Source organism: Clupea harengus, chromosome 10 (assembly GCF_900700415.2).
Source record: "Clupea harengus chromosome 10, Ch_v2.0.2, whole genome shotgun sequence".
NCBI lineage: Eukaryota > Metazoa > Chordata > Actinopteri > Clupeiformes > Clupeidae > Clupea > Clupea harengus.
The window spans coordinates 27,958,746-28,030,834 of NC_045161.1; the positions used below are offsets into that span (position 1 = coordinate 27,958,746).

Sequence of the window (72,089 nt, forward strand, 5' to 3'; positions counted from 1 at the left end):
GGAAAGACATGCCTCTACATTGTCAAATTAGAGAGGAATACAAAGATGTGACAATCCAATGCGAGTTTAATAGTATGACGTATATATAATGATTTTCCGCGATAACGGAAAACGGACGGAATTCGCGGAATGAACCCTTTGAAACGGAATTGCAACTTTCAAACGGAAACACCATTTTGTGCATACAAATCGCCCAAATTCCCCTGTATTTTGGGCTGCAAGGCTATATTTCTTTCAAATAAACACAACAACGATTGCAACGATGAACAAACATTAATTAAAGAACAAAACCACTGAGAAAATGTCACGTCTGCGCCGAACTCTGCTCCGGCCACGCCCCCCTTTTTAACGGTTGACCCACACACCTGCGCTAAAGCCACATTCAGTCACATTCACTTGCTCGTCTTCCCAATCGCATTTAAAACAAAAAATGTTTAGTCTTCTGTTCTGTTAATGCTGGCAAACAACAATCTAAGAAGGGCACATATTATTCACTCATTTTAAGCCATCAATTTACCTCAGGGTGAACAAAATGATCTTACAGACATTTTCAATGTGAATGAATTATTATTTGTATTGTTGTTGTTATTGTTTAAGCAATATAGTACGAGTGCGAGTGGGGTAGGTAAGGGATATTCCCACGAGTGGTGTTCGGCCATAGCCACGAGGCCGGAGGCCGAGTGGCGCAGGCAACAACACCCGTGGGAATATCCCTTGTCGGCGGGGAAAACGTATTTCCTAAAGAATCCATGTTGAAACCGGAAGTCGTCACTTTACTCCGTTTGATTAGGACCTTTACTTTTTAGTTGAGAAGTTGTGTTGATCGCCTGACATTCAAACGATCGGTTTTCTTTAAATTATTATTATTTTTGTGAAGTTATATGGCTTATGTGAATAAAGCTATCTACACGACTTTTTATATGTCTACATTGACTCGGTTAGTTGTTCATGTGGTACACGAATGTTGCAGAGTATTGTAGGTCTTAACTGAAGCTTTCCATTATTGTTAGGTTGCTGCTAACGCTTAGACCAACAATCCATTGGAACACATAGTAGCTAGCTAGCCTCGCTGCTAATAAGTATAACGTTAGCATGCTGATGTGGCTTAATGCTCAATTGACTTGTTAACCGAACTTTTACGAAGTCATACAACTAAACACACAAATTACTTGCTAACCGAACTTTTACGAAGCTATATGACCAAACACAAAGCTAGCACTGTGTAACGAGTGTAATTCAATTGCTAGCTAGCTAGCTAGGTAAATTAGCTCGCGTAAGATACTGCTTGAGCTAACCAGCCCAAACACTGAATAGCGGTTTCCCCCAAAACCCATCGAGTGTGTGTGTTTGTGATGTGTAACATATATCCTTTATCAGTCATTCAAGTTATTTATGTGTATTTACCGCTAGCGATTGTACTGACACGAGTGTAATTCAATTGCTAGCTAGCTAGCTAGGTAAATTAGCTCGCGTAAGATACCGCTTGAGCTAACCAGTGGTGGAGGAAGTACTGAAGTTTAGTACTTAAGTAAAAGTACAAGTACCCAGGAAGATAAAAGTAAAAGTAAAAGTACCACATAAACAATCCTACTTAAGTAAAAGTAAAAAGTACTTACTTTTAAATTTACTTTAAGTATTAAAAGTAAAAGTACTCACGCAATGGGTTGTCTCTCAATGTCTAGGCTGTGCCATTTTGATAAAGAAATAGCTACTGGTAATAAATGCCTCTACAGATGTCACTACTAGTAATAATTATCAGCAACAACATTTGTTAATTGGAAAGGTTGGTGTACTTATTGTGCCTACCATCTGTAATACTGTTCACACTATATCTTACAATTCTGCGGATGACAAGTTATCTACCAGGGATTATTTGCAAAGTTAATACCATTAAGCCAAACCAATAAAGACACCATGTGATATCTTTGAATATTTTATTTAATTGTAAACGTGTAAAAAAGGGAAACATGGAACATGAAAAACAAATGCGATTGTAAAACTGGACAGAACAAGGCACGCTAGCTTGACATAGCTAACCTACCAGCTTTATCTTACCACTGTAGTGAATGTGACTTCATAATTCACCCTTGTTCTTAGTGTGGTTCTACACACTGTTGTTTCATGCAGTTATTTAAGTAATGTGTTATACACGTAAAAATGAATGTTCCGGGATCGCGGTCCCTTTAAATATTCTGTTGTTGTTGATGACGTCGAGCCCCATGCTTGTTAGATTACAGGGCCACGCCATCTTGTCATTCATTCGTTTTCTGCATGTAAAATAAACGAGACACACACTTGTGTTCTCAATTTGAGGAATTGCCTTTTGCTTTTAAATGCAACTTCCACACTGGTGACCCCGACGTTTGTTTGCTTGACGTATTCACAAACACGACTCGACCATGACCGCGAACGCTGTCACCCTCAAACTCCCCGAATTCTGGGAATCGTCAGCGTCGGCATGGTTTGCCCAGACTGAAGCGCAGTTCGCGTTGCGGGAGATAACCGCTGATACAACACGGTACTACTACGTTGTGTCAGCTCTCGGTAACTCAACAGCAACCAGAGTGGTGAGTCTCCTTAAACATCCTCCAGCTACGGAGAAATATGCAGCGCTCAAAGCCCACCTGTTAAAGACCTTTGAACTGTCCGACGCTGAGAGAGCTAGCAGGCTTTTCTCCCTCCAAGGACTGGGTGATAGCAAACCGTCTGAGCTCATGGACCGTATGCTGGATCTCCTGGGTGAGCACAGTCCCGATTTTCTGTTCATTCAACTTTTCCTGCGTCAGCTGCCTTCCCAAGTCAGAGCTGCATTGGCCAACACCACAATCACTGACTGTCGAAAACTGGCTGAAGAGGCTGATAAATTTTTCCTGGCAAGCCAAGGGCACTGTGTAATGGCCGCACTTCTTCCCACGCACCTTGCTCCTGTGACAATGGAGGATTCCACACTTGTTGCAGCAACCTCTTCTCGTCGGCAGCAGTCTTCAGGTCGTCAGCAGTCTTCAGGCCCCCAGCAGTCTTCTTCAGGCTTGTGCTTCTATCACGAGAAGTTTGGACCGAAGGCTCTTAAATGCCGCTCGCCATGCAGTTTCGGCGGGTTGGGAAACGCCAGGGCCGGCGCTCATTAGTGGCCATGAGTGTCGGCCGCGTAGGCAGGCTGCTTTTTATCCGTGACAGCATCTCCGGACGACGTTTCCTGTGTGACACGGGTGCACAGAGGAGCGTCCTGCCTGCATCCCGTTTGGACATGGTAACCGACAGCCATGGCCCCCCGATGGAAGCTGCTAATGGGACCCCCATCCGCACATATGGAATAAGGTACATTGAGTTGTGTTTCGGAGGGCATCGGTTTGGCTGGGATTTTGTCACTGCAAAAGTCGCCGTTCCCCTCCTTGGCGCTGATTTTTTGTGTGCGCATGGACTGTTGGTGGATGTTAAGAACCGCCGTTTGATCGACGCTGTCACGTTCTGCTCTTATACGTGCACGCTCAGCGGGGCTGACTCCATACGACTGTCCAGCATGCTCTCCCCATCGGATGACTTCCACCGTCTACTGGCTGGTTTTCCAGCACTCACTCAGCCCACTTTCTCTGCGTCTGCCGTGAAGCATGGTGTGGAGCACCATATCGCCACTACTGGTCCACCCGTCTACGCCCGTGCTCGGCGCCTCGACCAGACCAAGCTTGCTGTTGCTAAGGCTGAGTTTTCTAACATGGAACGCCTTGGCATAGTCCGCCGATCCGACAGCCCGTGGGCGTCACCCCTGCACATCGTCCCCAAACCTGGTGGCGGCTGGCGCCCATGTGGCGACTACCGGCGGCTTAATGAGGCAACGACACCTGACCGATACCCAGTCCCGAACATACAGGATTTTTCAGCACACCTGGCCGGTATGGTAATTTTTTCTAAGGTAGACCTCGTCCGGGGCTATCATCAGGTGCCCATGCACTCACTGGACATTCCAAAAACAGCAGTGATTACGCCGTTTGGTCTTTTTGAGTTCTTAAGGATGCCGTTCGGCCTTAAAAACTCAGCCCAATCTTTTCAGCGCCTCATGGACTCTGTTTTACGTGACCTGCCTTTTCTTTTTGTGTATTTGGACGACATTCTGGTAGCGAGCACGTCCAAATCCCAGCACCTGTCGCACCTCCGAACACTTTTCGAGCGGCTCAACGAACATGGCCTGATTGTGAACCCTGCCAAGTGCCAGTTTGGTCTCTCCACCATTGACTTCCTGGGACACAGAGTCACCAAGGACGGTGCAGTCCCTCTCCCATCAAAGGTGGAGGCGGTCACACAGTTTCCACGCCCGCTCACCGTGAAAGCCCTGCAGGAGTTCCTCGGCATGGTGAACTTTTACCACCGTTTCATCCCTCGAGCCGCTCAGCTCATGCAGCCCTTGCACGAGGCCTTGAAAGGTAAGGCCACGCACGCTGTGGACTGGACTGAGGGCAGGGACAAGGCTTTTGCTGACACTAAGGCAGCCCTGGCGCAGGCCACCATGCTGGCACATCCTTCAGCCACAGCCTCCATCGCCATCACCTCGGACGCCTCGGACTACGCTGTCGGTGCCGTCTACGAGCAGTGGGTAGGCGGGGCCTGGCAGCCGCTTGCTTTCTTCAGCCGCCAGCTGCGCGCTAACGAGCGTAAGTACAGCACTTTCGACCGGGAGCTGCTGGGTCTCTACCTCGCCATCAGACACTTCCGTTTCCTTCTGGAAGGTCGACACTTCACCGCCTTTGTCGACCACAAGCCGCTGGTTTTCGCCATGGCCAAGGTGGCCGAGCCGTGGTCCGCCCGCCAGCAACGTCATCTGTCCTACATTTCCGAGTTCACCACGGATTTACAGCACGTGGCCGGAAAGGACAACCAGGTGGCGGACTGCCTGTCACGGGCTGTGGCAGGCGCAGTCCATCTTGGTCTGGATTACAGCCGCATGGCAGCGGATCAGACCACAGACCCAGACGTGCACACCCTGAGGACCTCGACTACAGGTTTGAAAATAGAGGATGTGGTTTTTGGTGAAGCCGACACCACGCTCATGTGTGACGTCTCCACAGGCAGTCCTCGGCCGATTGTCCCCACGGGGTGGAGACGACGCGTCTTTGATGCCATCCATGGTCTCTCCCACCCTGGTTCGAAAGCGTCACAGAGGCTGGTGGCGGCGAAGTTTGTTTGGCACGGCCTCAAAAAGGACGTAAGAGACTGGGCTACCACTTGTCTTGAGTGCCAACGGGCCAAAGTACACCGCCACACGAAAGCCCCGTTAGAGTTGTTCCCGGTGCCAGAGAGGCGGTTTGACCATGTTAACGTGGATCTGGTTGGCCCTCTGCCCTCCTCTCATGGTTTCACCTACCTGTTGACCATGGTTGACAGGACCACCCGCTGGCCGGAGGCTGTGCCACTGACATCGTTGGCGTCTGTCGAGATGACACGAGCATTTATCGGCACCTGGGTTGCCCGTTTCGGCACCCCTTCGGACATATCCTCTGACCGGGGCGCGCAGTTCACGTCTGAGCTGTGGAATGCGGTGGCCCAGAGCCTCGGAGCGAAACTCCACCGCACGACTGCATACCACCCGCAGGCTAACGGACTCTGTGAGCGATTTCACAGGTCGATGAAGGCTTCTCTTCGTGCCGGCCTCAAAGACAGCAACTGGGTCGACAAGCTCCCGTGGGTGATGCTTGGCATCCGGACTGCACCGAAGGAAGACTTACAGTCCTCATCCGCGGAGCTTGTCTATGGGCAGCCACTGCGGGTTCCAGGGGATTTTGTTCCTGCTTCCACCGTTCCCTGGTCTGCGACTCTCCAGCGGGCCTCACTACTGGACAATGCGAGGCTTTTCGCACCTGTCCCTACTTCCCGTCACGGCCTCCCTCAGTCGCACATCCCTGCTGGGCTTCAGACGGCTGAATACGTCTTTATTCGCCACGACGCTCACAGGGGACCGCTACGCCCGCCCTACGAGGGCCCATTCCGTGTTTTGGAGACGGGAGACAAACATTTTGTGGTGGACATGGGTGGTAAACCGGAGCGACTCTCCATTGACCGCCTCAAACCAGCTCATTTGGACGTTGCTAGGCCCATTGAATTGGCCCAGCCCCCACGACGCGGGCGTCCTCCAGCTCTGCACCCACCCCCTGCTCCCCTTCCCCCCAAAACTCCCACACTCCATGCCCCACACCCGTGTCATGGTGGTACACCTGCCACGGTAGTGTCTCCTCGACCCCCTGTAAAAAACAGCCGTTCTGGCCGGTTAATACGACCACCTCGCCGATGATTTATTTTCTTATATGGTGAATTCTGGGGGGACGTGTGTAGTGAATGTGACTTCATAATTCACCCTTGTTCTTAGTGTGGTTCTACACACTGTTGTTTCATGCAGTTATTTAAGTAATGTGTTATACACGTAAAAATGAATGTTCCGGGATCGCGGTCCCTTTAAATATTCTGTTGTTGTTGATGACGTCGAGCCCCATGCTTGTTAGATTACAGGGCCACGCCATCTTGTCATTCATTCGTTTTCTGCATGTAAAATAAACGAGACACACACTTGTGTTCTCAATTTGAGGAATTGCCTTTTGCTTTTAAATGCAACTTCCACACCACTACGTTAAATATATAATGAAGGTCCAATCATGTTTTTTTTATGCTATTGCTGTATGTCAACATGCATTTCGCTAGATAACATTATAATATCATGTCAGTAAACGAATTAAATACATATATCAATATTCAAAAGTCAGGGACATTAACTTAGCATAGCAATCACTCTGCTTACCTCGATATGCTACTTTAAATTTGAGGGCGAATTATTGAAGGCTAGCAACTCCTTTTTTTGAGGGAGACAGGAAACGCATTGAAACCTCCAGGAGTCATTCTTGGGGCCTTTGAACACGAACATATCTTTTAAATAGGGCCAAGGGTGGCTCATATCAGAGGGCTCAGTTCAGGCCGACTCTGGATCCATGTTGAATAGGCAGTAGTCAGGCTGAATGTTCAACTATAACAGGCAAAGCTACCGCTAGTGCTGCTGCCAAACGCGCACTCTGATATCGTTGGAGTTGATAGAGCCACCTGATTGGTTTAAACTTCCAAAACAGCAACGCAATCCATAGTTTTGTGTAGGCAACATTTTGGCGAAACTATGTTCATAAAATGTAACGAGTAACAGCACATATTGTAGAAATGTAGCGGAGTAAAAGTATAGATAATAGCTAAAAAATGTAATGGAGTAAAAGTAAAAAGTATGCACTATTATTTTTACTTAAGTAAAGTACAGATACGTAAAAATGTACTTAAGTAAAGTAACGAAGTAAAAATACTTCGTTACATTCCACCACTGGAGCTAACCAGCCCAAACACTGAATAGCTCGCCTAAGATACTGTAATTCAAGCTAACCAATTACCTCATTCCCCCCAAAACCCATCGATTACGTGTGTTTGTGATGTGTAACATATATCCTTAATCAGTCATTCAAGTTATTAACGTTTATTTACCGCTAGCGATTACAAGTGTAATTAAATCGCTATTAATGTTAACGTGACACAACATTAAAAGTCAGGCATCGACATGGTTCCTAAAGAATAAATCAAAGGTCCTTGTCCATTTCTGTTTAGGACATGTGACAAGTTTTATCCAACCAGACACCGGAGTAAAGTGACGATATCCGGTTTCAACACGGATTCTTTAGGAAATACGTTTTTCCCGCCGACATCCCTTACCTACCCCACTCGCACGAGTACTATATTGCTTTTATAAAACAATTTTATAGTCAACCAATTAACATTTAAACACGAAGTTATTGATTAAAATGTTTTTATTTCGCCATTTTTTCTCCGCAACAAAAAAATAGTTCCATTGTCAACGTCTTTTGGAATTATAAGAACTTTGAATTAACGGTTATCGCTTAATTGTATCAACTTGCTATAGAATGTTTCATCGCGGAGTGATTTATTATTAGCTGTGAAAAGTCCAAGTTGGGATGTCCTGGGGTATTCAAACTCATGGAACGTCTCTCGTCCAATCAGAAACAGCTAAATAATTCGATAGAACCCAATTGTTTTATAATATTATTTATATGATTGTTATTATTATTATCAGTTGTAGTAGTAGTAGTGGTAGTAGTAGTAGTAGTATTAGTAGTAGTATTGTATATACTCATACAGTATGTATAGTGGCAGTAGTAGTAGTAGTAGTAGTGGTAGTAGTAGTAGTAGTATTAGTAGTAGTATTGTATATACTCATACAGTATGTATAGTGGCAGTAGTAGTAGTAGTAGTAGTGGTAGTAGTAGTATTAGTATTAGTAGTAGTGTTGTATATACACATACAGTATGTATAGTGGCAGTAGTAGTAGCAGTAGTAGTAGTGGTATTAGTAGTATTGTATATACACATACAGTGTATAGTGGCAGTAGTAGTAGCAGTAGTAGTAGTGGTATTAGTAGTAGCAATGGTAGTAGTATTGTGTATACACATACTGTATATCTAGTAGTAGTAGTAGTAGTAGTAATATTGTATATACACATAGTGGTAGTAGTAGTAGTAGTAGTAGTATTAAATATACATATGCAGCATATCCAGTGGTAGTAGTAGTATTAGTTGTAGTAGTAGCTGTAGTTGTAGTAGTAGCTGTAGTAGTAGTAGTAGTAGTAGCAGTAGTAGTAGTAGTAGTAGTAGTAGTAGTAGTAGTAGTAGCAGTAGTAGTAGCATAGTAGTAGTAGTAGTGGTAGTGGTAGTGGTAGTAGTACTGTGTATACACATGCAGTATATCCAGTGGTAGTAGTAGTAGTAGTAGTTGTAGTAGTAGTAGTAGTAGTAGTAGTAGTGGTAGTAGTAGTAGTATTGTATACACACATACTGTATATCTAGTGACAAATGCCTGCCACTGTGAGTTGCTGAGCGGTATGCGTGTAGTTTGGTTGTGAAGGGACCTAGAAGAGTCCGGGTCAGTAGCCAAAAGATGCCACCCGGCAGGATTGCATTTCAAACTGCTGCCATGCACAGAGAGGTTGTTGACAAGTTTAATCAAGCTGTGGCAAGCCTGACAAGTGCAAAAGCCTGTAAAAAGGCTGACAAGTAAGATGTGGGGGTACAAAGCTGGAAGTGATAATATTGCGCCGGGGTTGAAGCGGGCTCCAGAGAGTGCCCTTGCTAAAACAGGCGGAACTTTTGACACGTTTTAGCCTCGGCTCGCTCCTCTGCTCCTCTGCTCCTCAGCGGCATGTCACGGTGCAGACACTCTAAAAACACCACGGCACTCAGAATGAAGACATAGAGGGGATTTGGGAGAAGTTTTGCCGTGTGAGTTCTGAAAAGCATTATTTAAGTTTTAAATGAGCCACTGAGAGCATTGTCCTGGATCCAATCCCCCAACAGAAAGGAAATAGGATTTTAAAAAAAAACGAAAAAATAAAATGTACTGCTTTTATGTTAGAAAATGTCATCCATTTTAAAGCTGCATTTTTGGCAGGAAGATGGAAACAATGTTTGTAATTACTCATTTGGGAACAGTCATTATTAATGCCTTGTAATTAAAAAAATGATACACAAACATAGCTGAAAACAGAAATTGAGAAGCCACGCACCACTCTCCACTTGTGACATGCTCTGTTTTTTCAGCTAAGATTTGATTGAATTTCACTGGAGCGCTCTAGTAGGGGTCAATGACTTGTGTTCCGGAAACAAACAGTCTGTCTGAAGTTTCATGTGAATTAATTGCGTCACTGTCATTGCAATAAGGCCAGTTTCCCTCTCTGGAGCCAAACCAAATGTATCAACAGTTTGTCACCATACTCAGGCAGCTGCTGTTATATATAAACTTTCTATGGTCGATGAACATCCTTGAAAGTTTTTTGCCCCGTCCTCCTTTCCCGCTATCGTTTTAGAAAGAGTACACACTCGGAATACAGCCATAAGTACACATGATCGGGGTCACATAAAGGCTGGGTCCAGTCACATGCCCGATGACCAGGGTTGACCTGGAGCGGATGAAACACTAAAAGTTTGTATTATGATAAAGAAAAGCAACATAAAAAACCCGCTCGTTGCTTTTTATAGTCTTTTGTTTATTCTATGTAAATTAAATTATGACATTTAAAAATGACTGAAAATGAAAGCCTGTTGTGGCATTACGGTTTGTGGTACAAACAACAGAGGGAATTTGGTCTGATGAGATTGTTTGAAATAAGGTCTTTGCCTGTAACATGCCATCATTGATAAATGCTATCAACATTACGACAGAAATATAGCCTCAAGTGATACTTTTTAATACACACCATGATTAATCATGCTTGACATTTGCTGTTTAGGATTCTATTTTCTTTTGCAATTACAGATTAATCTAACTACTGTACATTCTTTATTAAAACAATAGATCAAATCAAACAGTTCTGCCGTGGCTCCTCCTGTGACTAGTATAGTGAATTCAACCGTGCATAATCCCTGATCCCTTCTCCTCATAACATGAGAACACCCCACTCAGAGCATGAGAGGTACAGTCGTTGAGGCCTAAAGCCACATAGTGACACGCATTTACAGGTTTGTACAGAGGGCCGAGGCTAGGCCACTTGTGGTTGAGAAATACCTGGCCAAAGCGTCCTGATGGGAAAGACGAGTCATGATATGGGAATTTCTCTGGGAATGTACAAAGGCCCCCTTCTTTCCACACTGATCAGAACTGTGGTAGAGAACAGCAGCCTGTGCCACTGCCTAGGCTCTGACCTTCTGGTGTGATTAGAGCCTTTTTAAGATGTCACTGAAATCAAAGGCGTGTCACACAGGGCCTCGTCTCCTCGCCGACATGAGAGGGAGAAGATGGCGGCTCCACGGGGCTTGACGGCAGATGGATGGAACAGCGAGAGCTTAGGTGGACCCTGAGGCCTACAGGGGGCCACCTGGGCCGTGGATGGAAAGGGACCATGGTAATTAATCCATCCTCTGTGGTTCTCTCTCTCTCCCTCTCTGTCTTTCTCTCTTCCTCTTCTCTCTCCCTTTATCTCTTTCTCTCTTCTCTCTCTCTCTCTCTCTTTCTCTCTTTTTTCTCTCTTACGGTGCCTCTCTGGACCAAACCCTCTTTACAGGGAAAGAGAACCCTGGAAAAATAAGAGCTGAGGGCACCTTGCTTTCCAAGAAATCCAAACATGGATTTGTATTCACAGGAGAAATCAGGCCCCTGAGATTGGTTCATCAGAATTTTGAATGTTTGCCAGTTAGCCACTTTTATGCAAAGACAATTTCAAACAAATGAATCTAATTCTAAATTGAAATTCTCCCTTGCTTGTCAAGTAATTATACATATGAGCGGACATCTGAATTCATGTCTCTCACTATTTGTGTGTCTCTTTTACTTTAACATTATTATTTGCTATTGTTTGTATTTGTAGAAGCACAGAGAGACACTCATAATCCTGCTAACATTGCTGTAAATCGTATCTTGGCAAGGCTGAGAAAACCAAAATGGCATTCGGTAAATTGTAGATTATTGGACAGTGTCCCCTTTCAACAGATTATCTTAATAGACCCATAGAACAGACAGATAAGTATACATTCTACAGAGAAAAGTGTATGTTTACAATCTGAGCAATTTTGCTGAAGGCATGAATTTCAATTTGCCAGCACATTGAGTGTCTGTAGATCCTGTGATTTGTAACCAGGTCTTGTGAACGAAACAGGTAGACACGCTTACATTTCTGTCACCAAACAAACAATGAAAAAAAAAAAAACAGCACTGGCAGACATCAAAGCAATCGGGTGGAAAAATCTCCTACAAGTACTCTGCAACCAGCTGCTCTGTTGTTGCCTCTTTGTTAGGCTGACAGAGGTTCGGCATTGTGAAGGCTTTTGAAAGATTCACTCACTGTCAAGTGACTGACATTTGTGGTCGTGGCGCAAACAGTTTGCCATTTGCACCAAATGACATGCTCTGCCGCTCAGCTTGTTTGATGTCCCTCCGCCCTTGAACATCCCCTATAACCCCGATTCACCTGAAAATGTTTGCATAGATTTTTTTTTTTTCCAGAGGTGCTTGCCAGCTGTTTGTTTGAAGCAAATAACAATTAGGCTATGCAGAGGTTAGGCTTGGCTTAGAGAACAGGCAGCAGCCTGGAACTTTCATGCTGGGCTCTGGGGTCATCTTGGGGGACCACATTTATAAATGTACAGGCGTTGCAATGTTATCAGCGCATTACGCCATCTTGAGCTGATAGCATACATTGTATAAGTAATTCATGTGGGGTAACACTGAAATATTTTCTATATCAGCCTTCTAACTAATACTAACTTCTTTAGTATTTAACATTTTGTTTAGTATCTTCAAGCTGCTCAGTGTGGATAGAATTTGAAGTGTTGGAGATTTTAACATCCATGTTTGTTGCCCTGGCGCACGTCATGCCAGAGACTTCCTCAACACAAACGAATGTTTCAACTTCATTCCATTCTGTTACTGATCCTACACACGAATGGGGACAAACCCTACTATTGTGCCCAAGAGGGTGTGTAGACCCAAAGCTCCGTTTCAGCCCTGGTTTAATGAGAACGTAAATGAAAAAAGGTCAGATTGCTGGTATCTTATGATATCATGTGTGACGGTGCTCTTAATTATCAAAATGCTGTCAAAACAGCCAGAAATGACTACCTAGCAGACACTGTCACATAACCATCACAGGCCTAGAGTGCTATTTCAAACTATTAATCATTTTCTTACCCCTCCTACCAGTTACACAACTTCTAATTCACTCTCCGGTAATGATTAAAAAAATTATTTTGTCACAAAAATTAATGGAATAGGATCGGCAATATCAATTTCAGCCACTGGTTGTCACAATATGTGTAAGGTCTCCTCCACTCTGGATCTTTTTAATGCCTTGTCACTATCCTGCCTCCCTGACCTGGTGTCTCACATGACACCCACAACAAGCCCAGATTGTATTCCCCGAAGCATACAGATTTGATTCCCTCTTGCCTTTTAAAATATGTGTTTTATGTGGTGGGTAGAAATATCCTCGACATCAAAAACAAATCATTGGTCTCGGGAGTTGATCTAACAGTTTTTAGACATGTTGTGGTGTAGCCTGATTCTCCCTCTAATTTTAGACCTCTCTCTAAGCAATACATTTTTTTTATCAATCACAAGAGTATCTGACCTAGAAGCATAGGATCATTTATATGTACCAATCTGGGTTTCGTGCAATGTGAGCACAAGCACTGAGTGGGCCCTCTTGAAAGTTACAAATGATCTGCTGCTCACTGCTGACTCAAATGGCAGTTCAATTTCAGTCCTCTTAGATGTAACTGCTGCCTTCATTACATGGCACCACGGGGTACAGAGAAAAGCACGTTTGAGTGGTTTGCTTCTTATTTATCTGATAGGAGCTGTGTGGTCAGTACTGATGGTGTCTTCTCGAATGTTGCCCCCCTGTCGTGTGGAGTTCCCCAGGGTTTGATTTTAGGTCCCCTTTTGTTTTCCCTCTATTTATTGCCCCATGGACAGATATTCAGGAAATATGGGATTTCTTATCATTGCTATGCCGATGATAACCAGATCTATTTTCCTCTTAAGTCTGGACATAACAGTTTACAACCTCGTTATAACTGCCTAGAGGATATTAAGTTATGGATAGGTAATAGCTTCCTGAAGCATAATGAAACCAAGATAGAAGTAATTGTCTTTGGTTCCCCTACTGCCAGTGCAGACATTAGCACTGTGTTTTGTCCACTCTCACCAAATCAAAAGCCTGTTGTAAAGAACCTTGGGGTGTTTTTTTGACTCAGAATAACATTTTGAGACAAATATATTCTGTGGTCAGACCTTCATTTTATCCACTGAGAACAATATCCAAAGTGCAAAATGTCCTCTCCTCAAAAGATTGTGAGAAGGTGACCACTCTTTTATATCTCCCATACTGGACTATTCTAAGGCATTAGCATTAGCCAGTCCAAGCTGCCCCAGAATATGGCCTCGAGACTTTTAACAAGGACGGAAAAGTTTGATCATATCACACCTGTTTTAGTTACATTACACTGGCTCCCAGTAAAGTTTAGGATTGATTTTTAAGATTTGGGGTTTTTATTTTAAGGCTGTGAATAGTCTAGCGCCAATCTATATTTCAAGTGTATTGACCCCTTATCCTCTTCAAGATCAGCTAGTTAACGTATACTGATTTTATCTTGTTCAACTTTTAAATCGTAGAAATAACATTGTTGGTCCTAAATTATGGAATAGTCTGCTGTTACATGTCAGATCTGCTCCTTGCATAGAGACATTTCCAGATATATTTTAATTTGGTGCCGTGCTCTTGTTAGTGCATATTCGTCCAGTTTCTTTTTGGTTTTAGGTCAGTTTGACGTTCTATTGCTTTGGTTTAGTCTATTCTTAATTGTATCTTTTATTGTGTTTTATCTTAGTAGTGATTCTATTTGGTGAACCTATCTATTTTCATGGTTGTATTTATTTATTTATTTTCCATTTTATCTTATTCTAACTTTCTTTTCTTTTTTTCACTAATTTTATTCATACATCAATTGTTTGTTTTTATTATTTTTTACTTGTATTCCTTTTTAATTGTTTTAGTTTTTTTATTTATTGAATTAATTAATTTCAATATGCTACCCTCGACAGTAAAGCACTTAGGTGCAACTCCTGTTGTTTTTAAATGTGCTACACAAATAACATGTATAGAACTTGACTTGACTTGAATACATGTAACAGTCTTTAAACATGACTCCCCCCTCAGCTTTAAAGGTGGTGTGTCTGATTCATCTACACCAGCTGTGATATACTGCTTCTGACATCACAGCTGGTAGGATTAAAGGCTCAGCTGCAGTTAGTCTTGCCTTTTAAACCGTGCTTCTGTAACAGTGGCCAATGGGCACGCATTTAAACCGTGCTTCTGTAACAGTGGCCAATGGGCACGCTTTTAAATCGTGCTTCTGTAACAGTGGCCAATGGGCACGCTGCTCCGCAGTCCCTGTGAATACTAATTGCAAAGGGACTTCAAGCCCGGAGGAACATGGACCATTATTAGAAGAAATTCCTATTTGAGAAGGAGAACATACAACAAAGTCAGCGCATGAACATAATTAATTAACATTTTAAGTGTCTTGAACATGTTTCTAAAGTTGTGTTGAGATATCACTGTTATGTATGTATGTGTGTGTGTGTGTGTGTGTGTGTGTGTCACTGTTGTGTATCTATGTTTGTGTGTGTGTTTGTGTGTGTGTTTGTGTGTGTGTGTGTGTGTGTGTGTGTGTGTATGTGTTTGCTGCTCAAAGGAATTCTTCTTGCTGCTCATTAAAATGGCATGAGTGGCTCTTTGGGTGTCTTTGTGTGAACCCCAGTTCACTAAAACACTATTCACTAAAGTAATAGTACTTAAAATTGGAACTTGCACACATTTGTAAAGTGCTAAAGCAGCTATTATTTTTCTTAACCCGTGATTTGCATACGTACACTTGTTACAAGTCAGTCATTTGTAAGCATTTGTCAAGATGAAGTGACATGAAGTAGCCAGGAAGTCATGCTAGACTGTAATGAATTTCATGATTAACTAAACTTTATGAAATCTGAGATCTTATAATGTGTTGCTATATTGAACTAGTTAGGATTATCTCATTTGCCTCCACTGATTTCCAAAAAGCCATGACAGAATTAGAGTGCATTAGTAAGGCTAATAACATTGTGATCTACAGTGGGAACATGGTGGAGAGTGGGGACAGATTACAGATAATCCCTTTTACAAAGATTTTTTTAAATAAAATGATGAAATCATAAAATCTACTAAATGTGATTAATAGATTAAGGGGACATAAGAAAAAGAATAGCTTGTAATGTGTCTTCCATTAAGAAACAGTAAGGGACAATCTAGAAGCAGATTCTCTATTTCCTGGAAGTACTACGTTGGCTTGCTGCCATGCTTCACAAGGAAGCTTACTTTAGCTCATACGCTTGTGGAACCAGAACATTCACGCCGGTCCAGATACTGATGCACTGGGTTAAGCATTGGGGGGGAAAAGTGCTGGCTTGACTAATTCATCTTTACATTAGCTCATTCGACCATTCCTCTCTGATGTATATTATTGGCAGACATTACATTGTGCTTGGCACTCGGACAAATGCTGACAGTATGAGATTTTTAGTATTTAGAGAACATAAAAACAGGTGCATAGCATTTGTCGACCAACCTCAAAAAGTGACAGTCCACCAGTAAATAATACATTCTTCAAATTTTCATAAACTAACCATTCTAATAACACATTACTTGGTAAGCACATACCAAGAAATACCAACATACCAACAATCATTCTTCTTCTTACAACAGTATACAGTAAATTATCTCTTCTCTTCTCCAGTCTAAAAACACCTGATACAGGATAGCTTCAGACATTTCAAAGTGAGTTGCTTCTCTGGGATACCATAAAACAATATCAAAGAGTCCATAATTTCTTGGGACCGTACTGCAAACTCAGTTTGATCTCCACTGTAGGTGGACACGGATCCTCCTGGGCAACAACCTCATGTTCTGCTAGTGCCAGCAAATACAGCGGGATGTGGTTCAAACAGAGGATGCTTGGCAGATGAAGGGGAAGCCAGGGAGGAAAGAGACTGAGGAATGGAGACTGAATTTAATGCAGTGACGGGTCAGCAGGGGTGAGTGTTGGTGAGGGTGAAGTTGGACCCGATATAAAGGAGAGGGATGAGGACTGTGTGTATGGATGAGGCGGGGGTGGGGGAGGGGGAGTGGGGGGCTGAGTGGGCGAGGTCAGAGTGATAATAACAATCAGTGTTCTCGCGATGCAGAATAATTAGAAAAGCCAGGTCTCCAAAAAATTGGCATGCGAGCTGCACCTGCCAAACCCACATTTAACTTGCGTTCATTGTGGTCTCACTGGATTCAGTTTGGGGTAAGGCCAAGATGAGTGACGATGTTAATTAAGAGCATTTCTATCAGTGAATACCTGACCACACTAACTCAGAGAAAACATAGACACTTTGTAAATCACAAAATCTACCCCCCCCTCCCAACACACACACATACACACACACATAAAAACCACCAATTTTAGAGTAACAAACATTGCATCTACTGTCCAACAAGTTAAACAAACATGGCTGCCAGGTTGCTGATCTCATCAAGATTGTATTGAGCACAAATCTACTGACATAAATGCTACTCATCAGCTTACAGCATGTGATTTCTTAAACAGCTATTTCATTTCTGGTGTTCATATAGGCCTAGGTCTAGGTCTATTTTTATGATCGAGAAACTGAAGGATAGGAGAAACTGAAGTCCCCCAGAATAGGCTTACCGACACCCCTGTTGCTGGCGGTGACACTGTCACTGGTAAGAACAGAATTGCAGTGATTGCAGAATCTTCACTATCAATGGGAGGTTGAACTGTTGACAGTGAGTTTGAAAGTGACATGGTCACTGGTAACAGTGACAGGTGCGTGTCGGACAGTGGGGTGATCATTGATTATACAAATACAGGTTTGAATCAGACATTGCCATTGAATTGGACAGTGATAATAGCAGGACCGTGTGGGACTGGAGCCATGGTTATCTATACCAAGAAGAGGTTTGAATTGCGCAGTGACATGGTTGTGGGTTGGAAAGAAAGACAGATTGTGGCTGAGCTCAGAGCAATGGCAACGGGACAACATCGCAAGCACTGGAGGTCGGGAGTCTGTGTTGAGAGAGACTAACGCGGGCACTGCGTGCCAGGGAACAGGTAGGGTTACAGCCGGGTTTCTTGTTGCAGGAGGGGAAGAGGAGACAGGAGTAAGACAAGACAGGATGTGCCCTTTAGGTGACGGAGGAGAGGCAGCAGCACAGATCACAGAGAGAGCTGAGGGAGGTGAGGCAGCAGCACAGAGAGAGCTGATGGAGGAAAGGCAGCAGCACAGATCACAGAGAGCTGATGGAGGAGAGGCAGCAGCACAGAGAGAGCTGATGGAGGAAAGGCAGCAGCACAGATCACAGAGAGAGCTGATGGAGGAGAGAGCTGATGGAGGAGAGGCAGCAGCACAGATCACAGAGAGAGCTGATGGAGGAGAGAGCTGATGGAGGAGAGGCAGCAGCACAGATCACAGAGAGAGCTGATGGAGGAAAGGCAGCAGCACAGATCACAGAGAGAGCTGATGGAGGAAAGGCAGCAGCACAGATCACAGACAGAGCTGATGGAGGAGAGGCAGCAGCACAGATCACAGAGAGAGCTGATCACAGAGAGAGCTGATGGAGGGGCTGCTGGGCTGGACATGTTCACATCGCTTTGTTGTCTCATTACACACCTCCATTGTTTGGTGTGGGTGTGCCATTGTATGCCTTCTTAGAAGCTCACAATGGCATGGTTGGTGGCACATGCTTGTGCCATACAGTATATCTACCTACAAATGAGCTTCAGCTGAGCTGCGCCTTTTCAGTCGATTCAGACTGATTTGTCAAACCACTGATACAAATGAGAAATGAAAATGAAATTTGTACTGCCCACATACTTCACATTCACAAAAGTACACCTTTCCCAAGCCTCTCTCTCTTTCTCACACACACACACACACACACACACACACACACACACACACACACACACACACACACACACACACACACACACACACACACACGGGTATGTTTCACAGACAGTGACGTGATCGTTGATGTCAAATTAAATTTGTGTCAGACAGTGTCATTGAATTGGACAGACAGACATACAGACACACACACACACACACACACACACACACATACTAGAGTATCTATTTGTTATTATCGAAGTGATGAGTGATGCAGACTGGGCTCTGTTTGGATGTATGGCCCTCTGAATGGGAGCTTGCGTGGATGCATGCTGTGTATTTATATGACATCAATGGAGACTCCGTTATTGTTCACAACCTTGATGAACTGTGAGGTTTCCATGGCAACTGTGCTTCATAGGTTGGCTTGGCCGCCTCACGGAGGCTATAAAGCAGCTCCCGGATAGCAGCTGACACCGGTGCAGGTCCGGGTCCAACCCGGCACTTCTGCTCCAGATCAGGGTCCAGAACCCCTTCCACAGTCAGCTTCCAGCGGTACTGAGAGGACCGGATCACTATGATTCCCACTACATTTCTGAAAGCTGTATTCTACTGACAGGTCTATTCTTTGTTGTCCATGAACTTGAACTCATTTCAAACAGGCAACATGACACCAAAAGGTATACGGGAAAAAGGAATCTCACCCAATTCAACCCCAATTTGGACACTTTTAAAATATTCAATAGCAACAAAATAAATACAGAACAGATATACACACAGGTCTCAGATCAGAGTCATAGTGCATCCTCATATTGAAGGTGTGTTACTTGCATAAAGCTGGTAGGCTTTTATAATCCTCTGATATTACTGTGATTGCTTAGCTTTATTGGACAACTTCATTGTGTTTTATAGCTGAAGGAGATACTGTATAGCTTAGAAATACATCTATCTCAGCAACAGGCAAACAGAGACATCTGCTATGATTGAGTCATGTTAGAGTATCATTTGCTATTTAATTCCTACATTTGGGTATCATTGGTGAAATCAATGTGGCACAGTGCATGGTTATTGTATCGTACTGAAAACCATCCATTGGATAACTTTGGGTCATCTGAGGCAACTCTGGGAGAGATCATGTCAGCACAGATGTATCAGTGGAGGTTAAATAATGAAAATGGATTCAAATAGATTTCTGCTGCCTGTGAGCAAAGTTCAGTGAAGAATGTGAAGTGTCCTGTAGCAAGACATATTATTGCCCCCTGCTGGAGAATGGAGATGTTTTTTCCCCTCCCTAATCCATCACCAATTTCAGATTTAGGTCACTCTCTCTCGCCTTTCCTCTCTGTCTGTCCGTCTCTGTCTTTCTCCCTCTCTCTTACTCTCTGTCTCTCTCTCACACACACACCGTCAGACATCCACACACTCACTTTCACACACACACCACACACACACACACACAATCACACACACACTCACTCACTCAGGTACAGACAATACGATAAATAACATTAATAATTATGACACTTAGTATACTCACTTATTACATTTTAAAGTTGTTCATGCAGTATGTCAGGTTGAATGTTTTGCTGTTATTTTGTTTGATGGCCTTTTATTGTTTAACATATTTGTACACAAATCCTGAAGTAAAAACAGTCTAGGGACTTTTGCTGCTAATATAGAATGTACTAATACTGCCATCTAATGTCTGCACACCAGACACCCAGTGTGTGAAGGACAGCACTAGAAACCGGTGAGCTGTGAGTTTGACTGAAATGTGTCGGAATACATTCTCCCTTTTCAAACTTTAAAAGAATTTTCTTTTTTTAACATTTTTGTTTGTGTTTTAAATAAGCCTTATCAGCTGTCAGTACCTGTTAGTGATGTGCAGATGTTTCTGTGGTAGTGCTAACAAGCGTGCCACAGAGCAGACAAAAGCAGACCTTTCCAGAGTATTTATAACATCAGTTTCCACTGGAAACTGGTGATGCAGGCGAACGGCACAATCCCACACAGCGGAAGTGAGAAAAACATCAGCGGTAACCCAGACAAAGCCTCTGAGAGCTGGGAACAAAACACATCTGTTCATTACCTCAGACTGCTGGAGTGCTACCGCTCTCAAATGTCTCTGGATCACATGACTAATGCATTTTGAAATATTTAGTTTAGAAGTTAAGTTCACGTGTAAGTTTTGAACTGCAGAGGTTTGTAAGGGAATGACTTCTAATTACATTCTGCCTTTAATCACTTTCAAATGCTGTCAGGATGATTTAACTCATCTTTAACAAATGGCTAGGTACGTTTTTAACCAAAAGGAAGAATAATTATTTTGTCTTAGTTTTAAGATTCATCTCAGGAAATGATTGCATTTTAGTACTTCAAGTTTTCAATGTTTGAGCTATTTCTTGGTAACAGAATGAATTGGGTTCTACCTTGACCAGAAAGGAACAATAATCCCATTTAAAGAAATCATAAATCTACATCCTTGAGAGTCTTGGGGATTAAATGGATTATTCTGGTTTGCGTGTCCATATTGCACAAACATGAATGCATGAGGCAGCAGGTGTTGCTGAAGGTGTCTGATGCTGACGGGGATTCCTGCTAGGACTGTAGCAGACGCCTGCAGAGGCTTAGAAGACTCTAATTACTGACTGGGTGTCTTGGCTGGCACATGTAGACGCTGGTGCCCTGTCAACCCCAAAAGAAGCAGCCGCTGGATAACTGCGAAGAAGCATTGTGTCGGTGTGGCAGGAACACTGTTGCTGTTGGTTACTATTTAGCCGATAAACATATCCATGTTCAAGACCATGTTGTTCAAGTCCGTTGAGGGGCCAGACATCTCAGACATCCCAGCAAGCTGTTTGGTTGTTTCATGCTGTAAAAATGTTTCTATGCATGCCTGATAGATCCTGCTTTCGGAGGAGCATCCAAAAACCAACACAATTGTTTGATTGAACATTTTGTATTTTATTTATTTCATGAACTTGCTTGAGCTAAGACCTGAATGGAATATTCACAGTAGACACTTTCTTTAAACTGGGATAGGGAATGTATGTGATAACATAATGTATATTCCTTGAGCTAGCATTCAGCGAGCTACAGTGGGTTTTGCTGTACTGAACCATGGCAACTGCTGAGTTGTTGTATTCCATCACTATTTCTGTATTTAAGCGGGCGACACCAAATGGTTACACACAACAGGCCACAATAATTACAACCAAGTGTGTCGTGAGCTATTTTGATAATCTTTAAGGTGTATCCCTTTACTTCAGCTCTATGAAAATGATTACTTCTTTGGGGCCTTAACGGTTTTTACTTCCTACTTTTCTGAGGCAAAGGCAAATCACCCATGAAATCATGCATGATTTCAGAACTCTGTGATGTCATCCACAGTCCCATGCTCTGCTCTAAAATAGAATCAGTTCTGGTTTTTGCTGCCGGCTTGGTTTCAATTTCTGTACAATTCAAAGAGAATGAATGAATGAATGAATGAATGAATGAATGAATTAATGGATGAATGAATGGATGAATGGATGGATGACAGATATAAAACCCAAGCCAACCAATTTATCAAACTGGCTGAAAAGGCTTCACACTCACTTTAGACATTTAATTGCGCCGAGTCTCTGTCACGTTCCTGCTTTTCTGGAAATCCAACATTTGAATCGGAAGAGCGATTGCTTGCCGATAGACCGTCAGCTGGAAAGAGCACGGTGTGTTAATATCAAATATGTAAAAAAAACATGTGTCATGTTTCATATGACATCCTTATTAACTGGTGGCTACCTGAGGTGTCTTGACTTCAATGTCAAAAGTTGCTGGTGATTCTCTCACCAACGAGGCAGAGACCTCATTGGCAGGGTTGGCGTCGTGTCTTTGACCGAACCCGAGCAGGAAAGACATGCCAGGAATGTACTCCTCAACGCTGCGTGGAGAAGAGCACAACACACAAAGGCACGAGGCCGCCAGTAATTCAAATATTATTTTTTTTATAAAGAATCGGCAAAAAAAGCAGAGACTACTCATTTGATTAGCCTTTTTCAATTACTCTCCAATTACGTCCTCAGTGCCCTGCTAACGGTGCGATTGCCTGTGTTCCTGCAGCGTAATTAGTTAAAGCAAGCCCTCGCTGGCCGTGGGTTACATTCCCAGGGACCTCATATGAAGGCCAAACGCACACCTGCCCTTTCATGTGTTGCTTTGGTTGAAAGCAAATACAGAAGCTAGGGCAGGGACTTGACTGGTTGTAGCTTTTGTGTTTGCGCAAAGGGGGTTTAGCCTCCATAGAGCACGCTATTATCTCTGATTACCCCTCGGACTAACATTCACACTGGTCACAAAAGGGATGCTTAGAGTTAAAATGAAATTTGGCTGTTCAAAAGCCACCAAATTGCCATGGGGTCTCCTAACAATTTCATTAATATCATGAATTTGAGTGTGTGGGTGTGAGTGTGTGTGTACCTTTTACCAACATTTGTCATATATGCTGGTAAATTGGTCCATTTGACTTTGGCTGCAACAGCAAGCTTTGTCCCGGCCTGGTATGTCTTGGCAGCCATCACATCCACGTCATATGACTGGCATTCAGCTCCCCATCTTAAATGAATCTAAAACAGAAACGTCAACAGTGACAATCCCAACTTTAAACAGCTGCAGGCATCTGGAAAACATACTGTCAACTACCAAACTACTAAAACTACCAAACTACTAAAACTATAGCCCTTAAAAGTATTGGAAAATACATGGTCATATGACTCCACAATTCGTCTCTTACAGAGAGTTTTAAGATTAATTAATGCGATATGTATCTTTTAACAAATATTATTTCTTCAGCTGAATCATCTTCATTAACTTATTCGGGTGCAAGGTCTGCCTGGTGCTTTATCATGTTTGCACATACACTGTGTGAGAGAGCATAACAAGAGATATAAAAGTTATGCATCTCACAACTGATTCAAGTTTGTAGCAATACAATATTCCAGTACTTACATATGCAGTCTATGCATTATACTACATTAATGGTCTTTGAAATGCTCTGTCACCTTTGCAGACTCTTCAGCCTTGTCCACATGGGCATCCCCGCACATTTTCCAGTTGGTCTCCTCACCCACTTGTGAGATGATGAGTTCCACGTCGTCTTTCTGGGGTGCGGGGAGGTAGTACACGGCTGCAGCATATCCGTCGGGCTTCATCCCCTCACACAGGGCCAGGGCATTCATGATGACCACAGGGTCAGGGGTACCGTCCAGCGACTCCTGAGAGTCCGTTTAAAAACAGATTTATTGGTCACACTTTATTTGGATGGTCCATCCTGACGACTATCTACAGATGGTCAGATCAAGAGGGTCAGTTTAAAAACAGATTTATTGGCCACACTTCATTTGGATGGTCCATCCTAATGACTATCTACAGATGCTCAGATCATAAACAAACTAGCTGTTGAAACTATCTGTTAACTACAATGTATGGTTAAGGCTAGTGCTAAGGGTTGGGTTTGGCTAAGGGGATATTCAGTGCACAATTAGAAATAACTTGAATTTCAGCAAACCATCTGTAAAGTCTCTACAGGTGGACTATACAAATAAACGGTTACCATTTAATAAATCTTGTTAATGAATGAATGAATGAATTAATTAATGAAGCATGTGTGATGTGAGTGCATGTGCAAATTCAGGATAAAGAATACTTTCAAATCACGTTATGATATTCATTGGACATGCTTGTCTTACTCTCTGGACATGACGGGGAAACTGGAGACAGGCTACGGACCTGAGAGGATTGCTCATTCAGTCCAGGTGCAGCGGTTTTGTTGGAGGACAAGTCCAAGAGTCGACTTGAATTCTATTGGGAGACATGAATGCATGTTTAGAGAATGCATATCTTAAGTCTGCTGCTGTGGTTAATCTCACAATTTAATTACTTGATATAAGCAAAATGTCACTGATTATTGATATGCACTCACTGTACCTTTAACCCTCTGTGAATTGTTTCCATTATCTGACGAGGGCTTGGGGTGTTGTCCTTTGGTCCAGCATTGATTTTAATTTGGATCTTGTCAACTGGTTTCTTTGTATTTGCTGTTCAACATTAAATGCAAGTTATTTGCACTGAATCCATAAGAAGAAGGTACTGTTAAACCCCAGGATTTCTACTTAAGGTAAAAATGTAGATGAATGAGCATGACTCAATTCATATTATAGAACTATATAGTACCTGGCTCAAGCTGGATGGCAAGATGGCTGTATCCCAATAAATAGTAAAGGGGATACTCATCGACATAGTGTGTTCTCTTGAGCTCGGCTTCGACACAGGCTGCAATCCCGAAGGGTTTAGCCTCTAAACAAACCTTTGACTGTGGGTTGTACACATCAGGCTCTTCAGTCTAAGGGACACAGGAGAGTATGTTAATGTGGTAAAAATCAGGCACTCTTGATGGACACCAAAACCAGAATTAATTGTGTGCCAGCCTTATGAATATGGACTTTTGAGAGTGGAAAGTCATTTAGAGATAAATGATCATCAGGAGGATGATTTACATATTAATGTGAGTTAAAAATATTGAAATGGTTTTAGCACTGTGAAGCCAGGGAGCCCCGATAGGTAATTAAAAGTCTGAGCAAAGCTTTAACCAGCCACTAATTCATGCCATCCAGCAATCAATAAAGGGAATGTATAAACTTAATTATACCAGCTCATCAGTGGATGTCTTGGGGAGCTGAGGAGGCAGAGAAGTCACTGCCGAGTTTGGCATCATTGGTGTCATCTTAGACAAAGATGGCTCTTCAATGTTCCTTGACACTGCATATACGTTGAAGCTGGTTAGAGAGAAGAGCATTTATTTATTACCTCTATTCACTCAGATCTTCATACATAAATAAATACTTTGCAACACCAAAAGACCACTTACTTGACTGCAAATAGCTCTGTAACCTTTTTGACGGGGTTAAAATCGATCTCGAATTTCCTCTGTTTGACATTCATTTTCACTGTGAATTTCCATGGCATGTTTATAGGGGTCTTGCTCTTCAGTTCTGTACCACACTGAAAAAGCTCTGTATTTATGCCATGGAAAACGAAATGGTCTTTTGTCACCCTGAAAAGGAAAAAAATGAATGTAATTCATAAAACATGTAGCATAAAAAGACACAAGATGGTTGACAATAAGAAATAAATGCATATCCATAATAAATTAAGAAAAACAACTTTTATAATCCATACTAAGTACAACTATAACACTTTAGAGATAACTTGTTTAGTTAAGTCATGACTTTCCCTACAGAAGTTCTGATGAAACAGAACCTTTTTTATAGGAATTGTAAGGGAATACTATGTAGATTTGTGTTGATAATCAGCCATAATTAGGGAATATTATGTAGATTATCAAGGAGAATTAGGGAGTTGGCACCCATCTACCAACTGATTAAGGATCAATGAAGGGAGTCTGTTTTGAAATTAGGAGATGCATTATACACATTCAGGGGTGTTGTCAGGGAAAATTATGAAGAACATCAGAATATTTTATGGGATTTTGGGGACTTTGTGTTTGTAAATGTATTTCTTTTTTCTTTGGTGACCAAAGTATGAGGCTTTCCTGCTTCCTTGTAAAGTTTTGTTTTGTATACACCCAACAAGAATTACTTCAACAATTTCCAGTCCAACAAAATCACTGGGTCCACTCTAGCATTCCCAGGTCTACTTATACCCCTGCTTCGAGGCCTCATGAACGAATGTGTTATTTGGCTATGAAACTGTATAATCTTAACTTAATCCTACCCAACAAATCCATCGGTTTCAAGAGTGATGTCTGAGGACAGAAGCTCTCCGAGATGCTCCTTCAGTGGAGGGGTAATAACTGCCTTTGCTGTAAAACATAACATTAAAACAGCGTGAAATATCCACTCAATGTCATCTTGATGAAACTGACCGTTATATCTTTGTGAGATCATGACACTGTGCTAATACTCCTAGCTACTGGCTACTTCCTTCTCGTGAAAGTATACAGTTTGTTATGTGACACTAGTTATTAGCGTCAGACTCTACCTGACCTCAAGCTGGTTTTGGATAAAAAAGTTTGCAAAACAAAGAGTAAATTTAAATCGTAACGCGCCAGATGCTTGCTCACCATTTACCGTTATGGCGGTCACGGTGGGGTAGTACTTGCTAATCTCAACAGGGAGTCCCAGGGTTGTAGTTTGAATGAGGCGAGTTTCTAACACCAGGTACGGCTTAGTCCAGTGCCATGATATCCCCTTCTGGAGATCCTGGATGATTTGCCAAACTGGACTCTCCTTCCCTGCTGTGGGACTCAGAGCCTGAGTGTAAACAGAGGATGAGACAAAACATTCTTCTCCATAATAAAACTATATAGTCAGATATATTGTACCATGATATGGGTTTTAATGAATATTAATCTTTCTAAAGTGGTTAAGGAATGTGATGAAATAATACGTTTACCAGAGAAGCTGAATGAAGACTTACCTTCATGATCTGCTGAAAAGTGTCTTTCTTTAAATCAGCAAAGAAGACTTCCTGTCCAAAGGCCCTTGCATAGGCAGTCAGCAGCGGCTTGTCTTTCGGAAGAGCCTTTGTGTCTGACAACTGAAAACGACACAATCAAAATTAGTTTAATTAGTTTAATTTATAATAAAATATATTTTGTGTTTGCACAGCTCTGAAATTGTCAGAAGAACTCACAATTTTCATGATGGCAGCATAGTCAGTGACTTCGATGTGTTCGAATGCTGAACTGGTGTCGGAGATCAACTCCTTGATTTGTTCTGCACGCACACCAAGCTGGCCCGATCAACGAGGGAAAAACTGAAAATGTTCACTTTGAAGAAGACTTGTATAGCATCCAATTAACACTTGAACTTTGATTAATCATTTAAACAGGCTTTTACATTACACTCAACAAACCATATGTTGTTAAGCAACATATATAACACAAGCTTTTTAGCAGAGTCTAATTATCAGTTACTTGTTACTGAATTTAACCCTGCAGCCAAATGTATACCTGTGTGTATTACATATTACACATAGTAGGAATAGATTATTTTCATACTGTTCTCAATATTTGAAGGGATTCTTGGCATCATACCAATAACTCGTTGAGCTTACCTCTAAAAGCTGGAGAATTCTTCCAATGAAATGGAATTTGCCTTTGGCCATGATGGCAGTGGGTATGATGTCTTTTGGGTTTTTGATCATGTAGGCCTCTGTGGAGGTGCCCATCAACAGGTCCTCTAAACAGTGGGAGATGGCACACTGAATCATGACCTTCAATGACCCTTTAGCCCCTCCATAATGTTAAACAATATGATGGTGTTTTTATAGTGATATTAAACAATATGATGGTGTTTTTATAGTGATATTAAACAATACGATGGTGTTTTTATAGTGATATTAAACAATACGATGGTGTTTTTATAGTGATATTAAACAATAGGATGGTGTTTTTATAGTAATGTTAAACAATAGCATGGTGTTTTTATATATCGATATTAAACAGTAGGATGGTGTTTTTATAGCGATATTAAACAATAGCATGGTGTTTTTATAGTTATATTAAACATACCACTAAACCAGTCCAAGTGTAGGAACTTGCTGTTGAGAAAACTGAAGCGTCCAAGTTTGGGGCCAAGGATTTTAACGGCAATATTACAAGCTGTTGACCTTCATAAAAATAAGACATTTATAGCATCAGCCTAAAGTCAAATATGTTCAATCTATGAAGATCATTTATTTTTTTATAGAATATGAATTAATAGATATAACTTGCGCTCACAGTTGCTGGTTTTCTGGCGTGAGGGATCTTGAAAGGCTCTTAATTAGAGAGAAGGCAAAGCTGGCCACCTGGGGGTCTTTCTCCCACAGCAGGAAGGTGGTGACCATTGACACCAGGGCGAGCGGTGGCTTGGTCTCAAACAGGATGATGCTGGCCTGGATGCGGATCTCAGCAGGGAGGGTCTTTGTCAGAAAAAGACTCAGGGCAATATCCTGAACCTGTAACATCCCAAACCAAGATACAAATACATCAGAGTGATGAGGAAATAATGATGAGAAAAAAAAACTATGAAAAGATTATTACTCTGATATTCTAAAGCACCTTTTATTTCATACATTCATATAAACTATAAGCAATGTTATTGTTAAATTATAGCATTATATGATACAATGCAGTCAGTGTAGTTTAGATTACATATACTTTAGATTAAAAATGCACTATATCTGCAATGTAGTAATTATTGTACTACTCTTCTGCTAAATAAATACTGACTTACAGTGTGGGGATCCCTGACAGTAAGGTGGCGAAGGGACTGGACAGCAGAGCTCACAACCCTGGTTGGCAGGTCCACGGCCTTAGGGGAGATCCCTGGCAGGAACTTGATGATGGTTTTGATGCTGGAGAGATGACCTGCGTTTCCAAGGGCCTCCAAAGCCTCCACCATCTCCTCCTCACTGTTCTTCAGGAGGGCATCATTGGCCATGTCCAGCAGTGGCTGTTCGAGGAAAATGTCCGAGGAGAGGATCAGAGGATGTTTTGAGACCAGGGAGTAATACAGATTTAAAAATGGTAAATGGTCTGCATTCATATAGCGCTTTCCTACTCATAGCGCACTCAAAACGCTTTACAGATTACTGCCTCAGGCATCTTCCCATTCACACACCGATGGCGGGGGCTACTATCTAAGGTGGCAAACCTGCACATCAGGAGGGGTTGGGGGTTCAGTGTCTTGCTGAAGGACACTTCGACACTTGGTTAGGAGGAGTCACGATCGAACTAGCAACCCCTCCGATTGCTGAACAACTCCTCTACCTCCTGAACGCCATAAACACCATAAGCAGTATTCGGTCCCGCTTTTACATTAGGTGTCCTCAAGACTGAATACACTGAAGCAATAATGCACACGGCCATATATTTAAGAGATTACTAAAGTGCATTTTTATTACCTTTATTACATCTTACTGACCATGAATACAACTATGAAGGCATCTTATTACAACTACGGTCACATAGTATGTAAGGACACTTGTATAATAAGTTATTATAATAAGATATTATCACATAATAAATATATAATAAATCATTAAAATAAGATTGTAGTATGTAAGAACACAGTTGATATTGAATTGGGCCAGGCTTCCCTCACTGTACCTGAACTGCCGTGGGTGGACAGGGCTGCATGTAGGCACAGAGTCTGTACACCAGAGAACCGTAGGACAGGACCACCGTGTGCCACAGAATGGGGTGAGACTTACTGAAAGGAATCTTCAGGAACTCCTACACGGAGGGAGAGAGAGAGAGAGAGAGAGAGAGGGAGAGAGAGAGAGAGAGAGAGAGAGAGAGAGAGAGAGAGAGATGATGCATTCATTCACAGTTGAAGAGGTTCAGAAATGCAAAAATGTAAAACAAATATTTTTCACTCATTTTTCATGTGAATTTGATCTTTACAGGTTTAAAAACATTTAAAGTCAGTTCTGTGATTTTACCTTTGAGATCTAAATTAATTCAAGGGTAACATTTAAGTGATTTCACGGGAAAAATGAAAAATCCATGATCTCTGATCTCACCTTTGACATCTCTACTAATTCAGGGGTGACAGTTAAGTGATGCAGTGCCACCAGTAGTGTCTGGCCGGCTTCGTTAGCTGACACGTCTGCTGCCTTGAATCTGTTCAGGAGGAACTTGACAACCCTCTCATCTGTGACTTCAACACTAAGGTCCAGAAACCATCTCCTGAGGGTCAAAAACAACACGGGTGAGACAGTGGAGAGATAATAGTTCCATTTCGTGCATATTCATCTACATATCTTAATTTACAATGAACATTCTCAAGGTACTTTGCAAAGCAAATCTCAGAACAAGGTCACAGGACAAAGGAAACCTCTCTTCTAACAGGTGGAGACAACGGACAAAACACAGCTCAGGAGATAGTAGCAACTCTCTAAAAGAGATAATATCAATAACATCCTCTACAGCCTTAATGGAGTAAGTGGGCTTCCTACCTGTGTTCGACGTTCCCTGAAAGCTGTTTCCACAGCGTTTCAAGGTCCTCGAGAGTGATCACCCTGAGGAGCTGAAACACGTCCACAATGTCTTCGCTGGTGGGGCTGTCCACCTGGTAGATGTTGGCCTGAGCCAGGCGCTTAATCATCTCTGTAATCTATCAGAAGGACATGGAAGCATTTATCATGAGGACAGAGTTTGTATGTAAAACAATGGATTCATTAGTTCATTTCTTAATTAACCTATTTACCTATTTTCCTACTAACCTAACCGATTCCTAATTAGTTGCCTAATTAATTGACAAATCCCCATGTACCACAGATATGAATCCATATTTTCAGAAGCTGTGCATAATGTTATGGTAATTAAGTCACAGCATGTACATTGTATTAAAACCCTTCGTTATGCAATTTACACACGCATATTATACCTAAATCCATTTGATATCTAGTCTGAAACCCAGATTCGTACAAACCATTCTTCAGAATTAGGGGAGAACAGGTCCAGCTGTAACAAGAGGACAGTTGCAGGCCTAATTTCTCAGGCCATGTCTACCATAATGTGATGGAACTCACAGACAACATGTGTGATGGCATCAGCATGCTACAATCAAAATGTAAGCTTGTGCCTCAGGCTCTGTCAAATATTATAGACAGAAATCATTTTGTGGGGTAAATTTGTAGTGTTCAAGTTTTGCTCTAGATGTTGCAGAATTGATGTGTTTTGACAGGAACACAAGTAACAGGTGGTTGTGATCAGTGGTTTCCAATCTATAATTATTAGCTGCATACAATTTGTTATATTCCAATTATCTTTCAGAAAAATATTTCCCGACATGGTAACAAATGCAATGGTTGTAACAAATGCACTCACTGAAGTTAGATGAAAATTAGAGAAAAAGTAAGGCACATGAATTAGTGAATTAGTGAAGTACATATAGAGAGACGAGAGGTGTATGTTGTAATAAATGTCCAAATGAAAGCAGTCACTTCTGTCGATTTTTTTTTGCAATGATGAAAAATACAACGCAAAACAAAAAGTGTTACAACTGTACCCGGTGTGTCCCCTACCTTGGGCAGTGGGCTGTCTAGTTTCTTCAGAACGATGGGTATCTGTTTGAGCTCAGGTCCGAACTTGTACACCAGATTGCCTCTGCTCTGTGTCGGGGGCACTGCGGGGTTCCCAGCAACGTCAGTCACTTTCAGTAGCTCAATGGACTTCCTGGGAAAAGAATGCATAAGTATGTACAACACAGAGATTATGCCGTGTTGATATAGGTATCCATATATAAAGTGACCATCTCTATATGTAGGCTATCCTATCATACAGAAATATCTGACACCTGCCAGCCAGTTGGGGGAAAAAGCAGTGGTCTGTCATATTGGTATAAAAAGAATATGTCCATAGACATATGTGTTATTTAAATACAAATAAAAGAATGTCTCACGTAGCAAACAGTCTGGAATTTCCTCCCTTGATGGTGAATGGAGAGAATATGTGGTATTCCTGGGCACGGGCCTTGGTGACCAGTCCTCCATCAGCGGTGGCTTTCACGGTGTAGACGTATTCAACACTCGCTACAATCCTGTCACCTTTCTAGAGTCAGTTGGCATAGTAGTGTAAGCACAGATATGGCCATTAAATAGATAGGATCCACGTTAATTTGGCACTATGTGGATGTTGACGTGTAATTAACTGAGAACTACAATGTGCCTCCTATATTGGTACATGTAATAAAAGTTTGTACTTGTTGTTTGGGTTTCAATAAGGTTTGGACGTAGGTTTGCTAATGTGTTGTATTGATTTCCTTATTAGATGGGAACAATATGTGTATTAGACGATAATTATGCACCAAATTGCTGACTGACCGCTTTGCTAATTTCATCCTCGATCGCCAGTGCCATTCCTGTGGAGACCTCTGCTTTCTGCCGGCAGCCACTGATATCAACTACTTGGGTCACAGCCAGCTCTGAGGTGTGTTCATCTTCCTCAATGACATAGTTGCTCTTGCATAGTCCGTGAATACCTTGCTGACCAGCGACATAAAGAAGCGTTTGCTACTCTTTCCAATATTTCATACATGTCAAAATAAGATCATAACATTTGATCTGTCACAACTTGAATGCTATATTGTAATTCGGATTTGAACGTCACATTCTAATAAAAAAATTAAAATCGAAGTTTATCCCAAAACATGGTGATTTACATTTTTCACAAAATGAACGTCATATTTTATGTTGAAATTGAAGTGGCACAACACCTCTTCGAGCTCATAGACTTTTTGGGTTGTCTTCACTGTTACTTGGAGGAATCCTAGGATTCCCCTCACGATGTTGACGATGGTATCAGAGACCCCCGTGGCTGCCTGGATGTCCACTATGCGGCCTTTGACGTATTGAAACGTGAGAGGTGCGTTGAGCTCGGTCGCAATCCTCTGGGTCAGTTTCGGAGAGGCGTAGAACGCATTCTTTCCAGGAATGCCGTTGAATTCCTCAAAGACGAAATTGGACACCTTAGAATGGGATGGAAAGATTCATTCGATCTCATATGAGAAGATATAGCACATGTAACCAGAATCAAATGTAACCATTTATAAAAACGTATTTTAAAATAAAGATTGTGTAATACATTTGCATATGGACTTATATATACGATGACTTAAATATTTTCCTTTCTTTTAAGTCATTTTGTAACATGAAGTCTGAAGACATTTAACTTAAAGCTGAAAAAAAGGGCTGGATGTAGAATCGACAGGTTCTACATAGAAATGCAACTAGGCATTGTCAAGTAATTAGATTGACTTTCACACTATTTTTCCATAAACCAGTTCACAGTCTCAATAATGTGACTGGTATACAGTGTACCTTTGCCATCGAAGCAGTGGTAGAAGCAACAAATTGATTGTTACAGGCCACGATGTCAAATAAGTAATGGTAGTAATGGTAGGATATCTGTGCTAAAATAGTGTATGTCAGACAGGCACACAGTCACCGTGACCTTGTCATCAGGCTTCTGTCTGTCTTGGCTAAACAGTGCTGTGAATGTGAAAACCACACATTGGCTGTCGTAGTGCTTAATGGACCAATGCAAAGGTGCTGCTCTCTCCAAGGACAGATTAGTTCACAGCACAACAAAGGTCATTTCTCTGGCGTTAGAGTCTATTCAGAGAAAGGTCACTCCATTCACGTGGTATCTAGCTCCTCTTGCATGACATCCTAGCTGACAAACATTTGTGCATTTCAAACACTGGTCCAGCTTTAGAAATGAAAGTTTCTAAATGCTTCCTTGTGCAACGACCTTAGGTATTAGGGGAGGGAGTGATACATTTTAATCATTTAATGATGGTCATAGCAAAGTAAACCATTTGGGAAAAACAGCCCAGGTTAATGTGTGCTGGCAGCTGCCACCCAACAGCTGGTAGGACTCAGTGAGTTTTGCATGTCGTATAGCTGGCTTTTTGAAGGGCTTACATCAGGGCTTTTGCATACCTGTAACTGAAATGCGACATCTAGCCACAATATTACACTTGTGTACTTGTTTTGCCATTACCTGAAGGAGGAAGATTTGCACTGATATTCCGGTTATTTTGGCGTTGCATTTCAGTCTTACACCAGATTCTGCCAGGTCTGGCATGCCACGTCCGATGTTCACCGCCCCCTCATACTGGAACTCGTAGATTTTCTTTGGGTTCAAGGCAGGCTCTGGAATACAAACTCTCATGATTGATTGGATTCTCGATAAGGATTGTTTTAACTTTTCCACACTAAAAGACCTCCATTGTGTGTATTCACAGCAACCTGCATTCCTAACACCTGATTGTTTGCTACACCCCCCCCCCTCCCCACACACACACCCACCCATTGTCACAGAGAGAACCTAAAGATGTTTGTGACTTCCAAGTTATGTGCCTTCCCTTGGTCCTCCTCTTCCTAGCTTACTCTCTCTCTCTCAATCTCTCTCTCTCTCTCTAACTCTCTTGCTCCTCTTCTTCCTAGCTTACTCTCTCTCTCTCTCTCTCTCTCTCTCTAACTCTCTTGCTCTTCCTCTTCCTAGCTTCATTCATACATTCAAATGTATTTGGTTTAATTGGCATCCAACCTGTTTATTCAATTGTTAATATTTACAGTTGTACTTATCCATTTGGTTAACACTTTACATGCAGTTTGGTTGATACCTGTAACATTTAAGCTTAGCCTACCATTTATTGTAGTGATAAACTGTACAATCACGAACAATCCATTTAACTCCTCATGTGCCATGCCATTACTTTGCCGTTATCTGATATACTGCTTGTTAATATTGGAGGTCATTTCATAATTTAGTCAGATTAATCATATTTTTACCACTCAAATTCCCTTATTTGTCCGATAAAGTTCAAACACGCTAAATCCTTCTAGCCTGGTGTTTTTCCATCGATTTGGTAACACTTTTGGCTGTCTTGAAATGTCATAATAATGTCATAGATTATACCAAGCGCTTTCAGAAGTGCTTTACACTGGTCGTGAAAATTCCTGAAGATGAACTTAAATGACTCTTAATTCCTCATGAAACCATATAAAACCACTGAAGGAGCATTCATGGTATACAGTCTTTATCATAACAGCCTCTTGGCATCATCATGAGAGCTTGTAGTACCCACAAATGTAATTTAACACTTTCATACATCAGATGGAACTGTCAAGATATGACATCTACAGTGACATATTCATGACACTATTATATAATTCTCATGACAGCGGTCTGAAGCGAAGTGTTTCTGATATTGTTGGCACATTTAGTGTTTACTCACCGTAGCTTAAAGCCTGGCATGCTGAATGGAGACACAACAGTTATTCTAGTTAGTTTCAACGGTAACAAAATTCACAACGTATATATATATATATGTGTGTTATTTACTAGAAATGCTCAGTTTTTATCTCGTATCTTCTTTTCTGTGTGTGTTTAACCTACCTGCCAGGCTGAGGAGGACACAGACGACGGAGCCCTGCATGGTGGACTCCAGCAGAATGATTCTGACCCTGACCAGTTCTTTTTATATGGGCTCATACCTCAGATGGCCTGTCAATAATTTTATTTCCAGTACCCTTGGGTACAGAATGGGACAGATTGACCCTGCTCGCAGTCACATGATACTAGTAGTAACTGTGTACTGTCATATTTCTTGTTTGCTGACAGCCTCAACAAAAATTAAATTAAACTGCAAAAATGTCACAAATATGCAATGCATTGATATGTTTACTGATTGGCTTACATGGTATATTATGTGGCAATACAGATCCACAGCAGAACAAACAGAGAAGGAGTGGACTGACACATGGGCAAAGGTGTAGCAAGGTTTAGAATGACCCATGGAAATGTCATTGAGACCTGGCAGGGGGAGATTACTCTGGAAAAGTACACAGAACCCAGAGAGAACAGACAGATGACCTTTATTCTGACGGTTCTACGCACAAATATTTATTCTTTGCCACATAAGAAGAGATTAGCATTATTTTAGGTAAAAATGTTTCCATAGCATGTCCTGCATTTATATAGCTGCGATTAAAACTTTGCTGTGCTGTAATGTTGACCAGATAAACTGCTTGTTGATTAACTGCTTAACCTTTTAAATTGGTAAATAATGACGTGAACAGCATTCCTATTGAAATATCATGGAGTATCTTAAAATAACTTTTACATATGTAGGTAAATGGAAGAAGTGCATTGGTAGCATACTAGTACTCTCATGAACAATGTTAATAAACTATAAATACAACTCAAAATAAACAACAACAATACCGAGAGATACAGTTTTCAAAAATCTTATTATTAAACATGATTAAGTCATTTAGTTTTAGCTTTTAGCTATTTATGTGGTAGCCATATGGTAACATTGCATGTAAATATAGCCACACAGAAACACAGAAACACAGAAACAAACAAACAAACAAACACACACACACACACACACACACACACACACACACACACACACACACACACACACACACACACACACACACACACACACACACACACACACACACACAAACACAAACACACAGACCTAGAGAACATTTTTCTGATTTGTTAATGATCATCTAAGGCACAGTACACAAGCAAAACACACAGGGAAGACACATCATCTTTGTTGTATCACAGAGTGTCTTTGTTACAGAAGGTTTTATTGGTTTCCTGCTGTTTTCTTCTTCAATATATTCAATTAAATAATCACACACACACACACACACACACACACACACACACCTACACACCTACACACACACACACACACACACACACACACACACACACACACACACACACACACACACACACACACATGAACATATACATGAAGGAATCATCAGTCCGCTGGAAGAGATCATTGACTCCTCTTACTTGTCCTGTACTCATCTAAGGCATTCGAAACAGCATGGGATATTTTTGAACAGCCTGTAGTACTCCTCTTGAATCTATGAGAAAACATATGGAGAGGGTGAGGGTGAGGGTGAAGGTGAACGCCTTTCCCCTAAAGAGTTTATGTCTAAAACAGGCTTGCTGTGCAAACACCAACAAGATAGATAGATACTTTATTGATCCTGAGGGAAATGTAGGCGTTTGGTGGCCCGTGCGAAACACTCAATAAAGCACTAATACACACAAGAATTACAAAACCACAGCAGGGTAGGGGCAGTTTATAGCCACCAGAACCACTACAGTGAGCTGGCACCATGACAGACTGTGTCAGTGGAGTGTGTATGTGTGTGTCACTATGACAGAGTGTGTCAGTGATGGTAGTGCAAATGTAAGGTGATTAACAGTAAAACAATAATAATTACTGTAAATAAAATAAAAATTAGCTCAATATATAAACACATAGCCAGTAACCGACAGTCCTGCTGCCTAATGACAGAATGCAGGTGGGCATGGGTAGCAAACGGAGAGGCACCAGCACCTTATAGTCAATCTCACCCTGCCATCGCTACGAGGAGCTGAAAAGCCATATGGCCTGGGGGACAAAAGACTTCCTCAGTCTGTCTATTGAGCTGGACTGAGATAGCAGTCTGCCACTGAACATACTCCTCAGTCCTCAGTCTGTATATTGAGCTGGACTGAGATAGCAGTCTGCCACTGAACTTACTCCTCCACAACAGCACAGTTGCCTCCAATGAAAAGGTAGCTGACTAGCTAGCGGGTGTGTAATGGTGATATATTTGGTCACATTGTGCTGTAAAAGCTGTTCTTCGGTTTTCACAGGTGTTCCCACATGGAACACATGACTACATAGTGAAGAGTGTGGGTACATAGCAGGAATGACAGGGGTGTTTTTATCTCTTCTTTACAAAAACACACCTTAAATATGTCTTTAAAATGGTGAAAAAAAACAACACAAGGTTAATTTAATTCTCAGATAGAACTGAAACACCTCTCAAGTCATTAAGTCATTTAGTTTTAGCTTTTAGCTATTTATGTGGTAGCCATATGGTAACATTGCATGTAAATATAGCCACACAGAAACACAGAAACACAGAAACAAACAAACAAACAAACACACACACACACACACACACACACACACACACACACAAACACAAACACACAGACCTAGAGAACATTTTTCTGATTTGTTAATGATCATCTAAGGCACAGTACATGATGACTATGAATACTGGTGTGAATTTGGTCAAACAGTTTTAAGTTTCTCTATTCTGTTCATTGCTTCTATTGTCACTCTTTTAAAATGTGAATACAGTAGCTATGAATCCTTGATCCACACTACCAAAGGACGGTGAACTGACTGTGTGGAATTATCTACTGGTTTCTACATTCTGACACCCCAGAGTCAAAGTTCTCTTCTGACAGATGGCTTAGGTCTGGCTGTATAGCCGTGCATGTTTCTTCAGCCACCTCTTCGTTTAGACTCAACCTTCAAACCCTTAAGGAAGCCATACTCAAATATGAATGTGTTTCTATAAATTAGCCAGTAGTTTAACAGTGCTTGTCTTGCAGCACAATTAAACAGTCCATAACATTGCATGCCAATGAAGCAGAGAGAGACTATCACAAAGACAGAAAGTAAATATAAAGAAATTAAACCTCATAGTGGTTCAACTTGTCTGAAGACACATTTTGGTCTTACCTTTCTGGATAATACACAGAGGAAGATGAAAATAAACATCCCTTGGAATGCGTTGGCAAATGTGAAAAGGTAAGCGGTCAGGGTGGTTTCGTTGAGGATGTGCAGAACTCCGAACGTCCAGGTGGCCCCCAGGACAAACAGGAGTGCGAGGGCCCCTCTTGCACACGACCTGAAAAATGGCCAGAGAATGTTTTAGTAGAAGGGCCCAAGTCTTGACCAGATGACCACACACGCAAAACATAGCTAACGGGCCAACAGCAACCATTTTGCTGTGATTAGTTTTGTCCCTCTGTTATTCCACGGTATCATATGTGTATACCATTTTGCAACAAAAGACACACTGGGGTGGAGGAGATGGTGCTAATGACTTAGTGTGTTCATTTAGCAAATTGTTGACATGAACTTCTTTAGCACCTTAGACGAAGAGAGAAGAAGAAAGAAACAAGCTAGGGCTGCGTTCTACAAGGATCCATAAGTTTGTCAAGTCAAGGAAACAAGAGAAACGGGACGTTTGACAGTTGGAAGAAAGGACCTGGAGGTGTATCTTCAACAGGAACAAACTGACAGTCGGAGGCATGTGGAACTTGTGTTACAGGCAGACATGCCTCCAGGTGGAGTGAGTCTCCAATGTATGAGCGCTCGCCCAGGTGGAGTGAGTCTGCAATGTATGAGCGCTCGCCCAGGTGGAGAGAGATTCTGCAATGTATGAGCGCTCGCCCAGGTGGAGAGAGATTCAAGAGGTTGTGCACTGTGCAACAGGCTGCATTATCTCCTGGCCTAACGGGGTGCCTTATAGTGTCTATAAAGGGCTGCATTGTCTCCTGGCCCTAACGGGGTGCCTTATCTTGTCTATAAAGGGGTATCTATGGAAGCTTATGGTGATTGTGTGGGAAAAAAGGAAAAATTCCAAGGATGTGGCATCGGACAGGGGTTATTTTTGTTCTAAAGGAGAAGAACGCAGAGACTATAGGCTAAGACTTATCAATCTTTTTTAATGTGGAAGAGATCTTTTTAATGTGGTAGCAAGGGGGTTGGTCTCCTATTTGAAGGCAAATAGTTGAATAGATATTTCGTGCAGAAAGTGGGAATCCTAGGATTTCCTGGATGTTTGGAACGTAGTAGTATGATTTGGCATTAAATTCAGGCAGCAAGGCCAGAAGGCAGAGACCTCCGTGTGGGGTTTCTGAGCCTTCCTAAAGCCTATGGATTGTTGCCACACAGTCTGTTGTGGAAGGCATTCAGTTACTTTCAGGTCCCTGAGAAGATTTCAGTGTTAGTCAAAACATATTTTTAGGATATTCAGTAACTGGCAGCATTTGGAGTCTGGTATGTACCCGTCTGGTATGTACCCGTCATACTACAGTGACAGTCTGAAATGGGCAAGGATGAAATTTTTTTAGAAGTATCTATCAGTAATGGAAAACAGACATGGTGTTGTATTCTGAGTGTGAGCGCATCGTTTACTTTATTGAGATGCGAATGAAGAAGCCTTTGAAAGTAAGAAGTATGCACAACTGGTAACAGGAAAGAGGTTGGAAAGCACACACTGAACCAGTGAAGAGAGGTGTTAGAGGCTTTGTAGCTCGATCAACCATATTCTGTTGGATTTCGGTTTTTGAGGACGGTCCCTCAAAGCAGCTTTACAGGAGTGGTCTGAGGATGCTGAGAAAACGATATGTGAATGAACCTGTTTTATATGAAGTAGCTTGATGTTGCAAGAGGTTCTTGAAGTTGACATGCTGGCATACTTTGAAATACTGATCTTCTGGTTTTTGGCACACCTAGGGCCTGTATCAATGGGGCATGGGCATAGCTGAAGAGACCGTAGTTAGAGCCACCTTCATCTATGAGGCAAAAATATGGCTGAAGATGGCATATTTAGAGCGACCAGGGTTGTTATGGGGAAGTCTCTCCGTAATGCACGAGGTGTACCTTGAGGTGTATGTGTTGTTGTGTCCGGTATTAACATGTATCCTAACCCATCGTGTGTTTGGAGGTGTTTGTGCTGTTGTCTCTGGTATTAACATGTATCCTAACCCATTGTGAGTATAGAGGGGGGTGGGTCTGGCAGACACTACTGTTGAGCCTTCTGGAGGTGTTGTGGGCCTAATGCAACAAAACACTGATGAAGGACAGTGCCCACTTGACAACTCCAGTGAAATGCTCATGAAGACATCTTTGGTGTTGGTGTTGTTTTTAACTAGTGTTGAGTATCGATATGATGGTTGTATTGCACCCTGTTGTGTTATAATGCTTAGGCTAGGTTGTTAGGTATGAGTCATTGCATGTGACAGTGGAAGGTTTGGCTGTGGGAAGTACCCAACCAAAAGCACAAGGAATTTAACATCCTTTCCTGTGTATAACTAAAAACTAAATTACATACTAGAATGGAAAAATGGAACAAGCTGATTTAAAGGTTCCAATCCTGCATGATTAAGCCACAAGTGCCAGTTCTGGCAAATGTCCTTCTGAGAAGAAATGACATTTTCAGTCCATAAAAATGTATTAAATTGAGGATATATCAATTCTGAACTCGTTTCAAACAATGAAATGTACTGTTAGCAAACTCTTACCGTATATTTTCAAAATGGCTTATTTCTGGTTTCTTCACTGCAGTATGCCGATATACTTTAAAGATGATAACAGCAAAGGCCAACAAGTTAACCTAGACATAGTGAACAAATTAGATTTAGCATTTTTTAAAGAAAAAGTGAAATGATCAGATATGAGAATGAATAAAGTCATGTGCAGGTATGATGAAGAGGTTCAAAACAAATTAAACAAAACAATTAAACTTTTTAGTATACTTTATAACTTTAACTGAAGGTGAAAGTCCAATAGTATTAGATGTTTTGGTGTACATCTAAGAATGTGTCTTACCAGTATAATCAAACATGCAGGACCAATGAAACTCCAGATAAAGTTATTTTCGGTGCTCAGCCAACACCTAAAAACAAGAAGAAATGATTCACCGAGCTGAACACTTGTTTTCTAAATATGTTACTCAAACACACTCATTGTCATAGGGCCTATATACAGTTGTACTTACACTGTGTTGGTACCATAGTATTTGGAGCCTAGTGTGGCAGATATGGTGACTACAATAGCGGGGCTGCCATATCCAAACATGTAGAAGTTGCGGTGCAGGAAGCCCTTGTTATAGATGACACCAACGACAAGCAGGTACAGGTGAATACCCTCAATGCACATCCATGCAAACGCAGCCAGGAAGAAGTAATGCAGCAGCCCAGCAATCACGGAGCAGAACAGCTGGAAGGGAAACGATGCAATATTGATTAGGATTTGACAAACAAGTTCACATTTAAAAGTCATTTCTACACATGAATAGATTTAGTAGGTGATAGTCTGTGATTTGATGTAAATAACTAATTGGTTATGATGCAAATAACATCAGTAATTCATAAGGCTGAATTATATATTTAAGTCTACTGTTACTCAGAGGTTATATAAAGAGCATCATTAAGTGACGAACGATATTATTTATGAAGTAACTAAATCAGATGAAACATGCCATAAACACACATCAAAAAGAAAGGGAAGTGCGGGGGAAGTTTAAATGGCCTTAAAACTTTCATGTATCCAAATAAAACCAAATGGAAAAATACGAAGGCAAAATGTTGACACAAAAGCCAATTTGTACAGAACTTTTAAGAATACGTTTAAAAAATCATGTTGTTGTGAACACGTTTGAGTACACAAGTCTGCTCACTTTGTGGGCGTGCATGTTGATGCCGACTAAGAAGATGAACTCGGACATGAAGAGGCTGCAGCACAGGTTCTTGTGTATCGTGGTCCTGGTGCTCTGGATCTCGCTGAAGAACCAGAAGGTGAAGATGCACATGGACAGACAGATGATGGAGATCACCATGCCCAGCTGGGTGATCCTCGTCAGGATGTTGTAGTGAGCCACAAGCTGATGGGGGAAACCGTTCATTTGTGTGATTCACTCTTCATATGCATTTGTGATGAGAGATCCCTCTTGATATTGAGCGTTCTTTTTTTTTTTTTTATGTACCAATATACGTAACACAATACTACTATTAGTTTGCCCATTTAGGCGTAAATTACATTTTACTGACCTTGGTGACCACAATTAAGTCTTGCGATGACATTTATCGACATAAAAGCTATATCGTGCTTACTAATTCATTGTTTACAAAATAGTACCTAAGGACAATTAATCTTGGGGCCTGGTAAAGCTATTAAACCTATATTGAGAAAGGCCCGTGATAATTATCGTGACTACGAGCATGCCGACTTTAACTCTAACTCTAACTTAAAGTACGCATGCATACTTTAACTCTATGGGTGCGAGCATGCATACTTTAACTCTATGGGTGGGAGCAGGCCTACTTTAACTCTATGGGTGGGAGCATGCCTACTTTAACTCTATGGGTGGGAGCATGCATACTTTAACTCTATGGGTGGGAGCATGCATACTTAAACTCTATGGGTGGGAGCATGCATACTTAAACTCTATGGGTGGGAGCATGCATACTTTAACTCTATGGGTGGGAGCATGCCTACTTAAACTCTATGGGTGGGAGCATGCGTACTTTAACTCTATGGGTGGGAGCATGCCTACTTTAACTCTATGGGTGGGAGCATGCCTACTTTAACTCTATGGGTGGGAGCATGCATACTTTAACTCTTAATCTGGATGGGAGCATGCTAACTTTAACTCTATGGGTGGGAGCATGCATACTTTAACTCTAACTCTATGGGAGGCATCCACTGCAGACTCACATTGGCCCGTCCTGAGGACATGAGGATGGCGAAATGCGTCAGGTGATTGCAGGTGCATGTGGTGTGGGAGCTGTTGACATGAGATCGTTGGCAGCCCTGCAGGGCCCAGTGGCCCTCCATGCTGTCCACTGAATACTCCCAGAATGCACATGAAGTCATGTCGGCCACAGGGTCAATGGGCTACACGACGATGGAAGGAAACAGAAAAACAGAAAACTTAGAAACGTAGTGCCACTCAAATGTGATTAACTTACCAGTAATTCCACCCCATAATTATATAATGTTCAAAGCAATTCAGCACAAGGTAGCATATATATAAATATAAATATATGTATCACACATCACACTCTGTATTTACAACTAAAGAATCACTCTTGGAGGATCGCATTTCTTGTTGTCTATCGTTGTTTTCATCTCCTCTAAACTTGATTTCACAAACTCACTGCCAATCAATGAAAACCAGAAACTAAGAAGAGAGGTACCTCAGAATGTTTCAGAGTGAAGAATACTTCTTGAAGTGGGTACATCTGAGGAGAACCAATGGCAGCTGCTATAACATCGGAATTCACCGTGATTGGACCAGCTGCAGCAAACCTCGAGTAATCAACCAATCCTGGGTCAATTTTGGGCTGTAAGACCGTCCCAATATGTCTGTACTGGAGGAACACTATGGAGACACTTCCTAATGTAGACAAAACAAACACCATGCATATATATCATAAACCCTGATCAGTAAAATATCATAAGTACCTTCTTCTAGGTTGTTCCATTTATGTAGTGGAGTATAATTCTGCCAAGGAAATACCATGGATAATAATATAAAATGCCTCTTGCAGTGCTAAAATGCTAAAGCCATATAACCAGACAACAGAAGCTTTTTAGCTTATTTTGTTTTAGGTAAACTAGTGACATTGGAATGATCTAATCAGAGCATTTTATTATGCCCCATTGACAGTGTGCAATCATTAGTTTGGTTGAATTCTCTCCAATTTGTAAACTTCATTTTATTATGAGGAAGACTAATTGAAATTTAATGGATTTTATATTGTATTGAATTGAATAATTACATCTGATTTTTTAAAATAGACATGTTGCAAAGCCTTACCACTGGAGGGCACTTCTCCATTGTGCTTTGGTGTTAACACAATAGAATTCACTCCCAGGGAAACAGCTACCTTCTTTGTCTTCTCCTGAGCCTCTAATGTGTAGAGTTTTAATTCTGCAACACAAAACATGACGTCAGTCACTATAGACACCGTAACCATGGAGAGAGAGAGTCCTTCCAGGTGGCCACTTTGATCAAACTATTTACTGCAGAGCACACTTGTCGAGTACACTTAGAGGGGCGCAGCTGTCACTCTGATCATAAATAAAAGTCCAGAAAAAATCTGGCATTCGGGGAGACAAACCCCAAAAATACACATTAGATCTCCAGGGTTGCCTGGATGGCTGTACTGTTACTACATTGCCATGGTGTTGAGCAGAAGGTGCAGAGACCATGGACATCATTGGTACACTAGAGGGCAGCAGAGCACTAGGCTTATAAGCAAAGACTACAGTAGGAAATCTGCCTTCACCTTATCAATTAGCTTCATAACACAGAACTTAACAGTCCATATATTTCCAGCCTCATACCATACATCTTTCAACATATTTTGCTTATACAATAGGCAAAGTCCGAATAGCCTAGGGTTGTTATGATGTTCATTTTATAAATACTGGTGTGAAATGACAGTCGTGTTCAGAAGGGTGTCATACTTGCCCAGGTTAATATCGATTCAGTCTCAATCTACCAATTAAAAGTTTTAACTTACATTGGCAACCTGCAGCAGATGTAATTGAACCTGGATCGACTGGTTGGAGGGCGGTGACACTAACCATTGTACCACCAACACCTGGAGTCTAACTCCCCTAATGCACCTAATTACACCTAACACACCTATAGTTAGACTTGTTTACATAGTGCTGTTGCGTGTAGCAGAAGTAATAAAGCAGCGTTCATGATTAACTGATTAAAATAAATTAAACATGGAACTGACCGCTGTGTTAAACTGAACAATCAGCATCCTTAAAAGAGATAGCTGAGCTTTAAATGAATATATCTTGTACACCTGCACACACACATGCATGAACACACATGCACGCACACACACACACACACACACACACACACACACAAAGATGATCTTACCTACGTCGCCTTCATTGACCTCCAGATTGGTGACATTGTGGCTGTTCTTGGCCAAAGCCAGAGTCCCCTGCTCCACGGAGTGGAAGAGCTTGGTCAGGGTCTGCTCCCTGCGCCGCTCCTCAATCCTGCCCCATGCCTCCAACTCATGACTCTCCACAAGGTTGTTCACCGTCTTCACAAAGTCCTGCAAGGCAATATGGGGGAAAACTTACAATAGCTCTTCATGAATTTTTATTTTTACTTTTTAAAGTTTTTTAGTTTAAGTTAGTGTTCCCAGCCCTTGCGGGATAACTATGTGAGTCGCTTTGGATAGAAGTGTCTGCTAAATACCAGATCTTGACCTTTTAAAAGCAGTCCTGCAGAAGTTATTACGTAATACCAATATGATGATATATTTGATATACTGCTACAACTAACACATATTTAGTTCTCGTGTGAATCTGACTGGTTTGACCAAAAGAGAGTTACCGTAATGACTTCCTTCACAGGGACATCCTCATCAGAGTGAGCTCTTCTCTCAAAGTTCAGCGCTGCACTGGAGAGGGCCTCTGTGTAGGCGATCACATCAACTGGGGTTAATTCTCCCGAGGTCTGCTTCTTCATCTCCTCCAGCATTTGCTGCGGATCGGTGAGACTGCTAATCTGCAAGAGCAAAGAAGAATCCCAATGATAACACACACAGAGGAAGGAACCGTTTTGAGAATCCGTGCCACATTCAGGAGGACAAAATGTTGGATTATCCTCTGGTTTAAAGCTCTAGTGAACGCCTTTTTCAGTGGGTATAATAAGCTAGTGAAGAAGCATTTGAGGACCCTTGTCCCTCCAGTTATGTGCAATAGGAGCATTTATTCCCAGGTTCTGTAATTAATGTTCACTCTCTTATTGCGTCTTATTCTTTAACTGCTAACACAGGTAAAACCTGATCATATGGCACTAAACAAAGCTACTTCAAGTGGCCGATGCTATTACACATAATATTTTTGTCATCTAAAAAATGCATGTTTTTGCATCTTTAACTGTAGTTTCTACATTGTTGGCTGTGCTGATTTTATCTTAATTGTTTTTGTATCACTGGCTGTAGTTGCTATTTCTTAACATTAGAGGACAGCACCTGCACATAAAATGTCCACATCCGTTCGCTGTTTACGTTTTCACTTTTCAATAATATACTCCCAAAAAGTCTATTCTTCTGGCTGCGAAACTCACATTTAGTAGGGTGTTTCTGACTCTGTTTAATAAACACTCTGCGTCCTTGTGGCAGTTGGGGAGAGGGTTCTCTGAAAAATAAGAAACTGTGTAAATGGCAGTGATACAGTTCTATATATGCTGAATTAAATATTACATTTTATTTTATACATGTTTAATTAAAAAGAGAAAACCAGCTTATGTACTTAAACAAGTTGTCCGTGTGTCTGGTTGAAATAACTTGGCTCCTGTTGAGGACACGTAATCTCTTTGGCACGAGCAGTGAAAGGATCCATTAGTGTTATGGCAGTTGGAGAATGGCCCACATATTTCAGTCTGCTTGCATTCATTGATATCTGCACAACAAACAGACACACTTTGTCAAATGTTTCTAGATACATATTTAACACAAAGTTATTTTTCACGGTTCCACACACAGCACCAACTATTGTCACAGTGACACACCCTTGGAACAAATGGGTCATAAGAATTAGCGTGTAGATACTGTTTTTGTTATGAATACTTCAGTGTAAATGTTCAATCTATTTATATCTTCGATTTTGCTTTGTAGATGCGTGATAGGATATAGCTCTGTGTTAACGTAGTTGAATGTTTTAAGCATGTGTGTGGACAAACAGCCATTTGTGCATGATTGACACAGAGAGTATTCTACGGTCTAATGTTACCCACAACCCACCATGCAAAGATACCATGCCGAGATTATTTCACAGCACGAGTCCTTGAGTAAGTCCATTATCAACACATACTGCAAGACTGCAATAGCCTCTAGTCAGAAGAGGTGTTTGTAAAGGGGGACCATCATTTGGACCTGCTTCATGATGTCAACACCACAGGTGTGGATTATAGATGAAAAGGTTCAGAGGGTTATAAGGAATTCATGAACAGACTAAATAGCCCATTGCTTTTACCCATCCTTGGAGGGATGGATAGGGTGCTTATGCAGTACCTTTCAACTGAGAGGGTTGTAGCCCATTACTTTAGGGTTTAAGGATGGGATGCAGTACCCTGAAACCCTTTATTGGACTTCTGCTCCGGCGGTTTGTTGCTGCAAGAAAACCAGATCACCACTGGATCCAACCACCAAGATCACAGTGAACTGTGAACCTTGAGCTGGATTAAAAAAAAAAAAAAGCCTTTCTGCAGTCCGACCTCAGATCTAGTCTAGCCTGTTTGAACGTTTCAAATGTGACGTTACCCAGCTGGGTCACATGCACCAGTAAAACCCATTTAGTTTACTGCCAGATCATCCGTGTGACGTCCACCACTCTGATGCTACGAGTGTTCCAGGAATCACCGTCCTTCTTTTGGGCCAGCTGTGTCCGTGCACCGATCTCTCAGCACGAATCTGGACATCCTGTAGGTGATGTGGTATCGAGGGGGGATCTCTCCGCCCCACACACAGGGGGCTATGGGGTCTGATGTTAATCACACAGGCCACAGCACACCAATAAAATCATATGGTCTCATGATCGTTAGATCCCAGGCGAGGACGAGGATGGCTCCTTGTGTCATTCTTATCAGCACCAAACATGTTCCTGTACATTATATGTTATTATTATACGGCTCTTCAGAATGTTCCAAAAAGTTCCGTTGATTTGAATGGGCCATCCCAACGTTCGCCGGTGAATATTTCCTGATATTCACCGCTGCGAAAAGATATTGACCGCTGTCATTGGCAACGGTTTTTTTTGCTTCTAATTCACATCTTTCATATCATTCCGCAAGTAGTCCGGTCATTTAACGTAACAGACATTGTAATTTGAAGTCAGCAAGTAATGGGTTGCTACGCAACACCTGAAACTTAAAAGTTCTATTTGCTTGAAGAACTATTTATTTCTTAGCGGAAATCACGAAACGGCAACTAAATCATTAAAAAGAGGTATTTTGGAGGAATGTCTTCTATAGTTTTTGGCAAGTAACCGTATAATAAGCGGGATAATGTATTGTCCGGAGGTCATTATCCAAAAATAAATCCCGACGGGGCGAACAACACCCCGACGCGCAGCGGAGGGGTGTTATTTCGTCCTGAAGGGATTTATTTTTGGATAATGACCGACGGCTGAAGCAGATGGAATGTAAATACAAGGATGTGGGGCCCAAACTGTGTCTTCTAGACAAATGACGTTACTGACAAGGTACAGAAAGGAAGCCTGGACATTCCACTGCTGAGCGCACGCAAACAGGAACGTTTAGTAATGTGTGTGTGTGTGTGTGTGTGTGTGTGCATACGACTGAAACTCAACAACGATGTCACGGCTGGGGAGACCAGTGTGTTTGTTCAGAATGGGCAAGTTAAACCAAATAGATTATAAAGGAATTGTAACATATCTACTGTAATGCAGGTCTCAAATCTTATGCAGTAATCAAATCCTAAATGCAAATTACAGATGACATTTGTGACATAATACAGTAAGTAAATGTTATGGGTGGAGCTGACAAAAGGCATATTTTCCAACCACTAAGGCAACTGAAGCTGTGCAAATTTAATTATGAGAAAACATCTCAGAGAAATGTCACATATATAAACACTCCTATGCTGAATGTGTAGTGGGATCAGCATTCATTTACACACACACAATATGATGCCACAGAAAATATGTGGTCTAGAAATACCAGTCCTAGCGTCTTGAAAGAGGGCCCACCAGTGACCAAAGAGCCCGCAGCACATCGAAGAGTAATAAGAGCCCTCCACTTCTTTTCTGGCTGTCTGTTATCCTTACCATCTTCCATTGTCTTTACGCTTTCATTGTTGGTTAGGGGCAGCTCTCCACAGACCAGTGTGGAATCCCATCTGCTCCTGAGGCGGATCCTCGCCTGGCCTTTCTGATGACCTCAGTTAGCCTCTCTTGCATCAAAGTCAAACCCCATTCACATGTTGAGCTCCATCACGTCAGACCCCATCGGACCCCATTTGCGTGTGTGTGTGTGTGTGTGTGTGTGTGAGTGGCTCGGCAATTTCACTCACAATACTCCAGGTTCCTGTTTCCTGAACGGATCACTATGGCTGTCCCCACGGAGAGCTTTCCCTTCCTGCTCTGGGCATTGCCATCTTCATCTCCGTTTCTCTCCCGGCTGTCTGGAGGCACACTTGTGGCAGCCTGATGTAAGCATGGGCCCATTTCCTGGTCTGTTCCAGGGGTTTCTTTAAGTTTCTCTCTCACAGAGATATCCGATGGCAACATTCCAACCGCCAGCTGCACAGCTGTGTCTGGTTAAAGTTTGCCTCTGCTTCCTTCACTCTCTCCTCTAGGGCAGAGACCATAGAGGGAACCCTAGATGTTTGAAGATGTGCAAACACTGTCTTTGGATGGTCCAACATTGTATTTTCAAGAAACTACCAGAATCTAGACCACACACAGGACATTGCACTGGACCTGGACCTGCAATAGAACCAGTACTCCTCCTTTGTTGATTTGACAAATACTGTTGATTATAAAACAATTGGGTTCTATTGAATTATTTAGCTGTTTCTGATTGGACGAGAGACGTTCCATGAGTTGGAATATCCCAGGACATCCCAACTCGGACTTTTCACAGCTAATAATAAATCACTCCGCGATGAAACATTCTATAGCACGTTGATAAGCGATAACCGTTAATTCAAAGTTCTTATAATTCCAAAAGACGTTGACAATGGAACTATTTTTTTGTTGCGGAGAAACAATGGCGAAATAAACATTTTTTAATCAATAACTTCGTGTTTAAATGTTAATTGGTTGACTATAAAATTGTTTTATAAAAGCAATATAGTACTCGTGCGAGTGGGGTAGGTAAGGGATATTCCCACGGGTGATGTTGCCTGCGCCACTCGGCCTCCGGCCTCGTGGCTACGGCCGAACACCACCCGTGGGAATATCCCTTACCTACCCCACTCGCACTCGTACTATATTGCTTAATTATAAAACAATTGGGTTCTATTGAATTATTTAGCTGTTTCTGATTGGACGAGAGACGTTCCATGAGTTGGAATATCCCAGGACATCCCAACTCGGACTTTTCACATTGATAGCTCTGCATCCTCAGAGTTTTGGCCAATGGAGCTGATGTGGCAGCATAGGCGATCTGACATGGCTGGGGTGGGTCGCTAGCAGGTCTCTGCTTGTGCTTCAGGAAGTGGCTTGGGCAGGACAGTTTGATGGCTGAAGTCAATGCTTTTGCCAACCAGTTGGCCACAACTTTTTGCTTGAGGTTAACCATGTTGTAACTACCACACACGACAAAATGTTGCTCTGTGATATTTATCAGTGTTGCTTTACATAATAAAACAATGTACAATGTTCAGTAAATTGAGTTTCATCATTACCTTTACAGTGGGTTCCATCATTAGGTTGAAACTGAGCCTCCCCGTTTGTAGAGGTGAAACCTGGTTTGCAAGTGCAGTGATAACTTCCCAGAGAGTTGGCGCACGTGGCATGGCCTCCGCATATGTGTGGCACTCTCTCACACTCATTGTCATCTGTGTGAGGAAACAGTGGGAGAAAAATATGTTTTACAAAATATGTTTTTAAATATAAAAATATATTTTACAATATTTGACAATTTCTCTGGAAATTATCAAATACCTCTCGACTACCTGTCACTGGTCAGTACCAGTTTGACTTTTCTAAATTGTAAATGCATTACAAACACACAGAAAAAGTTAAGTTTCATTATGTACATACATACTGAGTTGCTACATTCCTGCCTGATTGCCGTGACATGGCCTACTCTGTGCAAGGTATTCTTAGCTGTCCTTCTGGAATATTCTCGAGAAAGAGATGGAATGTCAGGAAATATCTGACATAACAGATTCGGAGCGAGGCTGACACGCAGACATGGGAACAGGGACGGAATGACAACACAAAACTCCATTGTTGTCACGAGGGGTCCAAGCAGCCAAGCTGTATTTGCTGATGATAAACATCATTATCCTCTGAGCAGGAGGGGGTTGTCTTAACCCCCGTAACTCTTCGTATTTAATGATAAACATGAAAAGGTCACCTCATGAAAACACCCCGTCATGGTGCCCCCCCGACAAACACACCTACAGTACCACTAACATGTTACTGCATGGCACCCAAATACACAAGTCACAACACCAACAAGCATGACAAAAATATTATATGTTTATATATATTATATCACAAGGATTAACCTGCTGATCCTTGGTTGTTCTCTAATCTCTTGGTTGCACTGACTCTTCACAGTGGCTCTTTAGAGAGTTCTCATTGGCAAGCGTCACTTTGCTTACTATGCTGCCAACAGCTTGATCGAGGGAACTTGACAAGTCTAGCTATTTGGCAAATATGAGACTGGTTCATTTTAAGATGTTACCAAATAGTCTTAGCTTATCTTTAAAGGGCAATGTTAAAACTTCACAAAAGTCAGAATGTACCCCCACTCGTACTGTCCCCAAGACTATCCAGTCTCGTGTCACTGCTTTCCCCAGAGATCCTCCATACAGAGACATTCTCATACATTCACCCTGGCTATCCACTACGCAGTTCAATTTAGTTCAATTAAATTCAATTTTATTTATATAGCGCCAAAACAATAGAATTGTCTCAAGGCGCTTAGTAGTTTTGTGCTTTGTGTCAGACGACCCACAAAAATAACAGAACAGTTTTTACAGCAATTTGTCACCATGATATATAACCATAATACATCACTTAGCAAGCTGGCTTTCATCAGTACAAACTGGGATGTTTTAGCAAGCTGGCTGGCTTTCATCAGTACAAACTGGGATGTTTTAGCTAGACACCTGTTGGCTGGCATTTTCTGAAATTAAGATGAAATGTACTAAATACTTACTCAACATTTCAAAAAATATTTATACTTATTTGATTCAATGAACATATCATACTACTTATTTAATTGTATATAATTATGTCACTATGGTGTATGTAATCAGAAAACATAGCACTACGTGTGGTTGAACACGGATTAAAATGTGGGACCTAATATAGTAAACAAATCTTTATAATGTGTTCAGTTCTCCCTTTTTTTGCCAGTAATGAAATAATCATTATAATGTGTTCAGTTCTCCCTCTGTTTTGTCAGTAATGAAATAATCATTATAATCTGTTCAGTTCTCCCTTTTTTTTGCTAGTAATCAAATAGTCTTTATAAAGTGTTCAGTTCTCCCTTTGTTTTGTCAGTTGTCAAAAAGGTAAGTTCATGTTACCTTGACAGTTATTTATTCCATTCCCGGTATATCCATCTTTGCATTTGCAGGTCTTGTTCTCACACTTTGCAAGATTATGACATTTTGGGCAGGTGTCAGAAAATATCCCTTGTGTAAGGACACAGAATATACATGCTAGAGATGAAAAGCAAAAGCAAGGAAAGAAATAGGTCATTGTATCACAGAGCATATATTACATAATTATCGCACAAAGATGAGGCGACATTATTGTCATCTACTTTATCCAGTGTCCTTGGTTGGTTAGGTGAGAACTTTAACGTCACTAAGTACACTCTTACTATAGTTAAAAAAATATTCTTGTTAATTTGTAGGAAACGTCAAAATATATCAGTAAAATAAAAAAGAAGTAAGAAATGGTTTACCTTCCAAAAGCACAAGCTTCATTGAGGAGTTTAGCAAATGCGACATTTTCCAAGTGAAGGCGACTTACAGTACGTGAGGACTCGAGGATGGTGACGTCTGGCGTTTCCCCACGCTTTTCCTGTTGTTCTAAACCTGGCCCTTCCTGTTCTGATGCTCTATCAGCTATGGCAAAGTACAGAGGCTACAGAGGGACACACCTATTTACTGGAAACAATATCCAGCGGGATGTGGATTCTTGGTCGGGTCTGATGACATTTATACACTGTTTGCAAAGCAATCTACCCTACCTAATCTACTGAAAACTAATTGAGGTCACAAAAAAAGTGTGTTTGTCTTTCACATAAGCATTTTGAAATGACTCTCATTTGTTGCTTCACAAATGGTATGACTAAAAAAAATCTAACTGTAAGTGGTTATTCAAAGTAAAAGCAAAATGGGATCGAACAGTTTTGAAACCTAACCTCTTACATTTAAATGTACAAACTAAACGTATACCCTAAAAAGAACAGGATTATGTACTGGAGGAACACACAGAAGGACAGAAGGATAGGAGAACAGTGAAGGACAGGATAAAAGCTAAAAACAGCAAGGAAAAAATAAACAGGGAAGGGGGGGGGGGGGGGGGGGGGGGCATGTCAAGGTGTGAATGTGACATATGAAGTTATGTTACTTGCACACAATACTAAAACCTAGAAACCTGAAAATATTCTCTCCTGTGTTGTACACTCAAAGCGAGAATGCTAATGCTGTCCCAATGATCATTGTTGACTCTCAGGGGCAGCTAACAGCAAGAAGATGAATAATAGGATGCATATAGATGAATGCCCCTCAAATGGGTGGAGGTCCCCCCTTGCCACACACTTCAGATGAATGCCTCTAAAGTGGGTGGGGGTCCCCCTGCCACACACTTCACCTTGGTATCAGAGTCGGCTTTCAGTCAGCGAAAGGAAAGGGCACACATGCATGGCTTCCCAAGGCTGCCTACACTCAACAACTCAAGCAGTGATTGTGAAATGGCTGGCCTATTAGATTTGAATAATGGAGGACATTACTGCATCTGCACATTAGTGTAAGCATCTCATTTTCAACATGTTTTGCCTGATACATATATTCACAACATCCAAGAGATATTTTAAATATATAAATATTAATCACATGAAATTTACATAATTATCAGTCACATATGGAGCTTCAACCGATCTCATATGGGGCTATTAGCTGATTATATTTACAGGGGTGCAGAAAGGGAGCCAAAAAAGGATGGAGGTTTTTGGTGGAGAGCCTTGTGCCACCGCACTGGACCTGTGACGGACATTTCTGATGAGTGACAGGGAAGATGTGGGGATTAAGAGAGATTTTTTTGGGGACCGCTGAGAGTGAGAGTGTTGAAACTCCTCTGGGAATGACAGGACACTCAGGTCTAGTTATTTAATCAGAGAGCATTACGCAGATTTATTAACGTCCGTAGACACGTTGATGAAAAGTCACATTGTCAAAACAGATGGAATTACTGGATAACATAAAACATGACACGCAAACCCATCCAATATTTGTAGTTCTTTATTCTTAAGGCAGATCCCGTTTTAACTCTGAAAATGAAGTTCACAGGGCATAACCTTTCACAATTACACTAGACTTTGACACCTGCGTTTGAGAGCTCAGCCAGAGCAGACGTGTGCATATACTAACCCATGACCATTTACCTCGTTCTTCCATGACTTGCGTGGGCAGTTAGTGATTGTACACAAAAGCAGAAAAAAGAGTACCTGCAGCTATAGCACAATATGCTCAGTGTTGAAAAAACTGGTGCAAGATGAGGTCATGCAGAGCAGGAAGTTAAAACCATGTTTAAATGTCATTGTGCCTGCCAACAGACTTGATTCTTGCTGACACAAACTGAATTACTGGACATGTCAGTTAACAACAGGGGCAAGGAGTTAGATGTTTTATGTTATGCTTACATAAAACGTTAGCATAACTATTTGTACTACTGCAAGTGTGTTGGAAGATAAGCTGCACAAACCCATTTTTGGAGTTATTTCTGGACTGTGGACTGGTTTCATATAGCAAAAAATAGGTTCCATGACTTTCACCGCGGTGTAAAGCATTCCGGTGAAGCGGTAAGCATGTCATGACACATTTGTAACATAATATAATATTTTTTGGCATAAAACTAGAGCGATAACGTGTGGGGCCCATGCTGTCACTGTATACTATACTATGTTCACCCATACACTGTGACACTGTGATACACCAGAGGAGACCTGCACCATTTTACAATCACTTTAAATGTGCATTTTACTCCAGGATGTAAAAGGATAGGGTCTGATGACAGGAAGACAGCGACATCTCCAAAGTCAATCCACATGCTGCATACATCAGCAGAACTGACGGAGATGGATTAGAGGGGTTTCAGGTAAACCCGGGCAGATTACTTAAAGTAGTAAATGGGAATTGACATTGGGCTCCTGTTATTCAAAGAGGTATCAAATCATCTTACATCATGAAAAAATGTTCAGCATTAATTCTATCTGAATATATATTGGCTAACAGCAACATAATGATGAACAATGACTAATGTTTGGTGGCAAAGATTTCATACTTTTTTTTATTCTAATATAGAAATGAATATATATATATATAAATATATATAAATGTCTATATGAATAGTGTGTGTGTCTATATCAATGTAAATGGGTTTTTTGTGTGCAGAAAGTATCATGAAAGCAGCTGTGGCAGAATGAATTTAAGGAATTTTATCATACCTACCTGATCACAGTGGCTGGTGACAGCATTCACATTAAACTGCATGAGTGGCATTTCACCTGAAGTGGGGGTGCCAGTGAATCATAGTGTTTTGATTCTTGTCCAGCGCGCTTACCCAGGCTGTTTACCCTATGTCCTGTCATTCTCACTGTGACCTTAACACAGGGAAGTCTGTGTGCTTTTATAAGCAGCAAGGGCTTCAGACGCTGCCAGGGCAAAGTGGAGAGGAAGGCCTGATATAAATCACTTGGCCCTGCAGGTTAGGAGTGGTGTTTAGGGTTGGCAGCACTTATGCACAGAGAAAAAAAAAGAAAAAAAAAAGGGCTTGCCACAGAAATTTCGCCAAGTCGCATATCAGTTGATGAAACCTTATGTCTCCCACAGGATGCAGGAGATTAAGTTGGGGTCAGTGTGATGGGTCTGGAAACCAGTGTCATCCTCATCTTTCCACAAAGAGCTCCTTTGTTCCACAAGAGTTCCTACCAAGTGAGATCAAATGACCAAGCAGTGTATTAGGCCTTGTGTTTCGCTCTCTCTCTGTTTTACTCCGCTCAGGAAGTCTAGCGAGACAGTCCGACTCCATCACTGTCGTGTTTCAGTTATAAGGACCACAGCGGTGAGTGTGTGTGTGCGTGCTTGTACATGTGTGTATCTCATATTGTCTTTCTGTGTTTTGGATAAAGGGTTCAGGCTCTTGGCCCGTACATGTTTGTAGCTCATATCTTGGCCCGTGACTGTAGCTGTGTGTGTGTGTGTGTGTGTGTGTGTGTGTGTGTGTGTGTGTGTGTGTGTGTGTGTGTGTGTGTGTGTGTGTGTGTGTGTGCGTGTACATGTGTGTATCTCATATTGTCTTTCTGAGTTGTGGATAAAGGGTTCAGGCTCTTGGCCCGTACATGTTTGTAGCTCATATCTCATTGTACATGTGTGATTCTCATATGTAGCTCTTGGCCCATGACTGTAGCTGTGTGTGTGTGTGTGTGTGTGTGTGTGTGTGTGTGTGTGTGTGTGTGTGTGTGTGTGTGTGTGTGTGTGTGTGTGTGTGTGTGTGTGTGTGTGTGTGTGTGTGTGTGTGTGTGTGTGTGTCTGTAGCTGAAATCAGAAGGGAAGCCAGGGCAGGACCTGTTTCCTTTGAGTGCTTTATAATCAGAGCACACCACTTGACCGGCAGACTTCCGTTATGGCTTTAAACTCAGTACAGCAACACAAACACACACACACACACACACACACACACACACACACACACACACACACACACCCACACACACACACAAACATAGACAAACACATTCGAACACGCACACACAGACGCAAGACATGCAAGACAATATTAACATGACATTCAGATTGAATACATGGACACATTGGTGACCTTTCATACTATCCATAGAAGGAGGGGAGGAAGGCAGTGAATAAGACACAGGAAGGACCCTGTAAAGAGACTAGAGCGCCACCCTGTGGTTTAAAATGCTGCATAGCTTTTAATTGTGTTATTATAACTAATCAAAACAGTATTTCAATCAGAACAGAAGTGCTGTAATGTTGAGTAGGAAATTGCCTGCCTGTCAGTAAATTGTATTCATTAACTGTGAAACATTGATTCATCATATAAACATGAATGGTCTAATTGACATAGTGTTATTACTTGTTATTTTCACTGTTGTTGTTGTCAACAGCCCAATGTTTATAATCATAATCTGAATTATAATCATAACAACATATCATTTATGGAAATTATATTTCAATTAATTTTGTTTCATTGACCATTGATTGTTCACAGGTTGCAAACATAAGTTTACCACAAAGACAAAGTTTACCAGTACAGTTTCAACAAGAAAGAAAAAACGTAAAGCTTTTTTAATTAGCAGTTAGCATGCACACATGCTCCATGGATGCCCAGATGAATTAATCGAACAATCTAAACTTTATCAATCTCTGCTGGGAAAGGATGTTTACGAGCCTTCTGTATCCAACTGGAAAGCTGATGCAAGTGAATGGAAAGACCGTTCAGACCACCTCAGACCTGGACACAGCGGCACACATTACCGTGCTAACATAGACCTACTGTTACTGGACACGTAAAAGTCAAGCTCAACTAACTCCTATGCACCTGCGTTTCAACTGGTCCGTTTTTTTCTGTTCATCCTCACATTAAGAGAAACTTATCAAAATAATGGTCTCCACAAATCAAAAGCGTGTCACTGATGTGGCAGACTGAAGTTAGGTTGACAAAAAGATACGGGCTATTCCTTTAAGGGCTCAGAGATTCAGAATGAGAAGGAGGACTACACGCTTCACAAATGAATCTCTAAGCTTGCCTCAGTGCTTTTTCAATGTATTTGTCTTCGTGGAGATTTAACACACTTGAGTGAGCCAATCCATATTCTCGAGACAGTTACAAGACATTCTTCACATTTGTAACTGCTTACTTACATTTTTATGTTGCTCAGGTGCTCTGTGTAGACCCACAGCTGAACGCACCGATGGGTTGTTCTTAGTTAGGACTGCAGAAGATCTGGGCTGGAGCCTTAAGCCCTGGCAGTGCATCAACATGACAAAAAAAAAGAATAAAATAGTTCTCTATTACACAGGAAATGAATAACAAAAAACTGAATATTTTGTACTGGTCTGAATGAGGAAAAACTCACACACACAGACACATACACACACACACACACACACACACAAGCACACGTACACACACACACACACACACACACACACACACACACACACACACACACACACACACACACACACACACACACACACACATACACACACACACACACAAGCACACACACACACACACAGCCAAATTGGAAGTACAAAGGTCTTTAACTGCCATCCCATCACGAGTGCTATGTATAAAAGGCCACCCACCCCTGAGAGAAACATTTTTAAACCTTTCACAGGTCAGGCCATAGGCTAACAGACAGTTAACAGAATAAGGAAATATAATAGAAATTTGAATTTGGATTTGGATTTGTTTGGCCCTCTTATAAAATCATTAGCAATAACATGTCACAGTCTATAAAATATGCCATTTGTATCTGAGAACACCGTTATGAAAGTGCGCAGTGGAACTCAATTTTCTTTTTATTAAGGAAACCTTTCACAGGAGACTAAAAGCTGTGGAAGCGTAATTGGTTTTAACCCTCACAAGGTAAGAACGTGTGTGATAGTTATCACTGTAGCTGAATCTTTTCTATCAATTTAAATACAAAAGGTGAAGACTGATGTTTCACCGCATGACTAAGCTGAACAAGTTGACTGTGTGCAGTTTTTACATCTTAACTTTAAATCGAATCTTAACTGTAACTCACCGTTATTCTCAGACTGTGGATTTATTTGCATCATTGTACTGGGAGCATTTTTGACAAACGTTTTCATTTTTGACAATAATTGTTTTTCATTAATTGTTAACACAAATGGAGAGTTGTTAACCATATTTTTTTGGTAACAATATATTGTGAAAACAAAACATTCACATTTCACTTTTAGTAGTTTTAACCATAAACAATCTCATCAGATACAAAAATAATGACAAAAGACTTTTCTATGTCTCACTTGAATGAACAGGTGGAGTAGCCAATCAGAGTAATTTCAAGAGGATCATATTTACCTGGGCTAGATAGAAGTTGCATTATTTGTAAAATAAATCTGACACTGAGTTCTTTGCTTGAACATGTGTCAATATTGTCATGGTTTAGCCTTTTCACCAGTAGAGGGCGCTCAAGGTATTCTTGCCAGAGCTACAGAACGCTTCTCTTCAAAGTCCTCATTCCAATATTCCCATAGCCCCCCCAGCATGATTAATCAACTGGTCGTGTAACTTGACAATTCACTCTACCTTGAAAAAACACATACGTATATTTTATATCATCAGTTCATCCAAGCATGTCATCAGGACTGTTGTGATTTTGTGCTTCTGATTTAGGAGTCACCTCCAAACATTAAGCAGGGCAGTCAGCAGACCATATTTCTGATTCATTTGGCCGAGCCTTCACTCTTCCTTACCCTGGTCAGACGTACAAAATGCACTGTAGTTAAATGGCATCTAATAAACTTTAATGCAGTCTTTTTAGTGAGGCTGTTGAATTCCTAATCCACTAGCATTCACCTTACTGACTTGCTGCGAGTTGTAGGAATGTACTGGTCATTACATAATTGCTCACAGATTTTCTTTACAGATTCATTTATCTAGAATACAGTCATCAGAATCCCAGAATATAATTTTTTTCCCATCTGTCATCACTTTATTTAAAATAAAATTCTAACCGGTTCTAATTTCAAATAGATCATAATTGAGGAAGGTTTTCCAGATGTATTTATTAAACACACCTCTGCAATTATGAACTTTCCTATAATGTTATTAACCAGTAATATAGCCATATTTCACCATACATTGAGCCAGTGTGGTTGATATGGCCATTATTGATACTCTATCGACATATTTGACTTGATGGATCTGGTTCAGTGATTTACGGATTCATGGTGTGAATACAACCTCGCTACCATAGGCTGACATCCATCGGTCTTGAAACACACATGACAAGATACATCTCTATTCCCCTCCAGGCACATCGTGCATCGTGACGTGACGGGGCTGCTAAATGGTACAGTCGCTACACTAACACTTCAATTATGACAGAGAAATCGATTTTGGTTTGAGTTTTGATCTGTTGGCATTCATCTTAGCTTATAGCCGGCTATTTGCTGTTTCGCTGGATTCTCTCAGTGTGCCTCTGTTGTTAGCTTCATCCACGGAAGTCCATGTGGTAAAACAAGCTTGTCGAACTAGTGTGATTCACGAGACCTTGGAAGATATAATAGAATTTTCACCTGTGGTCAGTTGGACTTATCTAGGTCTGTGCACTGGGAAGAACACAACCTTGTCCTTGATGACATGGAGATACATAGAATTAACACAAACTTCAGGGCATTACAATTCTCTCAGACCTCCTGAATAACCAAGGTCTTTGTTGGCACTCAGGCTCTTAATGGTATTCAGCTAATGTACCTGCTTAATACTCCTGCAGGTTGGTAGGCAGATATGCACAGATCGGCTTGATACTCTTCTCCTACTTGCCTACAGAATACAGAGAAGCACGGGTCCGCTTGGCCCTGAAGACTGCAATGCCGCTCAGTATTTGGAGCAATTTAGTCCAAATTACCAGGGCTTGTGTGCACGACTGGCCTGCTTTTAACAATATGGTTGGCAATAATGCCAACTCCTGCAGGTTTCCTGCAACTTTGAAAAATGAAACTAATATATGTGTCTTCTGCTGAATCAGTGCATACAAACAGATATGCTAGGGTTAAGATGGATATGGCCTCTTCAATTAGACCTCTGTGAATTTTTTTCTTTCTTTTTTTTGTAAAGAGTAAGTGTTTTTTTAATAGACCGGTGGGAGAGTCAAATGACTAAAAGGCTATATAGAAGGCACTTGTGGGTTTGCTCTTTATTTATTTATTAATTTGAAGCCCCAGCAGCTGACACGTCGGACTTGCCCTAATTGCCATGAATTGACACCGGGTACAACAGATAATGGGTTTCTGAGTCTCTCTTTGTAGCTGTTCACTCATATCCCCCCAGATGCAACTTAACTGCCTTTAAAACTCCTGGTGGTTGCAAAAGAGCTGTGTGCTGAGACAAGATTATCAGTCTTTGTTGAGGGAGAGTGTCTATTTGACTGATCTATATACACGATGGACCTGTAGAAACGAGGTGTCTCGCCACAGACCAAAGGGCCCCCCCGGAACACATGTGCGAGAGCAGCCACTCTGCCCTAGTATAGTTTCAAAGGGGTCGTAGACAACTCCTTATTTTATTAGGTTTAATCAGCGGAAGACAGAACGGCAAAGGCTGACAGTATTAGCACAACTGTAAAAAAAAAAAGAAAAGCAGCCAAATTACGGTACGCCTGAAAGACTGCATCAATACATGCCTGACCATCCCCGTAGACTGGTGGTGTGCTTGAAGAACAGAAGTGTGCTTGTCTCTTTGTAAAAGGCTGCCCTTGTAGCAGAAGAATAGGCGCGCATCAACACTACTGAAGGCAGCATTGTACCTGTATGACAACATCAATATGCTTTGCTATCCACCAAGATACAGTACATTGATTCAGACATAACATAACCAACTGGTTTAGAATGGAATGGAAAAAAAATATATATATTCTATATTACACTGTGCTGTGTAATCCCATACAATCATAAGTATTTGAATATGATAATTTGACCTTTTAAATTTAATTTGTCTTTTAATTGGGACATTCAAACAAATTCACCTTCTTCAGTTTCATGAAAGCATCATGATTTCAAGAGGGTGTTACCTCTTAAAATGAATTGAAATGTTGGGCTTCAAATGAAGCAAAGGTCTGCAGTGACAGTTACCACTGCATCTGTCGGCAAACAAGTCGGCCTGTCTGCAAACATGGTGCTTTTAGGCTAAGCCTCAAACCGCATCAGATATGAGGAAGATAATGAGCATGTAATCAATAAAACCTCAAACCTTCTTGATAATATTCCTCTTGGGGTTAGAATGGATATAGTCAGGACCTTTTTGGATGAGTGCAGGCGAGGATGCTTCAGAGGATTATTGCCGTTGGGTGCTAGTGTTTATGTCTGTCTGGGCGTGTAGAGCTAGTAGGTTCAAACATCAGAGGGGATTGCTGGGGTGTCCACTTGTGATCACCGATGTAAGGGGTCAAAGTTGTCAGTACAAAAATACTACATAAATAAAAAAGATTAAGACAAAATATAGAGGCAATCAGCGATTAGGTTTCCAAGCAGACCAAAGTTGCCACTGGAAACTTGATAACATTATGGGCATGAAGGGCTTGTATGTAAGCACTCACAGCAGGTTTCATGTCAACTGACCAAAGGTTGACCCTCAGTGAAATAGAAAGACTGATGTATGCCCACACACCCTCAGCAAGTCTGAATATGCTTGTTTACCTTACCAGTACACGTTGGAAACAAAGGCTTAAAATGAAAAAAAAGACATGAGAACCCTAGGTGGATGTTGTGTCATTTACACAGATGTTAAAAACAGGGCCGTGCACAGACATTTTGGGGGGCAGGTGCTCAAGTAAAAAAAAAGGGCACCCTCTCACTGATGGTTATTAAGTTATCAACAGTAGCACATCATCTATCTATCTATCTACTTATCTATCTATCGTCTTTAAGTATGAGCCATAGCCTAACACGCCTTCAATAATAACCCATAGCCTATCAATGAAAGTCTGGATCCAGCTGAATATTTTCCTGACATGGCTACAGCTCTCAGTGTTACACAAGAAAGTTGTGACAGATGTGTTGACGTTGATATCGAAATATCATTGCGTAGACTAATAACCGTGTTATCCATATACTTGTAATCTGTTTATACAGGGGCGTCGCTATACATTTTGGGCCCTATATATATGAAAGAATATAATGTGGCCCCTAAACCCCCAAAACCTAGACCCCTCACAGGCTGTGATTGCTGTAAGCGCACCCACGATACCCCTTTAACAATCCAAAGCTTGATAATTTACCTTTTGTAAATTCTAGTAATACTTAGCCTACTGGCATTGACCAATGATGTAGCATCTCTCACCAGTGTTATTTTTTAGCCAGAGGACAATTGAATGCTTTGTCAATTTTGTGGAATTAATTAAAATCCAATAGAATTGGAAACGTTGGTAAACTTTGCTCCTGTAAAGTCTGTCAAATCTGAACATCTCTGCAAAATGTTGTCACAGAAAACAAAGACCGACAATATACCCTGCTACTACTTTTCACCACTGGATGTCAGTATTTAGTTGCTTAGACACCTACCTCAACTGTAGCTAGAAGTAAATATAAGAAAATTAGTATATGCCTTGCTGCCGTAAACTTCTAGCCTGACGATGTCATACTCATAATTCTAGTCAGAATATGAGTCTGATACCGCTCCAATGGGCTGTGATTATGGGACGTGTTTCAACCGAACCAGGAAAAAAAATACCTCTTCGCTCAATTGGATATATCTAGAACCAATCAGAGCAACGTAGTATGACCATAACGTAGACCATGGGGCCAGCTGATACATTAAACTTTTACCGGATCCCGTAGGAAGGACGGCAAAAACGTCTTTTCGATCGACAAATGCCTTGATCGCGTTTCTCTGTTCCTCTTTCAAAATGAATGTGCTGTCAATGTCTTCTAAAACAGACTCGAATCACCACATTTCAGCTCTCCAACGGCAGCCATGTTTGTTGAAAACGAATTCACCCCAAAAGCTCTTTGGTGACGTGGTCGATTACGTTACGGTTGATCATCTGTCCATCATCGTATAAAGCCCGCCTTGACAATTTGATTGGTACGGCAATGTCTGTCCGCAGATAATTTCTCCTCAATGGAGTAATGCCAGACCGAACTTCCCAACCAAAAAATGTGTGGGCGGGGCTAAGTTCGGTCTGGTATCCAGGCTAGTAAACTTCCTCAGTAAACACAATCCTAGGTCATCCACCTGTCTCCTTCATTTAATGATTCTCTATATGCAGTTGAATTTTCTGATTGGTGAAGAACTATTGATATAACATTATATGATAGAGCTATTGATATAAGATTATGTGATGCACTACAGGAAATGCACTGAAGGCCCTCTGTTGCAGTTTAAACATAAATGTAATAGACAAATCCAACAAATAACAATAAAAACTCCATATTAATTAATTTATTGAATGAAATGAAGGAAACGAAAGTCGGCAGCAGAATTGTAAACTCAATAAGGGTAGTTAGTACAGGTTGTATAGCAGCTATATAGGGAATAGACCAAGTACTGTTGGTGCACCTTTTGTTTTTTTTCATGACCACACAAACACTATTCTAACTATTCGGACTGATGGGACCAAGTAAAGGATACAGTACATTTTCTACTTGAAATTTGGTGCCATAGATAATAGCTTAAAAACTAAAATGTAAAATTAGGGAATAGATAGAGAAAAAGACAGAGAAAATAAGGGCAGGTGCTTGAGCTTGGGGCTGTCTGTGGAAGTGCCTGGTTAAAAAGATTTGTTCTCCCATGAAGAAACAATTTTTTTCTGCCTTCTTTAGACCTGATGACATTTTGTTTTCTTAGAGCACATTTCTGGGACACATGCCTCCATTAGCAATGCTAACAATAGAGTCAGCCAGCTAACTAACACATACGTGCCCTGTAATTTCAGGTAAGAGATTCCTGGACAAGGATATTGATAAAAGTGAACTTTTCTTTTTACCTGAAATATTTGTTGGTAAGCTGCTAATTTACCATTATTAACAGGGTTTTGTTGTAAATCTGAACACGCTGCAGGGATACCATTTTGTTCATTTGTAATGCAGTCGTTTCATTTATGACTCTGCTTTACTCTCTTGTCATGTTATGTTGTGGCTAATGCTCTGCCATGTTAAAGTAAACAGCTGGTTGACAAGTAAACAGGCATGTCATTAAAAATCAGTTGATGCTGAGGCGCTGCAAAGGAAGACACCCGTCCTTTCATTTGTCAAAAGGTCCATACACACTGTAACATTTTTAAGCATTCAAATCACCAGGGAATGTATGGCAACTTCAACTTGGCTACTGTAGCTATTCCTGGCTACCATCTCAGTGACCCCTATGAATTGTGTGGATGTGCCCAGAAATACCAGAACGAGAACCACTGTCCCTGCATGCTTCCTTACTTGATTGGTTTGGTAGGATATACCCAGGGTTGGGAAGGGAAGGGAAGGGTATGGCGGCTGACCAGTTCCACTTGACCCTGGGAGGGACCCAGATTCCAACAGTGATAGACCAAAAATTGGGACTAGAGCCTGGGCAAGATCCTTGACCATTTCCTGAAGGACACAGCAGCACTTCAACAAACCACAATACCAACTATGATCGACCAATCGGGGCATTCAGGAAAATTCAATGCCTGGATGTACTAAAAGGGGATCCTGCCAATGCTGCTCTGGTGCCTCGCTTGTCTATGAAGTGCCAATGACAACAATCGAGGCACTAGTGAAGACCATTGGCCAGTTTCTCCGCAGGTGGTTGGGGCTCCTTCGGATCCTTAAGCAGCATTGCCCCATTGTATGGGCATTCCACTGAGTTGCATCAGGTCCCTTTTCCCTTGTCCCAAGCTCAGCCAACCTGCATAGCTGGGGTATGACAAACACTCCAGCATACCAACTGGGAAGAGGGGCACCTTGGAGCACATCCTCAGTTGCTGCCTGAGGGCGTTGGAGGGAAGGGCGATATCGCTGGTGCCATGATGAAGTCCTAAGGTCTTTGGTGGACAGTCAGCACAGCGAGCAGCAAGTATCAGCACTGACACCAAACAGTCCATCAGAGCTGAGCAGAAGGCACAACATCAGCACAACATTAGCTGAGTTTCTTGTCACTGCTGGGACTGGCAACTCCATTTTGACCTGGGAAGGTAGCTCAAGTTCCCAGAAAATATTGCAACGACTCCGTCCGCCCAGACAAGGTTTTAACTTTCGAGTCAACGAAGCAAGTGGTCCTGCTGGAACTTACTGTCCCGCAAAAGGGCCAAACACACAGATGTTGTTACAGAGATGGAGCGATGGCTGGAGAGGCCGCTGTTGGGTGCCAGAGCTTTGTGGCCATGCATTACAGCGAACTCTCAAACTCCTTGGAGTAAAAGGGCTGCAGTTTAGAAGAGGCATTAAGAACATTCTGGAGACTGCTATAGATCCAGAGGGGGGGGGGGATCCAGGGATTAGTGCGAAACAAGGACACAAGTGGATCACCTGGGTCAGGGTGTCCGATTATTAAAGACCCGGAAAGATCCTATGGCACCGGATTCATCACTGAGGACATGTGCAAGCAGCACCAGAAGGTGTCTTCTAAAACTAAGGCTACAGATTACTAGTTACTCTGTAAAAATGTAATAAGAAATGTAACTATTTTAATTACTTCATTAAAGTAATGTAACTTACTTAAAATCTAATTACATTAGATTACTTTCAATTACTTTTTGATTGGCAGAGAGGTGCCAATTCAAAAAGGGAACCAATCAAAAACAACACTCAAATTGAGTTATATTCTTCATTTAAGGTTTGAATCTTTTTACCAAAAAGAATATATTCAGATGTAACTGCTTTGTAATCACCAACATTTTAAATAGTAACTTCATGAAGTTTATTTAATTTCAGGATAACTTAATACAGCATAGCTTTGCACACATTTTGCTCTGCCTGCCAACTAATCACCCATTTATGGATTTGAAATCTGTCTATAATTAATAGAATAGAGGCTTGTGATTGAAACCAATCCTGTATGGAGGTTTTGTTAATGAACTGGGGATTTTCCCTCTCTCAGTCAATCCTCTTCACTGCTATAAAGACTCTACTTTTGGTGATGGTCCCCTCTAGACTATATACAGATGCTCAGATTATAAACAAAGTCTTTGTTGAAACTCTGTTGACTATAATTTATGGTTAAGGTTAGGGTTAGGGGTTGGGTTTGGTGAGGGTGATGTTCAGTGAACAATTAAAAAGACTGAACTTGAATTTCCACAAACTATCTGTAAAGTCTATTTTGCCACTAGTGACTCCTACAGTTTCAAACTAAACAACAACACATCTCAGAGTGTAGCCAACTTGAGTCACCAACAAAACAAAACCTTCTTCAAGTGAACCTTTGTTCACTGCTGCTGTTTGACCTTTGAAGTAGTTAAGCAAAATTGCAAGCATTTGAGTTTTATCATAGTTTTATGACAATGCAAGCCTCTTTGAGAGTGTGAGGAGGAAGTGTGGTAGCCTAGAAGCTACACAGTGACTACATCTGCAACTAGCCAGGCCACCTTCATCACTTCATCACTAAATCCTGAATAATTGCTAGGCGATTATACACCAAACACATCCTTTTAATTTCTACTTAAGCATTTTGAGCCTTATAGAGGTATTGTTTTTTTTGTTGTCATGTTAAATATTAAGCCTGGTGTTTAAAAAGTCTAGTTACTTCTCCAAACAGCTTCTGAAAGAAATTGCCCTTTGATGGTAGAATATTTAAAATGCCTTTAATTGTACTTCTACCTATCTGTCCAGTCCTAGATGAGAGAGGATATTCAAAGTGTATTTTCCATGATACCAATATAATTAAATGAATTTTAATGGAAATGGTATTCACACTGACATGAAAGGAAAAGGATCCTGTGGAATAATTCTCTGGTGTGATAGCAATGCAATAAAAACAGTGTGATGTGTCTGTCATGATGATTGATTTCCATGTGTTCAAGAGGTCATTTCTCATTTTAAGTACACAGAGATAACATTTTGTTTTGTGACAGGTTCATTGTCATTTTATTTGAAGGACTTGTGTGACCTAATTTCCTCATCTTAAAAAAAAGGAAAATGGGATGGAGGTTTAGTTTAATGTTAAATGTGCATTTATTTCTAAAGTATCATTTAAATGAGGTGTCTCGTGTCATCCTGAGTGTGAATGAGAGTTTTAATGAATCACAGGACAAAGCAACAATAAGGCTAGACATAGTCTGGAAATACAGCATGTTTTGCTGGGAAGCTGTAACTCTGTAAGTCTTTGATTTTTACTTTCTGTATATGTCAGAATTTGAAATGGATAGTGTTGAATTCAAATATGTAGATAATGTATTAGAGTATGAGCCTTTAGCAACAATTTAAGGTGCAAACCTGTTTTGTCTGTCTGTAAATTACCCAGTGAAGTGCACTGCATATTTTCAGCATATTGTCATTATTCTACATATTCTGTGAATTCCTTCTATGAAAAAAATCTGTGGGCAGAAATACATATCTCAATGCATTCTCAGGATAGAGATAATATCAAATCAATACCATTAGAAATAATTTTACTGATATGATAATATTTTATATCAAAGCGATATGTGTCACTTTGGGAACTGTGAAAAATGCGAAAATAAAATGAGTCAGTTGGGTGCAAATGAGTAGGGCAGACCAAATGATACGAATGTATATTAGGATGGCCAGGATCTGAATTCAGATCATCAGAAAAAAATATATATTCTGGTCGTCACAATACACATAGTGTAAGGTAACTGTTGGGATTCAAGGAGTCCTTCCTTCTAAATGAAAAACTCAGTTCTCTCTGAAAGGATGGTGTTTGTGTGTGAGAGAGAGAGAGAGAGAAAGACAGTAACTCTTAAATATCGTGACATCACGATCACAATGTCAATTGATTTCATAATGAAAGTGCAGCTCTTACATCCATCCAATGGGGAAATCCTTTTTTTTTTAAGAAAAAAAAAATAGTTCATGACCATTCTTTTTCAAAGTAAAATGTTGCTATGCTAAGCTACAACCCTAAACCATCCTTTGAATGGCAGGTTAGCTAGAGCAACCCGCCTGGGGTGTGTGTGTGGCTTTTCCAGGAAGGTGGCATGATCTGATGGAGGCAGAGTGTCTGTTTTAAAACGCTCCTGTACACGGGGGGGATAGTGGTTATGGCAGCTCTTAAATATTTTACAGGGACGACCCCCTCCCAGGCTGTAATTAGATAGATTACCTGTTAGCCATGGTCCTCTGTGCAGGGATGTTTTAGAACTAGCCCGACCTCCAGGCAAATGGAAAAGAAAGTCAGAAAGAATTACACGGTGTTTGGGCAGCACAGGACCTGCTATTAATGGCCACGGCAAAAACGAGACTTCCCTTTGTGGAGCGTTGATTAATTTTTAACCTGTTTGAGTACAAAAGGTTTACTTAAAATTTTAATGGCTTGGTGGCTGTCGGTTGCAGTCAGATGTCTGAACTGCTCAATCATAGATGTATCTGATTATTTTTTGGGCAAAAGCAAAGCTTCGGTATTTGTTGATTTGCAGTGCTTTTCCAAGTTGTAATATTAGCTACAGTACAGAAAAATGGGATTTCAGTATTTGGAAATAATTTCCTTCATAATATTTTTAATTTATGTATGTGTTTGAGTTGTATTCTTTTGCGTTCACCCACCCAAATGGTTAATATTTAATGAAGAACTGTAATTGCACGAGCTGTAGCCAGAGAAAATGCTGCTTGTTTGCCTTACTCATTTATTTTCAGCGCAGCACCTTACATTTCTTTAAATCCAAGACAGGGCACTAACAATGAAACCAGCAAACTTGTTATTATGAGGTGGAAATATTCCTTATATAAATATATAAAGATACAAATAAATAAATATATATACAGCTCTTACTATGAGGTAGTTATAAATAATGTGAGAAACAAAGGCACTTCTTACTATGAGGAAGAAATATTCCTTCTTCCACACTGTGAAACAGCAAGAGTGATTTCTCAGGTAGATGGACTTGTGGGTGTATACGCTGAGGAGGTGGTAGGAATCCGAGCTCAAACTCTACCTCACTCTTCCACGTAATCGACCTTTGATGTGCGGTACATCCCGGCACCCCGCTGAATGCTGCTCCTTCTTGGCCCACTGACACAGTTACTGCTGCCATTTACATGTGATGTGTGGAATTGACTTCTTTTATTTAAATAGACAGTTTTGGTCGTTTGAGCTGATTTATGATTTATGATTTAAAAGGAGGAAAACAGACTGAGGTTTCAAAGATGCTTTTAAGATAAAAAAAGAAGAAAAAAAAGATGGCTGAGGTCATATGTGTAAACTCTAGTCCTCTACGCCCCCCAACCCCCCCTAAACACGCCTGGATTATTTACCTATATATTATATATGTACCTGGAACTCTCCGAGTCTGTAATCTGAGGGGTTGATGGTATTTGCCCTTGCTCTGTTTTCATTTTTCCAACATAAACAGACAAACCATGTCCGTTTCATCCCCTCCCCTAAGCCAGGAGCGCGCTGGCAGCCGGTCTACTGACCGTGGCCATGTTTCTGTCCAGCTATGATGGAGGAGAGGGAAGGACAGAAGGCCACCTGGGGCCCAGCCATCACAACACTGACAAAACAAACAAAAAAAACAGGGCTGTCTTTTTGTTTGTGCAGACCTCCAGGAACACTGTTTAATACATTTCAGTACTTTTGCAAGGGCTCATTTCGGCAGCGTCAGATGACTCTAAACATTTTGGTCAGTATTTCACCATGTCAAATATGGATTGTGTTATATTAGATTGACATAATTTTCACTGCTTGTTAAACACATCTGGATCATTACAGTAATGGCAGCCCCAGCCATTGCATTAAGTCATTTCATACTGTGAGTAATAGTTTAATAATGTCTGCTGTAGTATAATATGCTCATCCCAAACCAACACACCCATCATCTTCTCTGTCTTCATGTTTTTCTATGTGCTTATTGGTCGAAACTCTACTGTTTGTCTTCCCACGCTGAGCAAGTTTAGATTTTCTGGTTTGTGAAGAAATGACCGACTTGGCTTGATCAGGTTTCCTCTTCACCCACCCACGCACCCCTGCTCGTAGCATGCGCCCCTGTCGGAGATTTGAATGTAAATAGCGATTCTCAACATCCCCTGCGGATAGAGAAACACTTGACACGACCGTTCGTGTTGAACCAACTGTTTGTGTGCAGCACTAAACACCATACAAATTGGGCAAGTCAAACTAATTGGAGGGTCCAACAAATGCTATGTGCCCTGTAAGGATATGTTGTACATCCTGTATGCATCTCATATTCAGAGTTGATCTGATAGGGTTAGCGCTTAAGAAATGATTCTACTATAGAATTATTATTTTTTTTCTATTCTTCACCTAAATACTAATAACGAAATCTGGCAATATGTGTGATTGATTGTAACACGTGTGGCTGACTTCAAACACAACAAGTTTTTGTTCATATATTTTAAACCTGTGTAAATGTATATGTTATGCCTTATAAATATGTGATTTGTAGACAGTGCTACCACCAACTCGTTTGTGTAATTCTTTTCTTTTTTGTCTTGGTGTTAATAATTATCTGCAGCTCACACTCAAATTACACACTAATCTGTGTGGGTGTGTTCTCAACTGTCTGTTTTTTTTTCAGAGTTTATTTAATATGCAGATTGGGCTCAT

The 72,089-nt window shown here is 41.3% G+C and overlaps 2 protein-coding genes across 2 annotated transcripts; both read right to left on the reverse strand.

The window, feature by feature from the left end:
- Nucleotides 1-21,453: 21,453 nt before the first annotated feature.
- On the reverse strand, nt 21,454-36,294 carry vtg3 (vitellogenin 3, phosvitinless). Its single transcript, XM_012821634.3, has 28 exons — nt 35,465-36,294; nt 35,304-35,324; nt 34,064-34,215; nt 32,775-33,026; nt 32,383-32,544; nt 31,962-32,110; nt 31,585-31,735; nt 30,514-30,671; nt 30,079-30,244; nt 29,663-29,788; nt 28,788-29,006; nt 28,292-28,509; nt 28,082-28,179; nt 27,625-27,749; nt 27,202-27,300; nt 26,986-27,105; nt 26,630-26,819; nt 26,281-26,368; nt 25,415-25,600; nt 25,196-25,322; nt 24,721-24,889; nt 24,475-24,584; nt 24,277-24,348; nt 23,550-23,762; nt 22,969-23,114; nt 22,294-22,432; nt 22,108-22,206; nt 21,454-21,962 (listed from the first exon to the last, which is right to left on the reverse strand). The coding sequence occupies exons 1-27, from the start codon at nt 35,502-35,504 to the stop codon at nt 22,117-22,119; spliced, it is 3,786 nt and encodes a 1,261-aa protein (XP_012677088.2). The 5' UTR covers nt 35,505-36,294; the 3' UTR covers nt 21,454-21,962; nt 22,108-22,116.
- Nucleotides 36,295-36,640: 346 nt separating this feature from the next.
- On the reverse strand, nt 36,641-53,494 carry adgrl4 (adhesion G protein-coupled receptor L4). Its single transcript, XM_031574682.2, has 16 exons — nt 53,347-53,494; nt 52,964-53,098; nt 51,104-51,256; nt 46,986-47,135; nt 46,801-46,871; nt 46,063-46,236; nt 45,595-45,778; nt 44,509-44,622; nt 43,886-44,085; nt 43,404-43,583; nt 42,367-42,570; nt 41,686-41,906; nt 41,517-41,583; nt 41,210-41,301; nt 38,637-38,805; nt 36,641-36,969 (listed from the first exon to the last, which is right to left on the reverse strand). Exons 1-16 carry the CDS (start codon nt 53,390-53,392, stop codon nt 36,907-36,909), a joined length of 2,223 nt encoding a protein of 740 aa, XP_031430542.1. The 5' UTR covers nt 53,393-53,494; the 3' UTR covers nt 36,641-36,906.
- Nucleotides 53,495-72,089: the final 18,595 nt, after the last annotated feature.

Coding starts and splice junctions, on each gene's coding strand:
- vtg3 (XM_012821634.3), bottom strand. CDS start 35,504: ATGCAGGGCTCCGTCGTCTGTGTCCTCCTCAGCCTGGCAG. Junction 30,245..30,513: donor TCAGGGAACGTCGAACACAG/GTAGGAAGCCCA, acceptor TTTGACCCTCAG/GAGATGGTTTCTGGACCTTA. Junction 22,433..22,968: donor ATGACAAATGTTGGTAAAAG/GTACACACACAC, acceptor TTCTCCACGCAG/CGTTGAGGAGTACATTCCTG.
- adgrl4 (XM_031574682.2), bottom strand. CDS start 53,392: ATGTCGCATTTGCTAAACTCCTCAATGAAGCTTGTGCTTTTGGAAG. Junction 46,237..46,800: donor TCAGAAACACCCTACTAAAT/GTGAGTTTCGCA, acceptor TTGCTCTTGCAG/ATTAGCAGTCTCACCGATCC. Junction 41,907..42,366: donor TCAACATGCACGCCCACAAA/GTGAGCAGACTT, acceptor TTTCCCTTCCAG/CTGTTCTGCTCCGTGATTGC.